Source organism: Brachypodium distachyon, chromosome 1, assembly GCF_000005505.3.
Source record: "Brachypodium distachyon strain Bd21 chromosome 1, Brachypodium_distachyon_v3.0, whole genome shotgun sequence".
NCBI classification, from domain to species: Eukaryota; Viridiplantae; Streptophyta; class Magnoliopsida; order Poales; family Poaceae; genus Brachypodium; species Brachypodium distachyon.
The window spans coordinates 38,162,504-38,234,392 of NC_016131.3; the positions used below are offsets into that span (position 1 = coordinate 38,162,504).

Sequence of the window (71,889 nt, forward strand, 5' to 3'; positions counted from 1 at the left end):
AAACCAGAATACGCATCTACAAAAGACAACAATTCACACCCGGCAGTGGAGTCGATGGCTTGATAGATCCGAGGTAGTGGAAAAGGATCCTTAGGACATGCCTTGTTCAGGCTGGTGTAATCAATACACATGCGCCAAACTTTGGTCGTGGTGGTGTCATCTTTCTTCTTCTCGACCATGACCGGGTTGGCCAACCAGTCAGGATGTAAGACTTCCATGATAAAGCCGGCAGCTAAAAGCCGAGATATCTCTTCCAATATGATCTTCTTTCTGTCATCGGCGAAGCGTCGAAGGGGTTGCTTCACCGGTCTTGCGTCTGGCCTGACATGTAGTGAGTGGTCAGCCAACTCCCACCAGGTAGGTCCTGGTTTGACCATGCAAAGATGTCCCGGTTCTCACGAAGGAAGTCGGTGAGCTCGCCTTCCTATTTCTTGGTCAGGCCGGCACCAATGATGACGGTGCCGTCCAGGAACTCGCTGTTAACCGGTATCTTCTTCGTCTCCTTTGCCGCCTGGAAAGCCACACTGCCATGAGGGTTGGTCATAGCCAGCAGAGTAGTTTGTGCTGACTGAGCCAGTGCCATGACTTCCTGCAGCTTCTTCTTCTCTTCGGCAATGACCAATGACTCGGCCAAATCAGAACCCGTAGCTGCACACTCCATTGATTGATTGTAGTTGCTGGATATGGTTATGGTACCATTTGGTCCTGGCATCTTCATCTTTTGGTAGACAATGTGAGTTCTCGCCATAAACTTGGCCAATGCCGGCCTGCCCAGCAACGCGTGATATGGGCTGTTGAGATCAACCACTTCAAACACCAAATTCTCTGTCTGACAATTTTCCCTTGTGCCGATTAAGACATCTACCCGGACTTTGCTCACTGGCGCACACGACACCCCCGACACGATACCATGGAAGGTAGTCCAGCTGGGCTCAAGCATGTTATCGGTAATGCCCAGTTTGAGCATTGTGTCACGGTAAATGATGTTAATGCATCTCCCATTATCGATGAGGAGTCAGGTAAACTTGACGTTGATGTCGGGCCCGATGAGTGTTGGGTCAACCACTAGAGCGTATCCGCCGGGATTCGGCATGACCCTAGGATGGTCAGACCGGTTCCAACAGAGCTCCTGCTCCAACCAGTACATAAACTTCGGCACTGCCGGCATAACTGCATTGACTTCCATCTCATGCCGACGCTGGCTTTGCTTGTCAGTCTGCTCCGTGACGAAAATCATGTAGCTCTGGTGATGTTCTTTGTACTCATTTCTTCCTCCATACTCCGGGATGCCTTGATCTTCCACCTGATTGACAGCGTTGTTCACCGGAAGGGGGCCTTGAATCTGTGCATTGGCGCCTATGAGTGGCGTCGGGGGAGGTAGCCGACTTGCTCGGATTCTCGGCCCGTTGCATCCAACTACATTGCCGGGTTGTATGATTCGTCGGCTTGCTCGGATTGGTCATGTGGAAACGACAAGGCTGATCAAGCATCATCTCAAACGTGCACTTCTGCTTATCTTGCCACGGCTTCTTCTGTTCTCCTTTCTTGGCCCACTGCTGATTCCCAGTCTTCTGTCGCTGGCTATGACCGTCATCAGGTTGATCTTGGATCGCAACCACATGAGCTGGCCCATACCGGTAATCCGTCCTGTCATCTCTTCTCTTGTTTGTATGATCTTGATGATCATTTCTCTGGAATGCCCCGGCAGGGTTGTATGTCTGTTGCTCTCTGTGCGGCTCTGCCGGCATCAGTGACGGCTGGGTTGGGTCTCCCTATGCATACATATCTGCAACCTTGATCATCTCGGCCAATGTAGCCGGCATTTCTCTTTGCAGCTTTTGCCATAACATGCTGCCATGTCGGCATCCTTGGGCAAACCATGCTATAGCCTGTGATTCCACAATCCCCTCACAGGAATTGCAGAGATTGTTCCATCTCGTCAGGTACTCCCGGTTGGTCTCATTGTCTCTCTGCTTGCACATGGACAATTGCTGAGGTCGATTAGGTCTCTTGTATGTGCTGGTGAAGTTGATAACAAAAGCTTCTTCGAAATCTATCCAACAGTTGATGCTGCCCTCGGGCAGATTGTTCAGCCAAATCCTGGCTAGTCCTTCTAGCATTTGGGGTACGTAACGTACTGCTAGTCTGCGATTGCCTCCTGCAACATGCACAGCAGTGACATAATCTTCCAGCCAGTCTTCCGGCTTGGTGCTGCCGTCATATGTTCTCGTGCCCTTGGGTAGCTGGAAACCCGGGGCAGGCATCTCTCTCATGATCCGGTAAGCAAAGCAACGTGGTCCCGGAGGACCCTGCGGTTCCAGAAGTTCCGACTGGTAGATTCTGTCGAGCCGGTGGCGAGCATCAAGCGGCGACACTTGCCGGTTTCCCACTCGAGCTCCGAGTGGACCGACGTTGTCACGCTCTCGCCTAAGATAACCATCATCTCCCATGGCCGAGTATCTGTCATTGTAACAGTCTTGCTTTGATCCTCACCTCGATACAGGGGTTGTGCCCGGCACTCTGCTGACCCGCAGCAGTATTGGGCGCCGGACCGCGAGGTTGGTGTCCATGTCCCGCCGAATGACGTTCTTGCGGGTCTCGGCGATTCTTGCTGAGATGTAGGCCACTTTGACCATCATCAACTCGCCTGGCAACTTGCTTCCCAGCGAATGCCGGATCATAGTGATCCAGCCGTTTGTCTCGGTCGGAATTAACACTCTTATCCCGTCTCCCACCGACATTGGGGGAAGACGCTTGATTGCCGGCTCGGCCACTCGCGCCTGCGGCCGAGTGAATGATCTGGGATGCCTCCGGCTTGGCATGCAACTTCATCTATGCCTCATTTTGCTCGTTAGCAATGTGAAGCAGCTCCTTCACCCGCTGCTGCTGCACTCGGAGCGCTTCTCCTGTTAGGTTAGGTAGCTCTTCTGCTGCAACCTCAGCAGCCCTGAGGTTTTTAACAAGAGTGCTATATTTCGGCTTCAGTGCCGACGCATAGCTTCCCGACATAGCAGGGGCAACTCTACCATCCCTAGCTATCTCGGCATTCAAGTTCTTGCCCCGGTAACGCACCTCTCCTACTCAGCTAGGGTTGTGCATGGCAGTAGAGTTAAGACCATGAGCTTTGTTATACTCACGGAGGGAAATCTCGAGCTCTTGTCGAGCGCGAGACACGTCGACAGCTTCCTGCAGCAAGTTCTGGCGCTGCACTTCCAGCTCAGCTTGGAGCTATGCTGAGTTGGCGTTTGGAGCTACAGGCGCAGCCAGCCTTTTGATGGAGGCCTGAAGCGGAGTCGGCTTTGCAGCGGGGGGCGAGCTGTTCTGCCGGACTTGCTCGGGACACCGGTGTTTTCAGCTGCGCCTTTGCCGGCATCGCCACCCTGAGCTGTCATCATGACCTCCACGCAGCTAACGGGGCAGTCGCTATGCCGGCCGCGAGCCGCGCAGACGGTAGGGGGATCCTCAGCTACCACCACATGCTCGGGATACCTGCAAGCAAAGTCAGTGGCGACGTAGACCTCGTGTGTGCCAAAGTTGATGAACCGGCCGGCATAGGGCAATGGTGCGATGTTAAAGCAACCTGTGTTGTTGTCGATGAAGCCCAGAGAGCCGAATCTTTGGACCAAACCGGAGACCACGCGCTCTCCGGTGACGACGATGCTTCCCGTCCGGATGAAAACTCCAGCCAGCGCCGCTGCTGGCCCCACGGTGGGCGCCAACTGTCATGGTGGTGTCACGTCAGATGCCATAGGATGGCTTAAGTTGGGACCGATGGAGGATCCGGAGGAGGGATGGCGTAGTGAAACTACACACAATGTAAAGAAGACACGGTGTTTACCCAGGTTCGGAGCCCTCTTGTAGAGGTAAAGCTCCTACTCCTGCTTAGCTTGTATTACCCGAGATACACGAGAGCTACAATGGTGCTTCTTGAGCTGTATTGAGAGGAACCCCCCTCACAGGAGGGGTGAAGCCTCTATTTATAGGCTAAGGATGTTACCCTGACAGGTGGGGCAAGGGGAAACCCTAACAACTCCTGGGCCTGCGGGGCCTGCCCGTGGTCTCCTCCGGATTGTCCGGGAGGGGACAATGCAGTTTTGTGCTTTTCATACTATGAGACGGCGCGCACTGTAGCCATGCCCCGGCTATGGCTACCGTCACTGTCCTTCTACGGCGCGTCACTGTGCAGTCGTCCGACACGGCAATGTGAGCAATGACTGCTTTCCCGTCATCAAAGGAGCGTAGCTTTACTTTAGACCGTAAGATCAAGATAAGACCGTTGGCATATCCCGGCTCTAGCCGAGATAAGATAGCTTTTGCTTGTCCTGCAATTACATGAGACAAGATGATGATGCCGGCATACTTTTGGTATGTCGTCCTGTTAGAAAGTCGGCTTATGAGTGCTGGTCTATTCATTTATGCCGGTCCTGCTTTCGGTTAGCCGGTCATTATGTGTCGTCATGATCCTACCCGGGGTCATTCCCCCGACAACAGGCGTACCGAGAAGCAAGTGGGAGCAGGCAGCGTGCGGGAGCGGACGGGCAGCGGGAATCTATGAGCGGAGGCAGTGCGCACAAACGGGCGGCCGCGCAATGTTCGGTGTCGGGATGAATCGGGACGGGAAGAGGAGGAGTTTGCACTCAGAGTGGATGGAGAGGATAGTCAGAGGGAGAGCGAGAGAAATTGGGAGAAGTGATTTGAGAAATAAAGTAGAAAGTAGGAGTAATAGGAGAGCATGAAGGCAAAAAAGTTATCATTGCTACATGGTCTTAATTATTCATAATTATATTGAGAATCACTTCATGAATTCATCAAAAACATTGAAAAACACTCACACATGACTTTTCAAGTGTGATGTATGTGAGAACGGTGACACCCTGGAGGTAGAGAGCAAAAGAGTTGATCATGTGTCACTTTTTCTTTACACGAGATATAGAAATAAGACATGTGTAAAAGAGAAAGAGATCAGAGTATAACCTAAAAAATAAACATAGAGAAAATTACGCAAAACCACCACATTTGTGACACTCGATGATTTGACAGCTAAGTGCATTGTGATGCAAAACCAGACAGGGGGCCACCTGTTCGTGCCAGCTTGGCGCCACGCTCGACATGGCCTGCACGACTAGGACGGCGTTCGGGTACGTCTCAGGCCACCGCTCGAAGTTCTGCCTCGCCCCTCCATCTTCGATCTGCCCCGCTGCACCGTGACCCATGAGGTCGTCGCTCGCCTCGCCTCGCCGCGCGAGGTCACCGTCCTCGTCGCCCGCGCATCGGCGGCGACTTGACGCATCGCCAGTGCCGGGGAAGATGACGGGCGCGACAGCACGAGGAGGCCCTCGGTAGCGAGGTAGGGGCGGCCGAGGTCGGGCTCAGACGCGGGGCGATTGGGGCTCGCGGGATCGAATCCGTAGGCGGAGGGCGGCAGAGGATCCAGAGATGGGGGAGACGGTGGCGACGGCGGCGGGATCTCGAGGAGGCTGGGCCGCGGCGGCGGGATCTCGATGTGGCTGGGGAGGAGGCGGCGCCCGGGTTGGGTTGGGCTTCTGCGCGAAACGCCCGTGTTGCGGCTGCGGATGCCCGTGTTGCAGGAGCGTGGCGGGCGCGCGGGTTGACCGGCGGTAAGCCGGCAGCGTCTGTCTCACAGGGACGGCGGCGCTGCGCTTATGACGAGTCCTCCGCGGCCCCGCGCCTACGACGTGGTCGCGCTCCGCTTCCGCGGCCGCGACGCCGTCACCAATTACCACAAAAGCTCGAGCTCCCTTCTTCTTCTTCGTGTCCGGCCACGACTAGCGAGCTCGCGTTCCTGGACGAGCTGCGGCAGGGCCTGCTCCGCGGCCATGGCGCCGGTGCACGCGTGCGCACCCCCAGCGACTTCGGCAAGCTCAACCGGCTCGTGGTGCCCAAGCAGCACGCCGAGAGGCATTTCCCGGAGCCGGAGAAGACGACCGGCAGTAGCGGCAATATGGGCGTGCTGCTCAACTTCGAGGACGGGGAAGGAAAGATGTGTCGTTCAGGCACTCCCATGACGTCATGGACCTGCTCGCGCGCGTGGTGTTCGCTCAATAAGCTGCGTCGCGAGCAGATAAGAGGCTGGTCGTTCTCGCTGCGGATGAAGACAGCGGCCTCAAGGCGGAGGCTCAGCTGCATGTCCCGGAAGTACTGATCCCTGGTGAGGCGATCGTCGCCGCTGTGGCCGAACTGCAACTCCTTCCGCTGCACATCACGCAAGTGCAGAGCCTGCTTCTCAATTACTACCTCCGTTCCATGATTCTTGTCGAAATATTACATGTATCTAGACGTTTTTTAGAATAGATACATTCATTTTTTGGCAAATTTGAGACAAAAATTATGAAACGGAGGGAGTACGTGCTCACCAAATTCTGGGGATCGGTCGGGCGTCGGCCAAAGTGCCGAGGAGGTCCTCCGCGACGTCGCCTTTGACTCTCCACGTCATCAAGCAGTTCGGCCACGACTTGTCCAGCGTGGCGCCAAGCTGGCACCGACAGGTGGGCCTCTTTGTCAGGTTTTGTATCAAAACGCACTTAACTGCTGAATCAGTGCGCAAGAGTACCTCCGGCTTCAAAAGCGGTGGTAATTTGAAAAAAATTAAAAAAAAATGTGGTTTTTCTGGAAGTGTCCAAAATGCGGTGGTTTTGCGTAATTTTTTCAAGAACATATCATAATCGTTATATACATATGCCCATGAAACACATCAACATTTGATTTGACGTTTTGATACAATTTTTCGTTGTTCCGTATTCACGGGCCTTTTGCTAGTTAACTTATTAAGAGACTTCAAACGGGAAAACAAATCTGACATCCAGTTGCAGCACATTAACCTCGTATATACCATAGTTTTACAGTGCTGATTTCATATCCTACTAACCTTTGGATTGCTCCATTTCAGTCTGTTCCAAACTTCTAATATCACAGCTACAGCCTTACAAGTATAGCTTCCATAACAGTCGATAAATTGCTCTTTATGCCTAGCTGTAAGATCAAGAAACAACTACTAACAAATTAACACCACCAGAATGACGAATTTGTGACCTAAAAAACCTATCTGATTAACTCTCCCCTTCCGGGAAAAAAATATAATAAACCTTCCAGGCATATCATAACTTTGCTGTCGTTCACTATATGCAGTCCCTTCTATGCCTCTGTTTTCGAGTAATAGATCGACCCAAGCGAACCCGTCGCACTGTGAGAGCATCTAGCAAGACATCCAACGAGCACTCCACTGCCTCAGCTTGCTCTTCCAGCTTGAACGCACTGAGGTCAGGCCGCATGTGCAGCTCCGAGAGGAGACCAGCTGCGGCTGCCGCAGTGCAGGTACGATCCCATGCTGGCTGAGGTCTGTTTTCCGAAAACAGATCAGCAAAAGTAAGAATTAAAGACCTGGAATATTCAAAAGAAAACAACAAATATAAAAAATAAATACAGACTTAGTTTTTAGCTCACCGCAGTTTATGCATCACTGAAGCGCTCAACATAGACAGTGAGATACACGGTATGTCTTCCTCCCCCCATATTGCAGCCCATCTCTCCTATAAAACCTTAGATATTAGGATTCACTTAGCTAATTGCTAAATGACATGCTTTATCACACACTCGTGCTTAAAAATGACTTCAACCAAGCAGATGCCATTCACGTGGTGTGTCCTATGTTTGGTTGTGGCCTGGACATGCTTTATTGAAAGCACAGTTGCCCTGTGAGGGCAAACATATTAGCAAGCACCATACAGTAGCAGGCGGTTGGGCCAGTGCTTCCACAGGAGCATGTGGTTGTAGTTAGTTGAGTTGGCAAGTATTCTTGAGTCTATTCTACGTAGTATGAGTTAAATCCGCATTTCCGATTTAGCTTGGCATCTAAAGTAGTTTAGGCCAAACTAGTTTTGTAACCTAATCAAATTTAGGTGGCGGCTTTTCCAGAAAGCTAGGGGAGGGCAGCTTCTCGGAGAAGCTGGTCTAGGAAGCCGAAAAAACTGGCCCTAAATATCTGCTGGACCAACACCTCAATGGCGGGAAAGTAGATAAATTTGCCTCACATGGCAAAGCATTACCATGATGGCAGTGCCAAAATTTTCACTTATAAAACACAAAACAGTACCATAATTGCTTCCATAATAGTTCCACAAACAAGAAGACACGTATCAGCTTATAAATTACGATAAAAAATCGCATTAAAGGGTAAAGTGTGTACCTCAACTTCATATGCTTTATGAGTTGCTACGTCCGCAAATAATATTAGATAACCTTGTGACCTTTACATGTAATGAACGCTTAGGAGTTGGAGCATAAAGAGTACTACTCCACCATCAAAGCCATCATCAGCTCAATCGCATAGTCAGTACACCTCCAACCATCGCTGGCTGTGAAATCTTATTTAGGTATGCTCCAACACCTAGTCCTAATGTTGAATGGCCACAAAGTCAAATCCAACAATATCCATGGATGTGGTTATAACTCCAAAACCGATCAAAACATACAATCCTACCACTTGATATACCCCCGTACTGCCAACCATAATCTGCAAGATGATATTGTGCTCCGGATGGTGATGGTGCCAAATGTGCATTTTTTTTATGAGCATCCTATATGGTAAAAATGGTATTTTGAAATTTTATTGAAGATCATCTCCTTTTGACAATAAACACATGCTGCTTGCACACAAATAACTTGGGGCCAGCAGCGTGATAATTCATATTACATTTTGAATTTTTACTAATAAGAATTAACTTCTTCCGTATATTAAATGTACTATCGACACCTCTTGTCACTGCCACCAAGAGGACAATACTGCATAAGGGGAGGGTATACCTAGGAGGTAAAACCGTCGATGATATCCTTTGATTAGCTTTGGAGTTGATATGTTCACAAATGAAATATTACTTTCTGACGTTGTGGTCTTTGCATGGAACAAACGCTTAGGAGTTGGGAGTTAAATTTGGCAGTATCAAACTGATCACATGCTTAGTAACCCCTCAAACATCTCAGCATGGCTTATGTGTATATCATGGTGATGTTCGGTATGCTCCAACAACTAAACATGGTGTTGCGTGGTCACAAAGTCAAATTCAATGAAATGAATGAACATGGTTACAACTCCAAAATTAAATAAAACATACAACCTTACCATTTCATATCCCCCTAACATAATGTCAACCATAATGAGCAAGATGATTCAGTGCTCCTGCTCATGGCGGCGATAGTGCCAAAGGTACAAAGAATGACATTTTGGAATGTTATATGGAGCCTCTGTTGAAATTTAATTGCACATATCACTTCGGCATTCGTTGGCATATGATTGGATATGGCAAACACAAAGTCACGAGGGTAAGACCAACCAATGGGCCCTAGCATGGTGCAGCAGAAGCAAACCATAATGGGCCAATGGCCCTTAACTTGACTGCGATGATTTCCTCTCTGCTTCCTGTCCTTCCTCCCAGAGCCGAATCTGCTGTGCTCAGATGCAAGCTCATAGGATTTGGCAGACCACTATGGAGGCCATATGGTTCCCTCTTGTCCAAAAGGATTAGACTAACACAGGCACAGGAAAAAATGAAGCTTACCTGGACTACATTTGTTGTATGTATTACGTAAACAATGGTTGCATCAATATAGCTTAAAACCTTGAGCAATGATTTTTCATGTGGAAGCAGACACAAACAAGTAAAAGGAGTGCAGCATGTTGAATGAGGAATGCACTGAATCGTACCTTCAGCCTTCTGTATAATGCGGCAGAGTTACTCCAGGTACCATCAAGCAAGACCAAGTTAAGAGGTTCACCTTGTGCTTCCTACATTCCAAAAGTTAACCTGTTACCATGTACCGATAGTGATATCTTGCTGCATCATGTTATTTTACCATGATACTTGATATCTCTTCTCTTACACATCACCATCATAAACACATAAAACCAGTACAGCACGAACACATAAAACATGTACACATAAAACCAGCAAACATTCAAAGGAGTAACTATTGATATTCAATACTTTGCATCTTAAGGTGCTAATAAATAAAATTCCCAATGTCGAACATAACTAAGAAGACTGCACTGCTTATAAGCACTTCGATTTGAAAGTTGGTTTTGCAACATTTCAAGTCATAGATACAAGCTTAAATAAAAAAATACATACCATCTCCTGACATTCAGCATTCAAGGTCAAATCATCAAATTTAAGATCCTGGACAGATTTGGGGGTTGTACTCTTATTTGGGTACAGAAATGAGACCTTCCCCTTTCCTGGAGGACAAAATCAGGATGGAAATATACAGTAATTAGTTGTAGTGACATACATAATCAGAAACACCCTAACTAACAATATTTGCTATCGATTAAGCAAAGAACAAACAAAGTTTTCTAGTCTCTCCCTCTCATCTTGAATAATAAGCAGTTAAAAAGCTCTCAATGGCAACGAAGAGCCCTGCTGACAGGTAGAGGAAGGCAAGCACCCTACCATAAATCCACGGACCCATGCCCGACCGTGCATATAAAAATGAAGCTAATTGAAACAAACATAACAAGTGAACCGAATCTAAAACGACAAAGAAAATGAGTAAGTTAAACCCTAGCAAGCTTTCATGCCATCAAAGGTGTTTTTGAGATTACCTGACCGCTGGAATGCATCCCACATTATATCTTCCTGTTCTTGGATGCCGAAGAGACACAAGGGCGCAGCTTGGATGCCAAATACTTGCCAGAGTAACTTTCCAGTGTTGTTTTGCCGCAAGAAGTCCTGAAAGAACAGAAATGCTCACACAACCCAAAAGGAAAGGATACAGCAGCAAGTACAGCACAACAGACCTTTGGATGCATGTATAGCCAGAATTTTATTCCCCTCCACAAATTGCAAGGGGCAAGTTTTGAGCACATACAATCTTCCATTGGTAGCCAGCACTGCAATTTAGAGATATCAAGAAAAACTTTAAAACTCTTGGCATGAACATGAGTGAAAAATGACTACAGCAATGTATGCAAAAATAAGCTTCTGTTGAGTAGATCATTAAAGCCAAATTGATGCATATGTATAGCACTGAATTCCTTTTCAGACTGATTAACTGGTACGCTACCTTCTGGCACAGATACCCCCTGCTCCCGAGCAGACGGCAACCAATCTGCCGTGCAGAGTAGTACTGCAGCTTCTGATCGGAGTCGGGGAGCGTCTCGTACACAGCCCTGTGCTTCTTATCCTCCACGTCCTTGAAATCGCCCTACGACGAGTTGAGAGAAAATCAAACCAATAAATTCAATAGCATTCCCGTCGATTTAATTCTTGATGCGTTCTGTAACTTTTAGAAGCACATACACAGCAACAACATCTAGGTCCAATAAGGGATTGAAGCAAAAACCGTTACCTTCAGCTTGGAGCCAACGCCACCGAACCGCATCTTCTCGCCGGCCAAGGATTCCATCCGGAGCAGCTCGCGGACGACGGCGGACACCACATTTGGGAGAGGAGAGGAGGTTCCCCATCGCTGCCACTCCTCCGTGCTCACCTCACCGCCGTCTCCAGCGCCGGTGGAGAGGGCTTCCTCCTCCGCCTCTTCGACCGCTATCTCCGCGGAGAAGACCATGAGAGACCGCGTTGGGGTGGGGCAGGGAGGCGGACCCTGAGGCCGGCGGAGGAGGGCGGGAGGGTGGGGAAGCGGGAGGCGGCGGTGGAAGGCGAGGGAGCGGATGGAGGTTGGACGAGCCAGCATTGCCGCTGCTGTTTTTTTATTATTGCCCGTCAATACCACAGGAACAACAATCCGAAGTTCGGAAATCCGAACATGGTGGACTTTTAGATTTTTCTTTTCTTTTCTAATTACTAGTACAATGCTCGCACGGCCTACGCAAAAAAGTTCAGGTTATAGAAAAGACAAAAATTGACATTTGAAATGTGTTGAACAATAAGTATTAATCAAAGTGTCATTTACTTCAGCATAAACTATTTTGTGAGGAATTCTTTGTACACAGTATTCTTTGTGTATGTCTCGCTTGTACTCATTTCCACATTTTTGTTCTTCGTATTGTTCTTCTTTTTATTCTCCTTATTCTCTTGACGTGTACCTGTTAGTACCTTTATGTTCTTTGTCGCTGTTGCCTTAGAGAGTGCTACATATAGTTGGCCATGTGAGAAAACTGGTTCTGGCAGGTAGATGCCTACATTTGGTATTGTCTGACCTTGTGATTTGTTTACTGTCATTGCGAAGCTGAGCCTGATAGGAAACTGTTTCCTCTTTGAAACGGAATGGGAACATCTCGTCGTCAGAGGGGCATAATGGTATTCGAGGCAAGAAAACTCGTGTTCCAGAATGTTGTCCTAGCACAATCTCTGCATCAATAGCATTTTTTTGAAATCCCCGTACGACCAACCTTGTGCCGTTGCATAGGCCATTTGCGGGGTCGATATTCCTGAGTAGTATGATTGGACAATTAATCTTGAGTTTCAGCATATGTGGAGGCAGTCCGTTTGGTGTAAGGGTGTTTAGGAATTCTGGTGGATAGTAGTTATGCGGGTCTTCTTCTACACAATCGAAGCTGTGGTACACCATCTCCTCCCCTTGGAAGCAATCAATCATTTTTAGGTTGATTCTGTCTACGCACTCGTTCTTTGTGGATAAAATTGCTCTTGACGTGATGTATTTTGGATCTTCTATGGAGGCATCGTTTTCTTTGTAGATATAGTTGATGAGACTATCCAGGCCATTATCATCCGTCTTATTTGGCACACATATACTTGTAGGCAGAAGTATTTCTCCGTTTTCGTTTGTCATCTCGGTTCCGTTTCCAATGCGCAGTAGGTATTCTGCAAACCCTGGGTCGTTTTGAGCCCTCATGTTTTGCACAAGCTTAATTTTTGTCATGCAGTTCCAGAGCTCTGACCTGCTTAGTGACGCATCTACTATTTGGGCTCTTATACCCTTTCGTACAACGGGAAGTACTTGTCTAAAATCTCCTCCAAATACAATTGTTTTTCCACTGAATGGAAGATCCGGTCTATCCATTATGTCTTGCATGCTTCTGTCGAGCGCCTCAACTGCCTACCTCTTTGTCATCAGTGCTTCATCCCAGATTATTAGAGATGCAGTTTTTAGTAGCTTGGTTGTACCGCTTTGTTTTGTGAATCCACAAATTGCCCCATCATCTATTCTTAGTGGAATCTTGAACCTTGAGTGTGCAGTCCTCCCTCCAGGCATTATGGAAGCAGCAACACCGGAAGTGGCCGTCGCAAGAGCAATCTTGCCTTGTCTGCGTACCGTGTCCAATAGGGCTCTGTAAAGAAATGTTTTTCCTGTGCCTCCTGGTCCATCGACGAAGAATACTCCTCCTCTTTGGCTGTCGATCGTGGCTAGGATTTTGTCGTAGGCCGCCTTCTGCTCTTTGTTTAGTTTGTTATGTAACGTTTCGTCCTCAGGGTGTGTCTCGATTGAGTACTCCTCGGTCATCTCTCTAGGCATGTCGTTGTTTGTCATGTCATGTTGTTCGTCTATCTCTGGCAGAGGAAATGACTGGATGTCTTTTCCCATAGATTGCAACATGCCCCTGATATCTTTGAGTACCATCTGTTCGATAGTGTGCTTGCATTTGTAGTTTCTACTATAGTCCTCAGACATTCCCTCTAGGTGATTGTTCCAGAGGCCACGGATGTCGCTAGGCTCACAAAACACCAGGATTGTTGCGAATAGCCTGTGGAGCGATGAAGGCTTCCGGAACAACTCCGCTTCTGTCATGCAATCATCTAGTGTGTTGTCTGCCTTAATGAGCCCCCTTTTTTCTGCAGCTTCACGGAAGTTTGGCATTACTTGGCCATCAACTGTTCTCAGGTCTTCGTAGCTTGTGGCCCCTGGCACGTGGTTTAGGAGAACTCGGAGATAGTATCGTTCTCCTTCAGCCGGATGTGCTGAGATGATCCTGCCAACCTAGGCCGTACCTTTTCATTTCCTTTCTTGCCACAATTTATCTCCTCTTTGCCAAGTATAATGTTCGGGGAAGTCCCTGTATGGTATGTCTCGTGCTTTCTCATTTAATCTGTTTGCGTCGAAGTATGCTGTCAACATTGACCTATCTGCTCCACCACGGCTGATAACGTTCTTGATATTTTGTTCGGCATTATATGAAACCATGTGCATATTTGGGAGATGTAGCTGTAGTTGCAGGACGGATGGATGTATTTTGCTTAATTCGAACCCATATATTCTCCATAGTGCTTCCGGAGGTGTCACCCACCGTGCATCTCTGTACTGCCTTATCTCGTCGATTTTAGCTTCATTTACTTTTTCAGTGACGGATACAGATGCTCGGTCATGTCCCTTGTAGATGTACTTAAACAGGTACTTAACGGCTTTAATGCTTGAGCATATCTCGACATTTATGTGGCAGTTGAACATCCTCAACAGATAGGGGTTGTAAGGAACGACCCACCTGTTATCTAGCGTGCATTTTCGGATTGTTTCGGTCCGACCATCATTGCGTCTCCTATATAGTGGGTATGAGTCCTTGCCTTGAATTGTATTTTCGTTAAATGTGGATAATTGTTCTTGCACGACGTGCGATTCTTTGTGCACGGACAATTTCTATTCAGTGCACCGCAAGGACCATGCATCATATGTTTGATTACCATTTTGTATAGCTCTGGATACTTGTTCTTGTTAGGGAGTTCAGCCGAGATTATCTTGTCATATTGTTCTGGACATGTGTACTTGTATTTTCCAGTCATGATAAGAAGGAAGTGAGCATGTGGTAGTCCCCTCTTCCGGAACTCTACAACATAGGTATATGCCTTAACCTTTCCAAGAATGCTCTTCTCAAATAGTTGCTTCTTCATTTCTTCTAGCTTCGCCCTAAATACACGGACAACGATATTTGGGCGATCTTGTGGTGTCTATCCACACTCTAGCTCACATTTGATCTCTTCCCAGTTTGGGTTGCAGGTCATTGTGAGGAATATATCTGGCTTTCCATATTTTCTAACTAAAGCCATTGCATCTAGATATCGACGAAGTTTATCTCGTGGCCCTCCAATAAATGATGAGGCTAAAACTGTTCTTTTTCCGATTGCATTTCCGTCTTGTTCTCTGGCTTTAATGCTATCGAGAAGGCCTTGGTATAGATCCGCCCTTATTTCTTTCTGATGATGAAACATGTAGTCCAGTCTAGAGTTCTCAATCTTGATATATGTATCTACAACAAACTGTTGTAGTAGTCGTCCGCCGTACAATATTGGGTTGAAGATGTTTGGTCGCATATGTAATTTATAGCAATAGTATTCTTTCATGGTTACCCACAGCCTACTGGTTGCATCTGTTCCAAGCATTGTGACATAAAAAAGTTAGCTGCATGTGTAGGAGTGTACCATATATCTCTACCTAATAATAAAATCAGGGATGAATATTGAATGAATATTGAAGACAGTACTGACCTGGGTCATCATCATCATCGTTTTCTTCTGCACCAGCCTTTTTCATATCTTCCTCTTCTGCATTTGCCTTTGGTATCTTTGAATGCAAACCTAGTTCACCTCTTGGAAAGAACAGAGGATACGACAACGGATCATAGCATCCATAATATGATTTAATGATCTGTATTTCGTTGTTGTTTCCATGTATTATTACGTTCTTGTCAAAAGTATTTCTTCTTTGATTTCCTTTGATCCACACTGCAGCTACCTCTGAAGTGATCGGTGCGTTGTATGTTCTCTGGTCCAATCTTTGGTCAAGGTTCAAGATGAGCCTGTAGTCGTCAAGGTCTTCGGCTTGTCCCAAACTTCTAAATTGTTTAGAATATGGATTCTCACGTAGAATCTCAGTTATTATGCCAACTACGTGTTTGTCTTGCTCGTAAGTTTCCTTGCGGCAACGGCGGTACCGATGTTCTAAGCTTGGATCATCATCATAGAAGTATAGTTCCAGATGCTTTGGATCTGAGCGACTATTAGCAAATGAGTGTATAGGTCTTTGTTGGTTGGACTTACTGAAGAGGGTATGTCTGTCCATGAAAGATGGTAAGTTGTCCATAATTTATATTTTTTTTGAAATGCATGAGTATATATTCTATAAAATTTAGAGTATTACCTTTAATCCTGATTTCTGGCTTCTTTAGAGGTTCTGTGTCACCAATGTCTTTTTCATCACGGATATTATGGAATCGATGGCCTCACGGCGTTCATTCTCATTGAAAAATGGTTGCGGTTGTTCATCCACGTTTTTGTTGGTTGCTTCTATCTCATCGTTGTGAGTTTTCATCTTGGATGTGTCCTCTTGTACCGATACCTGAACAGTTTTCCTCTGTCTTGTCGAGAATTCTTTGTTACGACGGTGTACCAATGTTTGTCTTTCTCCCGGTGTCACAGTTTTTCTGCGTCTTACTTTTAAGGGAGATATATTAACTTCCTGTTCTGCCGTGATATATGCAGGGTTCTCCATCGCAATTGAATCTCTGCTTGGTGTGCTGCGCTTCAGTTCACGGTTAGCTCCAATTTGATTTATTCTAGCTTTCTTTTGTTCTGGCTGCATATTTGCATATCTCCGCCTATGTTGTGCCTGTTGTTTTGTCTTTTGTTCCGTCACCTTTTCTTTTTTTTGCTCATAGGCTTCACGCCGTTTTTCCAGTTGTTCTTGCTTTTCTTCATCGGTCTTTTGCTTATAGGATTCACGCCGTTTTTTCAGTTTTTCTTGCTTTTCTTCATCTGTTCTTTTTGCATCCCGCTCTCTCTCTCTCTTTTCCTTTTTTGTTCCTTGACATCCATAACTTCAGAGTTCGACTCAAATTGCTTGGCTGCATGATAATTTTTATATGTTGTAAGTATGAAATCTGGATAATATGAATAGATCAGGGGTTTTTTCCTATTTCAAGCCGGCTGGCCAACAGCATATTTGAGAGCTACATACCCGTAAGGAAGTTGAAGGGATGTCATGTGTAAGGAGATGAATAATATACCTAATGACTTGTTGTATTTTCTTATCAGGGTTGGCCAGGCGACACGATGGTTGTGGCTTGGAGTTCAAAGTGTTGGACTACAGCGTATCTCTAGCTACCACGCCTGTATATAAAGGCTAGGTCGCCGGAGGGATTGTCAAAGTATATTAGGATTCAAACTGATCCTTGCCTGAGTAGGATTAGGAGTCACGTAGGATTTGGACTGATCCTTATCTGAGTAGGATTAGGACTCAAGTAGGATTCGGTCTCCTATTTTGTATTTGTGAATCTAGATATGTTTGGCTGCATGCTATTTTCAGTTGATAATAAGGCCCTGTCAATCGTTGTGCTACCATGTTCAGCAGCTCAGCAATGCAGTTGACGGGAAGCAGGAGTATGAGAAGCTACCATGATCTGTGCCGATGAGACTTCATACCGTACCAGACAGAAACACTTTCAGAAGGGAGCAGAAGTAATAAAAATTGTCACGACTTGCATTGCTCTAATGTATCGGTCAGCCTCAAATCTCTACTTTCTGATGCTCGTCATATCTCTGAAACCTGTCATGGTGGATTTCAGGTACCCTTTTATCGATGCCAACATGAAGGAACTTTTAGCTACTGGTTTCATGTCGAACCGTGGCCGTCAGGTATCCTTTGGCACACTATCAGTCAGCAGCATGACTGCATAAGGATTTAACACTGCAGGCTTTCCAACCTCCCAATCATTCATCTTATATGCAGATTGTCTGCTCATTTTTGGTCTGAGACATGGCTATCGATTGAAGAATGGGCCGGACCAAGTTCAGGATGGGTCAGGCTACTCCAGAAGGAAAATAAACCACAGCAAGTAGCACTTGGCATGATTTTATTTCTGATGCATTGACAGATGAAGCATATGCTTGTAGAAATTGGACTGGGATTGATAAAAAACTGGAGGATGTCTCAAGCTGTTATAGAAATAGATACTATGGAGTTCATGTCCCCGTGGAAATCCAAACACCATGATCTGTCTCCCAGATAATAAACATCCTCATGAACCCAGTGTCTGAACTTTAGATCAAGTTGTTGTTATTAAAGATAATAACTACGAAATGATAAAACAGGCACTTCAATGATTAGGCTACATCCCCGCCATAACAGAGAACAGAGTAATAAGTACAAAAAGGCAGATGCAGTTTAAGAAAAAGTGTCTTGATCATGAAACCAACAGGCATGTCAAATTGGAAATACATTCTTACTGGTAACTAATAAAGAACCGGCAATCAGTCACTCCAAGTCAAGTACCAGGTTTTGGACAAAAACCAAAACAATATAATTAGTTGAGCACATTAGTTCCTGAAAAGCAATACAAACTCCGCATTTGAGTATGTGACATCCTCAACCCACAATAACTGAAAACAACACAAACTAAAAATTTGAGTCTGTGACATCCTTAAAAGTGTGGAGGCAGTTGGTGATGCAGCTTCTTTATTGGTCTTCGTTGCGTTTTCATCCTCAGATCTTCACATTCATATTGGTTTGGATATTCCCGATACAGTTGATGATATCCAGTACACCGGCGCGCATGTTGACTTCACATTCATTTTTCTTGAATGTCAGTAGCTTTCCCAAAATTTGTTTCCTTAGCTCGTATCCATCCTATACATTGTATATGAATAAGATCAGCATGTCATGTGTAAAAAGGATAACGATTTAATGCTTATGATATTGACCTTTAAAAATGGCAGATTCAATTTTTCGTCATCCCATGTAGACATGAAGAGTGTAATAAGATAACCAGACAATTCCCTATGTAACATAAGATAAAAATTAGTCACAAATGGCAAAATATATATATGTATCGTACATATTGAGTAAACATGTTACCTGTTGTGAATTGGAATATTACTTATGATCTGTTGATGCCATAGGAAAATATTTTCATTCCATGTAGACCCAGGGCATGCCTTTGACATGGCTTTCGGTAAGTGTTCAGAAATCCACAAAAGTTTGGGCACATATTTTGCGTATCGGTTGCGTTGATAGATGGGGTCAGTAGGAGTAGGATCCAAAATGTAGACAGTTCTCGTATCTTTGGCTAGTACGAATAGAATAAATCCATTGTTGGCTTGTATTGGAATATGAATCTGAATTAAGCTTGAATTAGGTGTAGATTAAAAAAATTGTGTTGACATGTATATGCAAGTGGCCTTACCGTTTTGCAGGATGAAACGTTATATTTGATACCAGGCCAGCTACGAACGGAATATGCTAGTTGTTCCACATCTAACTTTTTCCGGTAGGTTGGATGTCGTCCAAAATCAGTAATCATCTAGGATATTATAACATACATGAGTGTTTAGAAAGGTATCAGAAAAATATTTAGTATGTAGATATAGACACAAAAAATACAGTTAATATAAGAAATTACCCAAAATCGCATGTCAAGATAATGTTTCGATATCAATCCTTTTCTTTTTTTCACTGTTTGGATATCGTCAAACATGATCTTCCGTATAACCAAATTGAAGCAGTCACACTCCATGGGCAACTCTTCATTTAGCATTCCTTGCAGCCTTTTGAGAGTTAAGCTAATTGGATATGGGTCAGAGCTTTGTACCCAAACTTTCCTGCAAATCATTATCATCACAAAGAAAATAAGATAACGTATTTATCAATTATATTCAATTAGTAAAATAAAATTACATGCAATAAATGGCTTACTCTAAAATTTCAGCAGGACCGATTGATTTGATGTAGTTACAAAGTCCACCTTCTAACTCATCTACACTCATGTAAGAAACAACAGATATCAGTGATTGGTATCTTTTTTCAATAGATAATGAGTTTATTGGCTTTGGCCGATTTTCGTCATCTAGGCTTTCCAACAGCATAACATCATTTGGATCTCCCTCACTATAATCACTTTCTTCAATCATTGTACTCGCTTGCGCCGTGTTTGTTTTCCAACATAATAGTATGGCAGCTAACTTATATCTAAAATCAATAATATTTTCCTGCAAAGTATACACAAATATTAGCATTTTACTCATATAACAATTAAAATGGCACCCACATATACATGTTTATCAAACAGAAGATTTATTTCTTTACCTGTGTAATGGAATGTGTTAGTGTATGTCCGGTCCAATATTCCATGAATTTAAGCATAAACAGACCACAAGATGAACTGCATGTTTCGAACAAAATTGAGTACTCCACATAAATTACAACATTTCTTATATATGGTTATCTGTAAACAAAATTGTGTTATATATACCTGTCTTTCTGAATTGGATTATGTAGTTGTTCTGTAATCGTCCATTTAGTAACATCGAGGTCTTTCCAATTATGATTATTCATGTTTTCTTGAGTTTTAAGAATGTCCAAATGATATTGTAGTCCTTGCAGCTGAAAAATTATTAGGGGTAGATAACACACGTAAGCGGAAGATCAATTGACAACATTTTTTTACAGAAAAGAGTTATAAGCAACTAACCGTATTAGTGAGATCAACTCGGTTGTGCTCCCAACATAATGAGTCGAGTACTTGTATCTCAGACTTTTCAACGTTGACACAAGCTAAATACCAATGCGAGTGCTCGATGTTTATTGGAAGATGAATCTGCAATCAATATAATGAGTTAATCTTATCTTAGAGATGTAATAATAATAAGTAAATAATAGAACTTATAATTATGGGTATGGTTGTTACCATGTCATGCTTGAGATAGTTTCCGACAATCTTTGTCATAAAGGTTGCTTCATGTATTCCAATCTTACCATCCCGTTTTAACAGCCCGGCTAAAAAGGTATTCTCAAAATATACTTTATGATCGTTCTTATTTTGCTCATGTACTTCTTGTATACAATATATATACGAGTTGATTACCTAAAAAGATTTGAAAAATATTAATTGTTAATGAATATTAAAATAGTCATAAACTTTTTTCTTGTTAGTTAATAAAGGTACTTACATCATCCTTTAGCCATTTGGCACCATCTAGCAGGCATCTCAAATCACACTGTTTTACACATACTTGATCTATCTTCACCAATATTTCTTTTTCAGAAGAGTCTTCGATTACTATATGAGCACACAGATCCAGTTCGGTCAATGCGTAATCTACAAAAAGATCGAAGCAACAGATTTGCGTTATATCCTGATTTAGATATAATGAAAGGCATAAGTACAGAAGATGAGTGAAAATTTTACCTTGTGGAAGATAGTCATATGTCTCATTTGTATGTTGAGGTACGTCTGGTTGCTTACCATCGTATGCTGAAATGGTTTGCTTGTCATCATCTTCTGAAAGTTTTTCTTCATTTACTAAATCAGAAACCGGCGATAACGTCGACTTGGTTTCAGAACATTCAGAAACCATCGACTTGGTTTCGGAACATTCAGAAAGCAGAGATGATGCTGAGATGGAAGGTGATGACAGTAAATCATCCAAAACACTTGTTTCACAACATTTTGCTTTTTTCAAAGGCCGGTTATCAAAATCCTGAAAGGTGGTTGTTTCAATGTTGTGGTCCATGTTCTGTAAACACAAGCACAAAAATCAAAGTTTAAGATCCCAACAGAGATAGAGCCAAACATTCAGAAAACAATTAGCATGCTCTGACTACACAAAACAATCAAACAAAATAATCAGAAAGATGCTAACATAAATTTTCAAGTTTAGGGATTGAACTAAACATACACTCGTGCACCATAATCATCCTTTTGAACATAACTTTCACAAAATCAAAGAGAACCTTGGAGGAGGAGGGGGCATTGTGGCTTGGTTGTGATGCCCATTGCTCAGGCAACAGTATATGGTATGGGAAATTGGGAATGAAAGATGCATTTGTGAGTGGAATGTCTGAATCAAATTCTGAAAGCAACTCAACGGTATTTCTGAATGTGTTAAGCTGAATCATTAGCCATTTTAATCAATCAAAGTACATGTTCAGCTTTCTGAATTCTGAAATTCTGCATGGTGGGTTCCAAGGTGTCCACTACAATATACTTTCTGCTATATTCTTCTGGAGGACATAATGCATAACAGCTATTTTCTTCTATATCAACATAATATAATGCATAGCTGTAAAAAAACATATGCGGTGATATAATGCATAAGCAACACTACATGTGCAAGACCACGAATTTCAGAGGTTTAAAAAAATTAGGATCACGTTGGATTTCAGAGGTTAAAAATTAGGATGGCAGAGCAACACTTCGACTAAATTAACTTTTCTTGATTTGATCGCCGCAACTCTCTATTCTGAACTCCAATTAACCTACAGGAGAGAAAGGATTAGATTGGATCGAGATTGGATACCCTGCTGCTGTCCTAGGGTTCAAGAGGAGGGAGAGGAAACGCATCAGAGAGAGTGGGTGCCATGGGCCATGGGAAGGGGAGACGGAGGGGCCGCCATGCGAGGGGAAGTCACACAATCTCATCTCAACAGATTCAATCAATAAAGAGCAAAATTATAAGAATCCCTAGGGAGGGGAAGCCAGGAAGGAGAAAGCTGAGACCTTGTTGTCCTCCTATGCTGGAGTGCTCGGTGGTGACGGAGTTGACCGTAGAGGCGGTACCTTGGGCGAGAAAACGTCTCGAGCGGATCTGGCGAGGCGTGCTGTCGAAGTTCTGGCAAGTCAGCAAGCGAGACGGCACCTCGGGCGGAGCTTTGTAGAACGGGGCAAAGGAGTACATGTCGGAACCCCATTGCTCGAGCAGGATTTTGCCTCGGAGAAGAATTTGTCTCGGATTTAGGTTCGGAGGAGAGCAACCCAGTCGAGGAGTAGATGGCGAGCGCGCAGGAGACAACGACGGCGGGCCCGGCAGCAGCCGGGTTAATCTGCCGCTGGCTGCTGCTGCTGCTGCTGCGGCGAGGGCACGTCGGCATAGCGGGCGAGATGCGGGTCGGCCGGGGATGAGTCGGGAGAGATACGGGAGACGCAAAATTGCAGTTTAGCCCATACCTTGCAAAACAAACCCAGTTCCGTCCTTAATATGGACCGGGGTTAAATTAACAAAAATGTGAAGGGGCAAATCGCAAAACTTGCGGGCGGACAACGACGAAGGAAGCATTCCTCCTTTTATTATTTGGGTAGAAATGTTACTCCGTAGCTTTCATGCTTCAAATTCGACCTAAATTTAACTTCCATATTTCAAAATTCAACCTTGTATAATTTTGTCACTATCAAAACTCCAACTCCATGGGTCTATCAAAAAGTTTAGTATGGACACGAGCTTAACAATTGCCCGTACCACACGTCAAGATGGTACGTGATTTGTCACATTAATAGTTTAGTGATAAGGGATGGCCCGATCTTCTCAGAGAGCAATGAGGGTAACTTGTATGATTTTACAAATCTCGCGATTGTTCACCCGTCGCCGCACGACGAACTTGCAACCCAATGAAAATTCGCAACACAACACACTTGCGCAGTAGTCCGCCGACCACAAGCGGTTTCGCAATCTTCCAATTCACAACGGAACGACAGATTAAGTTCGAACTTTTAGTAGATAAAACACCCTATCGAAACGAATATGGTGTAGGTAAAATTTTTGATCGAAACAAAGAGAAATCATATACTTTCAGATGAATGCTTGGAGCAATTCAACAAAAGGTTCTGAATAAGCTAAAACGTGGTCTTCCCTAAACCTAGTCGTACCCCTTGTTTATATAGATGAGGAGTAGCCCAAACTCAATACAGACTCCGACTCAAACTCAAACTAGAATTCGACTCAGACTCAAAATAGAACTAGAATTCGACTCAGACTCAAACATGGACTCGCAGATCCGGTCGCTCCTTAGACGTATCGGACTCGTCGTAGGCTCTCCTAGTGCGCCTCATATTCGTACATGACTTGTGGTGCATCCTGAGCATATCATCCTTGTCGTTGGTTGCCCCTTGCACACAAGACATTCTTCTAAGTTGTATCATTCATCTTCACTTTTGGTGTGGCTACCTCCCTCTCCTCCCTCGCGCATATCTTGATGTTGGATATCAACACTTGAGGATCTGTACCCTCATCATCCTCCCCTTCTTCAAAAAGCGTTGTCCTCAACGCTGAAAGGTCTTTTCCAGCGGGTGGAGTCAGATCAGCAACATTGCCACACTCCATCTTCAAGCCTCGCCAGCCTGCCACACCACGTCCTCCCTCTCGGCTAGCTTGACCTGCCCTCGGCGCCACTTCGGTTGTCGGCGCCACCAACCTGATTGAGACATAAAGCATCCTCCGAATGTAACGAAGCACACCTCGCATATCACCCCGAACAAACAGGACAAATTCTTGTACGCTAAGAGTCCAAATAAGCTGAGTACACCCGTATGTGCAATTTGTTGGAAACCAATATCTCCTTTTCCTTTTAATCCTTTCCTTGCTGTCCTCGTGAAGCCACAAACTTCTCGGAACTCGGAACTTGCTGGAACTTGCCGGGACTTGCCGAAACTTGTCAGGACGTGCCGTGAAGTCGGATATGAATTTCTTGGCTACACGTGCACACATAAATCTCCTCTTGCCTTTTTTTTTCTTTTTTTTCGTAGCAATCTATACCAAGATGATAAGGGATGGCCCGATCTTCTCAGAGAGCAACGAGAATAACTTGTATGATTCTACAAATCTTCCGGCTGTTCACTCGTCCCCACACGACGAACTTGCAACCCAATGGAAATTCGCAACACCACACATTTGCGCAGTAGTCCGCCGACCATAAGCCATTTCGCAATCTTCAAATTCCCAGCGGAACGATAGATTATGCTCGAACTTTCAGTAGATAAAACACTCTATCGAAACGAATATGGTGTAGGTAAAATTGCTGATCGAAAGAAAGAGGAATTATATACTTTCAGATGAATGCTTGGAGCAATTCAACAAAAAGTTCTGAATCAGCTAAACCGCGGTCTTCCCTAAACCTAGGCGTACCCCTTGTTTATATAGACGAGGAGTAGCCCAAACTCAATACAGACTCAGACTCAAATTCAAACTAGAATTCGACTCAGACTAGAATTCGAATCAGACTCAAACTAGAACTAGAATTCGACTCAGACTCAAACATGGACTCGCAGATCCGAGCACTCCTTAGACGTGCCGGACTCGTCGTACGCTGTCCTAGTGCGCCTCATATTTGTACACGACTTGTGGTGCATCCTGGGCATATCATCCTTGTCGTTGGCTGCCCCTTGCACACAAGACATTCTTCTAAGTTGTATCATTCATCTTTATTTTTGGTGCGCGTGCCTCTCTTTCCTCCCTCGCGCATATCTTGATGTTGGATATCAACACTTGAGGATCGTACCCTCATCATTTAGCATGTCATTACAATCAGATACTCACTCCGTCCCATATTAAGTGTCTCAAATTTTTCCAAATATGGATGTATCTATGCCTAAAAAGCGTTTAGATACATGTAATATTTCGACACTTAATATGGGACGGAGGGAGTAGGATAGAAAGATAGTCAGTCGAGAAAGCAGACATATATCAAAGATAAAAAGAATTAAAACATGATGTCTTAGGATAGAGAATGTAACAAGAGAGCAGCTATATGATTATATATGCTTGTTTACCATATATCTTAGTTGGATAGGACAAAAATCAAAGAAAATCTTTGAATGAATTCTCCAGATTGGACATGCTAATTATGTTCTGCTTTGTGCCCAAACAGAATGTCTTAGGGTAGTAACGATCAATTTTGGCACCAAATAATATACATGATGGCATTGCCAATTCTAAGTATACCATTTTCTAAATTATTTTAACAGTCGTCCAAACATGTTTGCTAGGAGTACCATTTTAGAGCACCATAGAATGGTCTGGATGGTTAAAGCGTGTACTTGTAGAAGTACACTGCTTTCCGTTATTCTCAAATATATTTTTCTAATATGGTCCAATAGTTCATCCAATAAAATATACTTACTCGGTCCCATATTAAATGATTCAAATTTGCCCAAATATGGACGTATCTATGCCTAAAAAGTGTCTAGATACATGTAATAAAAGTCACTTAATATGGTACGGAGGGTGTAGTAATTTAGTAAAATCGAAGGTGAGACTTAACACAAAGAATAGTCAATAAGCTATTTTGAGATAAGACAGGATGAGAAGACAAATCTCATACAATGCAAAACATGAATAAACAAGTGTAGCAAAGAAAAAATAGTGAAAAAAACCAAGATACAAAATTAGCTGTCAATAAACTTGCCCCATCACTTATTTGTGGTGGTGCCAGGAAAAATGTAGAAACCTGACGAGTTATTCAGTCAATATGATCAGAAACTTGGAGTTGATCTTGGAGACGCATGACTTGTAAACTGGGAACTCGATCCACTTTATATATGGTACGTCTACGTTGCCAGCTAGGGCTACACAACCACTACGTCAGTTTCTATATATAAGAGGTTCTCACTTTGTCCTAACATCTAGAATATCAAATAAATATACTACGAAAATATATATCATGATGGTTTTGATAAAACTAATTTATAGTCGTAAATGTTGATACATTTTTTTTTATAAATTTGGTCAAATTTAAAAAGTTCGACTTGGAACAAAGATATAACTTTACATTTAGGAACGAATGGGGTATTCATCTAGATATGGAATAAGAATGACACATCGCAAGAGCCAGAGCTCATACATGCTTATCGATGTAAGTATATTGCCGCTACTATTCGGTGTGATCAATCACAATCTAGCCACGCTAAAAGCAAATAAGTTTAAACATGCATTTTATAGTGATCTAATTAATAAAATCAACCAGAGGAAACTCACTGGTGACTTAACAGTGGCAAAAAGAAGCCCCAAGAAACGCCAAACACTTCCATAACAGGGTACAAAACTACAAATAATTGACAATGCGGCTGCGTGGTCACTCAAGAAAGTCCCAAGAAGCATAAAAAATTCCCATAAGAGGGCATGCAATTTTCTTTTGTATATCTTGTTGTATCATTAATCTTTCCTATAAAAGAGATCAGCAATTTATTGTCATTACTATTTCAAGAATATTGGACTACGTAAATCCTAGACAAAATCCGATCCACTCGTACTAAAGAATCGGAACATTTCAACTGAAATTCATCTTATTTATTACTCATGAAAAGATAGAGAATGAGAGTGCAACTCGAATCATCTCAAAAACCAATCGAATATTTCGTATGAGTAATTAGGGGTACATCCGTTTTAATATGTCCCGTGTCATGCAAGCTCAGGTAGGCTAGCAGCCTAACACCTAGTTTGTCTCAACATCGGAGCAAAGCAACACTGCCCATCTGATTAGCTAGCTCGTTAAGCGGTTAAAGCTCAGTTCCGTATCGGTTTGAGAGATGAACATGGTCTTGTCCGTGCGGGAGAGCTGTTTCTCTCCTGTGATATGCGTTTTGCTACAGTTACCGCATTGTTTAACAAAACCAAAGGTTAGGTGCTACCGAGTGATCTGCCAAATAAGGATGCAGATGTAAGAAGGTGAGGACCACGCATTGCTTCACGGGTTAACGAAAATATTTGCAACTCAGTGTTCAACGTCAGTTTAAAAAAAAAATGTTCAACGTCACAGACGTCGTTTGGACTTTCTTTCTCCGTGACATATGCGCGTGCGTGCAGAGAGAGTTGTTCGCAGGCCCAGGCAGCAGCGAGGTGAGGTCGACTGGATCCCGGCCGCATAACGCTCACTCTCTCCTTCCCCTCCCATGGCGCCTTCCCTTCCCATCCCCACCCCACCCCTCAAACCCTAACTCCAAGCCGCATCAAATCGAACGGAACTTAAATCAAATCGACGAGAAAAAACGAACGAAAACCAATGGATCGCTCCCGCTCGAAGCGCGGGTATCACTACGACGAGGACTCGCCTCCGCCTCGCTCCAAGCCCCGTTTCGACCGCCGTGGCGGTGGAGGAGGCCCGAACCCTAATTCCAACTACCACCGCCGTGGACCCACTGGAGGCGGCGGCGGTTCTGACCGCCGTGGTGGCTTTATTCCGTCAGACGGCGCGCCGCCCCCGCTCCCGCCCCCAGCACTTCCCCCTTCTTCCTCTGCGACGATTGGGGGCGGTGGCCCTGGCGGCCCCGGCCAGGCCACATCCTTCCGCATCCTGTGCCCGGAATCCAAGACCTACGGGTTCCCCGCCAGCTTCATCATCAAGGCGCAGGATGACAGTGGCGCGATCATCACTATACACGCGCCCTTCGCGGGGGACCCGGTCCGCGTCATCGAGATGGCTGACGGCGTGCCGCGCGACGTGGATGGCCGCCCGCCCATGTTCTCGCCGGCACAAGAGGCGCTCATCATGGTGCACCGGAGGATCCTGGAAACGGAGCCTGACGACGGGGATGAGGACGGCGAGTATGGGCCCAGGGGCAAGGACGCCCGTGACCGTGGAAAGGTGACCACACGGCTTGTCGTCCCACGGCTGCATGTAGGATGCCTGCTTGGCAAGGGTGGCAAGATCATCGAGCAGATGAGGTCCGAGACCAAGACGCACATCAGGATCCTGCCACGCGATCAGAACACTCCGCGCTGTGTATCATTGTCGGAGGAGGTTGTACAGGTATGTATGGTGTCTGCTACAATGTTGTAAATATATGCTACAATGTTGTAAATATATCTATTCTCGTTTTGGTAAGAGAGCATTAACATCGGTATTTTGAGTGGAATATAAGATATGGCTCCACACCATTCTAAACTGTTAGGGGGGCTTACATAAGGAAAAATATTTGTGTTAATGACATACTCCGTATTATGCTATGCGTTGGAGAAGACTTAGGCCTGTTCTGGTGATCTTTTTACTCTAGGAAATTAGAAATCATCATTCCGTGGATAAAGTATTTGTGGTAAACAGAGTTTTGGCTAATACAATAATTGCTTCATATGATATCAAACTGTAGTGGTGATTAGGTAGCTTGGCTAAGTTCATTAATTATTAGTCATTTTGTTAGGAGAACAATAAGCTGGACCCTACTGGTAGGTTTATTGGACCGATTTGCTGCTCTTTGAGATTCTATTGCTGTAGAGAAATTGGACTGCTTTGGTAACCCAGTATATATTCAGGTTTGAATAAGCCGAAGGTGCCTAATGGACTGTGTAGACTGACATGTGCTGTAGTAGGAGGATAATCATTGACATAGCACATGGAAAAGCAAATTTGTTTCCTGATCAAACTGAATATTCCCAGATTCAAACAATACTAGTAAAAACTAAGAAGCATAGAGCTAAATACAAGTCAACAGACAAATGTTCAAACTACTATTTTAAGTTAGTGAGGCAATGCCTCATCTTCTACATACCTCGAGATTGGGTTTTGATGATGGACCGCTAACCTTTTCCTCCTAGCTCTCATAATTCTGTTTAGTGATCACCCTGATTCCCAAGATGTGTCCTGCTCAAGAATTGTACTAGGCTGGTAGCTATGCATTTGTTCTGGATCCTTTTCTGGTAATGTTAAACTTATTAATACTGGCTTAAACACGATACTCACTGTCTTCTAGGCAGTCACTCACTGATGGTTCCAGACTCATCTTTTCACACGTCAATTTAAATATGAAAGTTTTGAAAGTTATTTTAATCTGCCAGGTACTTGCTGAAGAACTATTCCGACATCATATATTCCTATCATCATATAATTATGATTATGATTGTGGATGCTTGACAGGGCATATTACCTTTTTGTTCCCTGACTTCGCTTTCACTGTAACTTGTGTACTATTCCCATGATATGTTGTTGCAGATTGTTGGAGAAGGGAATTGTGTTAAAAAGGCTGTAGCAATCATCTCTGACCGTCTAAAGGAAAGCTTACACCGTGATCGTGGTCCCTTCCGTGGTCGCAATTCACCGGAGCATCGGATTTCCCAGGCTGACGAATATCAGCAGATGCCTGCATATGAAGAACCTTTTGCCCGATTTGATCAAATTAGAAATAACGGTAGTATGGAGCCACCAGGATACGAGTTTGATTCAAATGGTAGCAAGTTCAATGAACATCCAGAGTTTCCATATGATGAAATCATATTTCGAATTCTTTGCCCAAATGACAAGGCTAACAATTTAGTTGGATCACGTGATGGAATACTAGAGATGTTACAGGTTGAAGTTGGTGTTGATGTTAGGCTTACTGATCTTGTTGTTGGATCTGATGAAAGGACCGTAATCATCACGTCGAGAGAGGTAAATGACATTACTCATCACTCTACATACTGTTCTGTAATTCGAGTACTTAATGAAGATCTGTATACACACCAACACACTGACCCGTGTCAGCCTGAGGGCTTAGACTACTCATAGTGGGGGTAACTTAGGTAGTAACATGAGATGCCAACTATGCATTTTGGTGACATGGCATGGTATTAAATGAAGAAAGAGAGGGAGGTGGTAACTAGATATGTTACCATAACATCACACAAAACAAGGCAAGATGAGTCTACAACCTAATAAATGACACAATGCATGACACCACATATATGTTACTACCCACTATGGAGGTAGTAACTTAGACTAGTACTCCCTCCGTTCCTCAAAGATTGGCATATTAGCTTTCATTAAGACAAGGCTTTGACCACAAATTACTATGTTAAATTGTGGTTTATATGACATGAAATCACAAGTATCATGAAGTACTTTTGATAACGAATCTAGCGATACTAATTTTACGTCATATAAAATACATCTTGATATAGTAATTTGTGGTCAAAGGCTTGTCTTAATGAAAGCTAATATGCCAATCTTTAAGGAACGGAGGGAGTAACATATACATGTTACTACTCTAAGTTACTCCCCACTATGACCAGCCTTACTGCTTGCCTGCCTTGCCCACTGAAATAGGTAGGCATTGCGGAAAGTTAGGAGTTAAGAGTGGTTACCTTAAATAGTGAGTTTGGATTCTGTATCTACTTCAGTCTGTTAGGTAATCCCTCTCTATATATATCGATAAACAGCCAGACAGAAGCTATCTCTTGCGTTAAAAAAACCCCGAAAAGACAGAAGCTATCTCTAATCTTCCTCCTCTCTTGGTCAAACTCTCCTGTTGGCACACTGCCCTTGGCTGAAGTGACACCACCCCGCTGCCGAATCCCATGGTACAGGACCTTGGTACAGGACCTTGGTACAGGACATTGGATATGAGTTATCTATTCAAGGCAGTGAAGTTACAATTTTTCTAAATGCTGGAATGGAAGGCATGATTATGAACTTGAAATTTCACATCATTTTGGACTTTTTCAAAAACATTAGTTTTTCCTGTTATATATTGGTAAAATTATAAGATTACAAGCTTCTAGGAATTATTACTTAAAAAATGATCATTTTTTCAGATGGCCAGTCATAACTCATAAGTTAACAATGGTCAATACTGAATTGTCAAAGAATTTTGGTCTAGCATACATTCAAAAGTAGCATTGGCGTATTGCTCTTGGGATGGTGGAAGTAAATTGTTTCATTGTTCACTATAAGGCTGTAATATGTTTTTTTAACTGAACAGTAAATGAGGCCCCAAAATTATATTATTAAAAAAATGAAAATATTTACAACAAAGGATTGGAAATGTGCACAAAACAAGTCTGTTCACTATATTATGGTATCACGACATGTTGAAGTCTACATATTTACGTATGAAGTTAAATTGCCTTATACTTGCTTGTGCTTCGTTTTGAAGCATGTGAATAAATAAACCGTAAGTCAGTTGGAAGTCTGTTGGTCTATTACTTTGGATCTCAGTTGGACTCATCAGGTTCTGTGATCAAAACATGCCTGCCCAACATAACACTTCCAAATTTGAAGGACTCTGCATGGCTTGTGTGCTTTTAGGAAGCTTGGTAAGCATCTGTTATACTGATTCATGAACAGAGTTGTGGGTGAGTTTATTTACAGACTTGGAAGCTGGAACAAGAGTTGGGTTGCAGTTCTGTCGATTTCTCAAATTTTACATTTTTAGCTTTGACAAACTACATAATCAGTATCAACGGTCAACACATATAAAGGTTGCTTCTTCAGATGGATAGTCCATTTTCTCCCGAATATGTTACTGATTGTGCCACTAGTTTAAAGTTGTATACTCGGTATACTTACTAAGTTGCTAACTGGCAATTACCTTGTTTGAGTGATCTTGACTTGTTGCCTCATGAGAATCAACTAAATTAGTTAGTTTTCCTTTTAAACCTGTTAAGGAAGTTTAGAAGTTGTCTAAATTAAATCAAACTATGATATCTGAAATATCGAGCAAGGTTTCCCTTTCAATATCCCCACAAGAAATAATATCTAACTGTTATATGTTAGCTAATTACGCTGTTCAGTTTTATCTGTATAGTAGCCAATCTTCAGATCTGTGGAGCAACTCTATTCGAGAAAAGGCTCCTCATATTATTGGTTAATTCACAGCAGTATCTGCTTGCATGTAACCTCACTTTGACCTTTTGTTGTGAGTTGTGACGCATGTATACTATGATCTCTGTTTATTTTAATTACTAATTTTTGGTGTTGTTTGATGTCTTATGCACTTATGAAATGTATATACTTGTGAACGACTGCCAGTTTGGAATTTTGCATCAGCTATCATTTTTAACTGTAATTTAGGATCACTTTAACCCCTCACGTATTTCATTTTTATATTCCTAACATATCGTTGATTATGATATAGGGCCCAGACCATGAGCTTTTCCCAGCTCAGGAAGCATTGCTGCACATCCAAACCCATATAGTAGATCTGGGCCCTGACAATGATAACATTATCACAACAAGGTTACTTGTCCCTTCAAGTGAAGTTGCTTGCTTTGAGGGAAGGGATGGATCATTATCTGATATACAGAGACAAACTAGTGCGAATGTACAGATATTACCAAGGGAGGAACTTCCATCTTGCGCTCTTGAATCTGATGAACTCATACAGGTTGGTCTTCAATTGCAGTACACCTTCACTTCTGCTATACAAGAATTTAAACAGGTAGCGGAGATCCATCTGCAAACACCTACATGGCTGCATTATAGATTTTTCTCGAAATTTTTGTCAATTGTTTGAGAGGAATGCAGATTGGGATTTCTTGGCCATAACCTAGAATGACCTTTGCCCAAATACAGTGGAGTCTTGTTTCGTTCTTTGCTTTTTTAGCCGAGCTGGAGTTGACCTATTTTTCTAGTTGTTTTTTGCTCATCAGGGGGATCTTTAGGTTGCACATTTTATCATAAAGTTCTATGCTAGTAGTCATTGTTGCCGACACGAATCCAACTTTTTTCTATTGTTTAAGTTTGAAGTTCATTGGCCTACAACATTATGTTTTTATAGATTGTTGGAGGGATTAGAGCTGCTCGAAGTGCTCTCATGCAAGTCACTACGAAAATACGGAGTTACATATACCGTGAGATGTCTGTTCCTAACCAAATTGCCAGCATTAATGTACATGGATCCATTCCTCCAGCAAATGGCTCACCTCGAGGAATATACCCTGGAAATGACCTTCCAATGGCTATCTACCAGCAATCACAACAAATGACAACTTCATGGCACTCAAAGGTATTGGTGAACCTCACTGCCTGCCTTCATCCTTATGTACAGACGTTTATATGCCTCTGAAGTATTCTTACCACTGATTTCTCTTCTTGTCACATGTTCCACATAGACCTGCTGTCTTACAATCATGGCCATCTTCTATCTGTTTCTTTCGAAATGTGGTTGGTTGTGCCACATACATAAATTGACTGTTAAATATCACAATCAGTGGGTTATAAACTTAACAAAACAGTTACCTAAATGGTTAATAATCATGGGAAATATGATCTGAATATTTGTACTGTATGCAAATAGAGTTATAGTGCATGTAACTGCTCTTGTAGTTTTATTTCTGGAGTCTGATGATTATGTTTGGACCGTACATTTGGTATGTTCAGGATAGTGGAGGTAGTGCAAGTGGATCATTTGAGCAAGGGAGCAACATTAATGATGATATAAGGAGTACTATAAAACGGTAAATTTGGGTCTTCAGCGCTAATTCTTCTATCTTGTTGATCCATGACGACCTTACTCTTTTTCCATCAGATTTGCTGTTCCCTTAGTGACTAGAAGCACATTAGAAGTTGTCATACCAAAGAGTGCTGTTGCAAGTCTCAGTATGAGGGCTGGAAGCAAGCTTGCCCAAATAAGTGAGGTGCTATATATCCTGAACTTTTTAGTGAAATGAAGGCAGACAGTTCCAAACCATTCTAACTTTCTAACCTCTGTTGGTAACAGATGTCTGGTGCCTCTGTCACACTTGGTGAAGACAGACCTGGAGTCATGGAAAAAGTTGTTCGAATATCTGGTACCCCTGAGCAAGCCGACAAAGCTCAGAGCCTGCTTCAGGGGTTTATACTTAGCAGTGAGTATTTCTCTTCCTGTCCCTCTATCTGTATTATTCCTTTATCCTCTGCACTTTGAAAAATATGTAACTCTTATCTCCTTTCCACTGCCCAGTCCAAGATGATATTCCTTCAGGGTAACGGAGTTATTGCTGCGGCTTACACACCACCTGTTCAGTAGGTGTCATTTGTTCAATTTAACCTTGTTTTATGAATTTCCTGCGTATTCAGGTGTAGTACATGAGTTCTTATGAGGTATTTATTTTTTAGTTTGTATGAATTTTCCCTGATTAGATCTTGTATCTTTATGTGCAAAGTGTTCCTGTACGATGTTCTCTGAACTTTATCTATTTAAGCTGTTGCGTTATATTAAGTAGCGAAAATGATCGGGATGGACTATTGAAAATGATTACCTAAAGCACACTATGTACTATTGAAGATTATTTCTACCAATATCCCTTTCGATTTGTAGGAAAATTACATGATACCTTCCAATATAACCCAAGATGGCACCTGATCTCATTCCGACTTTTCCTTTTGAAGGGAGAACCCTCTAGGTGCACATCCGTACCTGCTTGTGTGCTTTTATCTCGTGCTGATGATATGCTAAATACATTTGGAATTTATCCAAATATATTATTTGGAACTGCTGGTTGTTTAAAGGCATGCTATTTGCTAGTGAAACAAATCATGTTAAAGCCTGAAGAAACTAGGCAGGCTCTCAGATCTTGATTATATGTATATATGAATTAGTCATATGTCCAGTTTACCTGCTAAGAACTGGTTCGGTTTTCCCCCCTAATCTAGTAGAAATGTCGTCAAACATAATGTATGGATTTATGCATGGAGTTGCAATGATGTACTAGCCTATCCCAACTTGCTTGGGACAAAAGGTTTTGTTGTTGTTGTTGTTGTTGTTGTTGTTGTTTTACAGAAGACCGTATCATCTAGCAACATAGTACAGGATAAACCTAAAAGAGCTTAGGCTTTGTCTATTACAAGGAGAGGCATCTTCTAATGAGAAGAATCGGTACAAGTTAGAGAAGGAACGTTTGCAGCATTCTTTTTGCCCTGTGTGCTGGATGGTGAGCAACAGTGTTCTTGTCCCTAGAAACATGACGAAATGAAGCCTCCTTGGGAGTTGTAAGGGCAATGATGTAGTAAGGGTGGAGTTGTAAGTGCAATGATGTAGTAAGGGCATCTCCAATGGTTGGTACGAAGCAGGTACTTCTCATATGTGGAGAGAAAGAAAAAGATAGTACCAGTTACTTGTAGAAGCAACAGATTTCTACGCAGGTACGAAGAACAAAAAGAGAATGACATGCGGACCCATTAGAAAAAAGAAGTGAATAGAAAAGTGAAAGAGGAGAGAAAAACCATGGAATAAAAATTAGTAACAGCTTGTTGAAAATGCCCTATTTGCTCCGCTGATGTTCCGGTGTCCTGGAGACTGCAAACGTCACCTGCCTTGCAATCCCTCCATGCGCAGCTTCAACCCTGGAAGATTCAATGCTTCCAGAAGGCTTGCTGCAAGACACAGGCCAGAAGCAACCCTGAAGAGGTGAGGACCCTGGGGGTGGAGATGGCTTGAATTTGTGCATCCACCTATGACCACTGAAAATGCCAATGTTGGCTGGAACGTGTAAAGCATGAAGAGTAGAGAGTTTCCAAGCTGCGTCTGAGAAGATTAGAAGGCTATCAGTGAAGGAGACCTGTTCATAATAATTCTAAATGTTAGGCGCTAAATTATGAGGACGGGGCAGGTTACAGCTAGCAAGGCCTTGAGCATTATGGTGAACTTGCAAAGGAAAGCTAAGACTTCTATTGAATAAACAATTATTTCTAGATTTCCAAAGACACCAAAGAAAAGTGGAAACATTTTGAATAGAAGCATGAGCGTGGCCAGAAGGAGGTTATGGTAGGAGAAATTTAATTGTTTTGCTCGACAGAAACCTCCTTATGTACCAGGCTAGGCTTCCTCTGAAATGGGGCATAGGAGGAGGTGAACGTCATCTTCAATCAAGCATCATCTGGAGCAAGATTTGTTATCATGTTTGATGATCGTACATTCTATTTTACCTGTTGGAAGGGCTCTCCTGATGAGGACCCATGCAAATGTTCGAATACTGGACATCAGGGTTTTTATTCAAGATCGTCGACTTTAGCAGGGTAGCTGTAAGGAGGATTCCGAAAGATATGAGATGCCCTTTGGGTGTCTTTTATTAAAAAGAAGGATCACTCCAAACATCCAAGGGAAGGATCACTCCAAATGGAGTTGTTCCCATCCGCAAGTTAGTGGTAGAGCTGCAAAATTGTGACCCCCGGGGTACCCTTTGATCCTACTTAGTTCAACCAAATGAACTAAAATTTTAGAACGACATAACTTTTTGGAAAACTAGTTCATTGGTTTGAACTAAGGAGGGTCAAAGGGTACCCTAAGAGTCACCATGTTTCACCTCTAGTTAGTGTGGATGCCCAAAAGGCTTTTTGGGAAAATAGAATCTTGAAAATATTTTGACCTGTGGATAAGAGCATATTGAGTGTTGGGCTTGTTTGCAAGGCTCCAAGCTGCCACAACCAAAAGGTTCTCTTGTTCATGCCATGCATGTCACGAACTCCGAGTTCACCATGTTTCTTAGGGTAACTCCAGCGGGGAGACCCATTTGTGTTCGTTTGGGCCAAACGGATTCTCCCATCCACTTTTGGGTCTGCCACTGCCTCAGCGAGGACACCCACTTGGTTCGTTTTATTACTCATGGACATGCGCAATGCAAAAACGACGTGCGCCACGACCAAACCCAGAGCAAATTTGTGTCGGAAATGGGTCGTGTCCGGACCAAAAAGCGGATTTGGATGTCCATTTTGCCCAAACGGACAAAATGGATGGCCCCACTGGGATGGCTTGCAAATGCCAATCCAAGCCCAGAGACACATGCGCTCTCCTCCTTACCTAACACCCCGTCTGTCAAAAAATTCTAATAATAGCTATAAGTTTTTGGAAAAAGAATATAGGGATGGAAGAAAAATTTGTGAGAAGTTCCCTGGCATTGAACCCATTAAGTTTGTTTTTGAACTTGTCAATGATGAAATCATAGGCCGAGGACCTGTCTGTCCAGAAGAATGAGATGCTCCAAATGAAAACAGTGACATTATCCAAATCTTGCACGGGCAAAATGTTGTTGATCGGGGCAATATTATATGAGTATCAACTTTCTTGCTACAGAGGATCGCAGCTCCGGTTTGGAGTTAACCGGAGTTATGACAAAAATCAGCAAGAATATCATTAATAGTAGTTGCCTCAACAGTGTTAGTACGACTGCAGATACGTGATAGCCTCGAGGGTGTCCCGATCTTTCGATGAGATACCTAATTATCGATTTGGTAAGAGGTGACGTTGACGATCCGACTACAACCTTGGAGGCAGCGCTTTAGCGATCGATACACCAACTCCAGAAGATTATTGATCCCGCGGGGGCACGATCAACCTGACCACGAAGGTCTTTGTTCCTGCAAGCAATCGAAGAACAAGCAAGAACAAGATGAAAAGTAATCTGAAATTGCGAATAGGAGATATGAAGGTTCACGAATCTGAATACTCAATATAGTTGGAGTCTTGATGACGGTAAAACAGGTGGTCTAACCGACACACGCGATTACATGAAAGTAGCAAAGGCTAAAACTTTATCTAATCAAAACCCAATGCTTCATGGGGGGGGCTCATGGGGTTTAAATAGTGATGTGGGTCGAGGTGGCCCAATCTTTCGATGAGATTGATAACTCTCGATTTGGGTAGGAGGTGACGTTGACGATCCGACTACGGCCTAGGAGGCAGCGCCTTAGCAATCGATACACCAACTCCAGAGGGTTATTGATCACGCGGGGGCACGATCAACCTGACCACGAAGGTCTTTGTTCCTGCAAGCAATCGAAGAACAAGCAAGAACAAGATAAATAGCAGATGCAATCTAAAATTGCAAATATATTATATCAAACCAATGTCTCAACGAGACGATAAGTTGGAGTCTTGACGACGGTAAAACAGGTGGTCTAACCGACACACGCGATTACACGAAAGTAGCAAAGATGGCTAAACTTTATCTAATCAAAACCCAAGGCTCCTTAGGGGGGCTCATGGGGTATATAAAGGAGGAGGGAGAGATATTTTCGTCCACCTTGAGTAAGGAGGCCGAAATCCAACTCTATCTCTAAGTTTCCTAACAAACTACAACTCTTTAGGAAACAGAAAAACAGATCCGTCAGCTTGTTTTGTCCGTCACGGTCAGCACGAGTCGAATCTCTTGATTGGGCCAGATCCCTTGGAAAGGTCTTGTAATTACCTTTCCAACAAGTACTTGTTTGCTTGATTTGGACTCCGGATGCGGCCTGGGTGATTAAAACAAATTCGGGTCTCCTGGCAGCTCGGACCCGGAGCGGATTCAACTTTAATTCGTGATATCTTTCTCTAGCAAGCTCCGAATCATGTGCCGTTTGATTTGTTGGAAAGTACACTTGAAATCCTTCCTGTCAGCTGTATGAATGCTTGATTCTTGTTGGCCCTCCCGTTCGCCTCCATCGTATCTCATCTTGACATTGGACATGAAAAGCTCGACAAGATGCCTACGTAATAAAACGAGACAAGATAGTAGTAGCTCCGCCTCTTCATAAATATGACAATGAAAAAAATTACTACCTGAATTCACCTGATTATAAATCTTGTCAAATATTATAAAATTGAGGGTACCAAAGGTCGTATCCATGGTTAGCATGTCCATATCATCCTCCCTTTCTTGAAAGGAAAACCGTCCTCGGCGTCGTTTGTGCTGTAAAGAGACTGACAAAATAGACAAAGTGTGTGCATGGTATATGTATATGTCATCCATCTTTATACATCTTCTTTCTTGCACAACTAATCTTTTATAACAAAGTTTCATGAGATAATTGTAAAACAATCATGATGAATAACATTCCAGCAAGAAGATTGACAATATTGTTTGCATTTATAAGCGAAACGATTTCTTGTATTTGGTTTGCACCACCATTGCACCATCCCAACATTGGAGAATAATAATGAATAGTATCCAAATTAGTTACTACAATATGCTGAAATTTAGAGCAAGTCAAAGCACTAATATTCAAACAAGCATGTAAATAACTATTTGGCAAATAATCAACACATATATTGGAGGTCCTATCAAAATGATTAAGCATGGTAATGCAAATCTCATGCACCAAAATGTTATTGTTCACATCATGTTGTCCAATTAAATGAATTGTGTATCCATGAACAGCAAAAGATTTCGAAATTGTTAACTCACACAGTTTATCCATTGCATGCGACAAATACATGGGACTATCAAGTGCAATATAACACAAAGAATTAATAGGTGGATCGTTCTCAATCACTCCATGTGTAATTAACTCGACACAACCTAAACCAAATTTATCTACATCACATGTTTCTCCGAAAACATTAGTTATTTCCTCACATGATTCATTCTCATCAATATCAAAATTAATATGTGCACTCAAATCATTAGAAGAATTAATTTCAGCAGTATGTGCACTCAAATCAGCATGTAAATCAACAATTTCACATGGTGCAGAAAATTCAACGGGTATCTCATTTATTTCATCACATGTCATATTTTGTTCAGTAACACAATCATCTTTATCATTACCTTGTAGGCTCAACACGTTTCTTGTACACCTTCTCTCCAATTTCCTCTCCGCTTCACGAGCAAGATTAAGCAAACACAATAGAGAGTCGTATTTTCCGTATTCAATTATGTAAGAAATATCAAAGTTAAGCCCACAATAAAATCTATCCATTTTTCTTTGTTCGGTTTCATCTAAACCAAACCGCAATCTTATAACTTGGAACTCATGGTAGTAAACATCAACAGATTTATCATCTTGTGTCAAACGTCGTAGCTGTGAGTGCAAGTTATTAGCATAATTAAAAGGAACATATTTTTCTCTCATGATTTTCTTCATACCAACCCAAGTGTGGGGAATTTTCTTTTCTCTAACTATCTCAGTCCACCATGATAATGCATCAAAACGAATTCTACTACTAGCAATTTGGACCTTACGACTATCTAGTACATGGAAGCATGTGAATTGCTCAATTAGAGCTATTTCCCAATCAATATAAGCTTCAGCATCATTATTTCCATCAAAGAAAGGTCCAAAACAATTATTGACATTACAAGGATTGCGATATACCTTTTCCTTGCCAATGTCAACAAGAGACGAGGAGGATGGATGTGGTGAAAAACGCTCATGTCGGTCACTTGATAGCATAGGCCTATTTTCCATCCTTCGTGTAAGTCCTGTCATGGTTAGTATAAGACAAGAAACAAAACACAGGAATATGTTCCTATCAACTAATAGGATGTGGCTACAAGTCGCTCAACTCTCAAGCTAAAAATCAAGTTCTTACAAGTTCTTACCATGCAAAACAGGAAGGTGATGGCCAGCGGCGTAACCAACACCTCCGGAGATTAAATGTATCGATGCCTCGGTAACAAACCAACCTAGGTGTAGAATCTGTGGAGCTTGGAGACTTTTGTGAGTAGCAAGGAATAGCAAATAATCAAATCAGCAATGCAAAGTTGAAAATATGCTCAATAATGCTAGTCCTAGCTGCTGGAGTCGATAAGAACGAATTACAGAAATAATCTAACCCTAGATACTGAAGAAGGTACGATAGAAAGATGGCACAACAAGTAAATCCCTGGGATTTTTTTTTCTTTTTTTTTCTTTTTGTGGCCTTCTGTTTGGCTTCTTATTCTTTTCTTCTTCTTTTTTTTTTCTTTTTTAACCCCAGAAACTCACGCAAAAGAAGGATCGGAAAACTGTACGTCGGTCTGTCGAAGAACAGCAAAGGCTGCAGTAAGAAAAATTCAGAAAAATATGGAAAAATATGGGTTTGGAAGGGTATCGACACAAGCTTTTCAGCAAGGCAAGATCACTCAAAACGGATGTCGGACGGTAGAGAAAACTGAGAAACACCGGGCTGCAGCGACACCGGAAAATGGATGCAGAAACTTGGAAGCTCCGAAAGTCCACCTTCCAAACCGAATTTAAGGGTCAAAGTGCAGGGCAAAGCCCTGGATATTTCCTGATGCGCCTCGTCGTGAGCTTTCCAAAAAGTCCAAGAACGTCCAAATCCGAGTTGGTACGCAAAAGATACGCCCGTTTTACTGAAGACGGGTCAAACCAACCCGAAACTAAAATTCTACTCGGACTCGGGTCCGAAACTGACTCGAACTCTTTCTCTTTTTTTTTCGTTTTTTTTATTTCTTTCTTTCCTTTTTTTTTTCTTTCCTTTCTTTTTTTTTCAACTTTCCAAACAACTTGATCTCTAAACAAAATTCGATCTATGATGAAACACTTTCCAAAAGCACTCCTTATAGGACTCGGACTCGAACTCGCGGCTGAAAACTATTACTTGCCGACTCGATGTAGAACTCAAAGAGGGACACGGTGTAGGACTCGAAGAGGGACACGGTGGAAGATATGGTGGCGGCGGGAGATTATGGCGGTGGTGTGGCAGGAAGTTTGGTGGCGGAAGATTGATGAAGGAAACCTGCGTCACACGAAGAACAAGAAAACCAAAAGCAAGTTCGATCTAGTAGAAAAAATCTGAAAAACGATCCAATCTAATCCAGCAACTCGACACGATTAATGCAGCAAAGATTCAACAATGCAAATACTAAAGTGAAAATTGCAAGGCTCGGATTGGTTCTAGGACAAGGTAACTAATTCTAATTTTTGTTTGGCTTTTACTGGACGATACGTAAAAACAGATCTAAACTACGGATAAACTGGAAAAATCTCACTGAGCAACCTTAAGCTCTGATACCACGTGATGTGGGTGAAGGTGGCCCGATCTTTCGATGAGATTGATAACTCTCGATTTGGGTAGCAGGTGACGTTGACGATCCGACTACGGCCTAGGAGGCAGCGCCTTAGCAATCGATACACCAACTCCAGAGGGTTATTGATCACGCGGGGGCACGATCAACCTGACCACGAAGGTCTTTGTTCCTGCAAGCAATCGAAGAACAAGTAAGAACAAGATAAATAGCAGATGCAATCTAAAATTGCAAATATATTATATCAAACCAATGTCTCAACGAGACGATAAGTTGGAATCTTGACGACGGTAAAACAGGTGTCTAACCGACACACGCGATTACACGAAAGTAGCAAAGATGGCTAAACTTTATCTAATCAAAACCCAAGGCTCCTTAGGGGCGCTCATGGGGTATATAAAGGAGGAGGGAGAGATATTTTCGTCCACCTTGAGTAAGGAGGCCGAAATCCAACTCTATCTCTAAGTTTCCTAACAAACTACAACTCTTTAGGAAACAGAAAAACAGATCCGTCAGCTTGTTTTGTCCGTCACGGTCAGCACGAGTCGAATCTCTTGATTGGGCCAGATCCGTTGGAAAGGTCTTGTAATTACCTTTCCAACAAGTACTTGTTTGCTTATTTTGGACTCCGGATGCGGCCTGGGTGATTAAAACAAATTCGGGTCTCCTGGCAGCTCGGACCCGAATCGGATTCAACTTTAATTCGTGATATCTTTCTCTAGCAAGCTCCAAATCATGTGCCGTTTGATTTGTTGGAAAGTACACTTGAAATCCTTCCTGTCAGCTGTATGAATGCTTGATTCTTGTTGGCCCTCCCGTTCGCCTCCATCGTATCTCATCTTGACATTGGACATGAAAAGCTCGACAAGATGCCTACGTAATAAAACGAGACAAGATAGTAGTAGCTCCGCCTCTTCATAAATATGACAATGAAAACAATTACTACCTGAATTCACCTGATTATAAATCTTGTCAAATATTATAAAATTGAGGGTACCAAAAGTCGTATCCATGGTTAGCATGTCCATATCAAATAGGAGGGGAACTAGGCGGTTTTCGGCCAGACCCTTGAGGGACTCTGAAACGGCCTAGGAATCCTCCTAAAACACAACGAAAACATCTAAAAATTGGCTGGACCCTATTACATGGCCTTAGGCCCAATAAAGTAAGGTTATAACCCTCATCTTTGGCCCATAGATACCCATTGGAGGGGGAATCCTCCACTTGGCCGAAATCCCATTGATGAAGAGGATGCGGCCTTCTTCTCATCTCTCGTTATGGCGATTTCAATGTTCTGAAATCATCACTTGAGCTAGCTCCCGCCACCTTGCTGCCACCTCCATGGTTTGCTGTCCAACCCTGATCCTTGAGGTGCAAGCTAGGTCCTTCATTTCTAAAACACATAAAAGAACCCATCTTAGGCAGCAGCATATTCTCATGAATATTAAATGAAGTACTGAGGAACGAAAGTACCTGATAATTTAGTTGTCGTGCACGAGCTCTAATAATTGGTCCATGTATCTCCGGTACTTGAGGTGTAGGTGCTGTAGGGGCTGTGGTTGTATCATTAGTTGGGATGTCCTCATCAATACGCAAGTCATCCGCGAACATTAGAATGGATGGGGGCTAAGCAGGGCCCAAGAATAACATATGGAGTACTTTAACCACAAAATCTTGTTGATTCCAAGCAAATAACAAATGTACTCCCTCCGTCCAACAAAAGATGTCTCAAATTTGTTAAAATTTGGATGTATCTAGACATGACTTGGTGTATAGATGGATTTAAATTTAGTCAAAGTTTAGACATCCTTTGTTGGACGGAAGAATAATAATTTCAAGTGTAAAAAAATCACATTATTCATTCCTTTAATGTGCTTGTAAATTTTCACCGAAAATAAAGTAATTTGATGCCGAACGGAAAATTCACATAGAGAAACAAACAACAGCTTAACGAGCCACGGGGCTGAGTAGCACGCTTGAGGGACAAAGGCAAAGCAAATGGTGCAAACATGAGGCGGACCGGAGAAGAGCAACATAGGATCGTGCATGAGCGGGGCTGGCCACCAGCATGGCTACCGGCAAGAGTATCTCCAGCCGCGTCCCCTAAAGGCCCCCTAAACTAGTTACGGGGGCACCGGCGTAAAAAACCTGACCCAGTCCGCTCTCCCAAAATAAAAAAGTAGCCGGCCTGATGCATCAATTTAGCCGGCGCCCTCAATCCACTCCCTTCTCACAGGGGGCTAGCGGGGGCGCCGGCTGAAGCTGACAAGTAGGGCATGCCACCACTATCAGTGAGACAAACTAAATTTGGGGGAGCGATGTTTGAGGGTGTGGCTGGGTGCCGGTTCCACCCCAAACAAATTGTTGCGCTGGCGCCTTCCCATATGACCATGCGCCAGATGAAATATAGGGGGCCGGATGAAATATTCTCTGAGAGGCTGAAGGTGAGATTTAATTTGGTTTATTCTTTATTGTTTACCTGGTGTGTGGACCTGTGGTGTGAGTTGGATCTTCATGTGCACAGACGTATACCACCGTGGCAAATGAAGCATCACCATCACAAGTGAGGAAGCCGAAGCGCATCAATTTCGAAAAAGAAGAGCGCCCTCAAACTCTCCAAACACCCGTCTTCCTCAACCTATAACTGTCAGTCGGCTAGAAAATCCTACAATCATATCCATGCCTGTTCCTTGTGCATACGACAACGACAACAAGGAGAAGGAGAATATGGATGATGGTTGACCTAAGATTGTTGGGTTGCTGACAGCAAGGTTTCATCTCTGTCTTTTCACCACCTCCCGAGCCACTGATGCATTCACAAGACCGAGGAAAAGAGGTGGAGGGTGAAACATCTCCGGCGGTGGCCTATTAAGATTGCAAAAATGTTAAGGTCCTGAAGTCCAATTTGACTTCCTCACATGCTCTGTGTAGGCTCCATTTGCAAGCATAGCATAGGACACCACGGTGGCTAAAATCGTTCGGTGTGAACCAAGAAGCCAATTAGGTGCATTTTCTTTCTAATTTTGAGAGTGAATTCCAGTTTTTACCTCCCATTTTTACTTTTTGTGTCAGAAGTGTGCTTAAATGAAGTAAGTTTGTAATCCGTCCGTCCCATATTAATGTCTCAACATTGTCTAGACATGCATGTGATATGGACATGACTACCTTGGGTACGACCGAATTTACTGCACGCAGATATATTTCTTAGGTGGTTTTTATTAATAATTATATAATATGTTATTATTGTATCAGGAACAAAAATACGACACCTCCGGTTTTCATATGCAGGATCACCGAAGACCTATACAAGCCGCCTGTTAAAATAGGAAGAACAGTCTACCATACATGTGAACTTGTATGCGTACACATATGCTGAAGTGGTTCAAATCAAAAGGAAGTCATGGGCACGTCCAAGATCAATTAGTGGGCCACAGGCCCATGAGTGTTGCAGGCCACACACAATGCATGTAGGGATGCAAACGGGATCCCGCGAAAGTCCCTCTTCTAGTTCATTTTTCAAATCTTCTATTCAAAGTTTTGCTCAAAATTTGAATAGGCGATTTGAGAATTGCACTAGAAGTGAGCCTTTCGCGGGATCCCGTTTGCATCCCTATGCATATGTATAAATTTTTAGTCCATCACGTCGTCACGAGGAAAGGCCCAGCTCCATCTTCAAACAGCCAAGACTTCCAACGGCGTTCGTCTCTGTGGTTGTCTAATAAATTGAGGTTGCGCGCTTAGGGTTTGACTGGGTTTTGTTGAATTGTTTAGCTTTGCTACAATATACAGCTGCGAGATGTGTAGGTTTAGTCCATCACGTCGTCACGAGGAAAGGCCCAACTCCATCTTCAAACAGCTAAGACTTCCAACGGCGTTCGTCTCTGTGGTTGCCTAATAAATTGAGGTTGCGCGTTTAGGGTTTGACTGGGTTTTGTTGAATTGTTTAGCTTTGCTACAATATACAGCTGCGAGATGTGTAGATTTACCGTCTTGTTCAGATCATCAGTGGAACCCCCACTTATCGTGCCTATATTATCATCTGCAATTTCAGATTGCAATTTATCATAGTTGCTGGTTCTTCGATTGTCTGCAGGAACTCGAACCTGGTTGTTCAGGTTGATCGTGCCTACGGCAAGCTCCATAACCATCATGCATTTTTACGGTACCCAGTACTCCTTATTGAGAGGAAGGAGTACCATTCATCTGACCATCCATGTAAAAGGGTAGTTCAGTCTTTTCATTTTACTCTTGAGGTTATCCATCTAATTTCCAATCAATTGTTAATTGAAAAACTCTTTGTCTCGATCAAACGCATGTCGCCGCCGCCGGCGCACTTGCCCTGGTCGTCTCCATCAAGGGCGTGTTGCGCGCGTCTGCATCCTCCTCCTCGTCCCCTGTGCCGCCGCTGTCTTCCAAATCACGAGCGACTGCGTCATCCTCTCCATAAATCTTTCTGTACACGCCGCATCCCCCTTGTATCCCATACTGCAGCCGCTGCTGCATCCCCATTATTTCCATTGTTTGATTGAATTACTACTAGTCGGTGGACCTCCAGCAAGGAATTTGAGATGTAAATTAAAAGTTCTTCCATGCATTTAAATTTGCGATTTAATTCTTCTGAACCAGTTCTTGTAATCATGTATCACCGAGTTGTTCCTAATTCTCAGCCATCTATGCTGACACGAGCTCTCCTGGCCTCCGCGCCGGTGGCCGCAAGGGCCTGGGGCCAGGCCACCAAACTTAGATGTTTACTCCTTCCGGGCGATCCGGCAAGGAGACGCCATGCCTGCAAAGTAAACATAGGGTTTCAGACAATTTGAGATGGAACTATATGTTCCTCTCAGATCATCGGACTTATATGTGAACAAAACAAAATTGCCATAGTGTCTCCATATATTGTTATTTAGATGACTTCTTTTTAAGATATTCGGATTACCATTTTACCCCTATACTCATGCTACTCCTCAGTTTTTTTAGGTACTCCCTATACTTTCATTGGAGTACCGTTCAATAGCATCAGTCGGATCGAGGCAGATGAATGGCTCCTATTTATTTCGGGGCACCGTAAAAGAGCTTTAACCATCGGAGATTGGTTTAGCGATTGCTTGAGTGTATCGTCGAGTACGGTATAGTCGGATCATCAAGGTCAAAATCCACCAAATCAATATTTATCCCCACTCTCATTGAAAGATCGGGCCACCGGCACATCAAGTATCAAAGCTAAAATTGATTGGTGAGAGATTTACAGTTTTGATATATCAGATTTTTTTTATTACCTATAGTCCAACAAAAAGCCTACAAAAAAAATAGTAGATTGGTTCATCCGTTTCACCTACCTTTCTTTAGCCGTAGCAATCTTTTGCATCTAGTCTTTGGTTGGTTGAATTTTTGTTGCATTCATCCTAGAATGGTGCTGGTTTAGATTGGTATGAGAGAATAACCGTCTACTAGATCACTTTTTTTTTATTTCCTATAATCTCGACCACCTCACGCCATGATATTGTCGCACCAGTGGCCCACGAGGTCCCACTGATGCCGGACGCATGGGTCGCAGCCGCAGAATCCCCACAAGGATGGCTCCCCGTGAAAGGCAAACCCGGGAAGCCTCTCATCCCCGAGACGACAGTCAAGGGGGTTACCGAAAGACGCTCACTGGCAAGACCATTGGATTAGAGATCGAAATCTCTGACACCATTGACGACGTCAAGGCCAAGATCAGGATAAGCAGAACATCCACCCCAACGGCTACCCGGGAGGCGTTATTCCGGCAAGCTGGCAGCACGATGCCCCCACAGCTGGCCAGGCAACGATACTGGGGTGCTTCCGGACTACTAGAGCTTGGGCCCGCAGGTGGGGCCAACGGAACAGTGAAGACAGCAACGACAGTGCATTTAATGCACCGACAGGAGTCACATCGGCAAGGCTAGTCTTGCTCAGCAAGTCTAGAGCGGCTACCGTAAGGCTCATTTTATTTACCACGTACAGTGGCCTGGGCGCTGCATGAAGCCCAGCGAGGATCAACAGTAGGGTAATTCTTGTGGCGATGACACGCGTGTAGTTAACGTGCATGTCACGTTGCATGCATCGGCACCTGTGGTATCCCCTTGGCTATAAAAGGAGAACCAATGCCACCGGTTGAAGGGTTCAAGTTCTAATTGGAGCATAAGGTAGTTCAGCATCCGTCCAAGTAGCAAAATCCCTTAGGGGGACAAGTAGCAAAGCCCGGGAACCCTCTCGGGAACCTGTACACGCTCAAACTTGTGAATACAACCAAAAGCAGAACCTAGGGTGTTACACCTCCGGGTGGCCCGAACCTGGGTAAACTCACGTGCCGCCACTTCATGTCTTTCGTCACGCGGACGATCGCCGGAGCGATCCCCTCGACCTCCACTGAACCAAAAAGGGGGTGTCCAACATCCCCAGTGCCGGAGTTTCGTGCTCCGACATCTGGCGCGCCAGGTAGGGGGGGCGTGCAGAGAACTCCGCGTGACCGCCGGCATCATCATCTTCGTCATCGTCTTCATCAGCTCACCATGCCGCCCAAGAAGGCAGACAAGCCTAGGTCGACTTGCGTGATACACTCGCTATGCGCACTCGGTCCCACGACGCCGCCAGGGCGTCTCGAGATCACCGGGACTAAGGGTCTCCCCAGCAGCAGCCGCTGCTGCCCCCGCGAGGCCCTCGTGCGTAGACAAACAACCGCCTGAGGGGGCCTGCGGCGCCTAGCGACGGAGATAGCCGCCCAGGCGACGCGCACGTGCCAGCCAGCGAGGTCGCTCGCAGGCTGAAGATGAGCGACAACAGTCGCGTCACGAACAAAGCGTGTCTACCTCAAATGGACACGTTCCGGATCAGAGTTTAGCACCGACTCTAGATTTCCCAAATTGTTCGTCCTAGTGAGGGACCATGCCTAGCGAGTCCGTATAAGTGGTCTAGACTTGTTTCGCTTCTATGAGTAGCTTTCTTTGGCCTGCTCATCTTATAACGCCAAACAGACCGATTTGGCCGAATTGTCCGTCCTAGTGAGGGACCATGCCTAGCGAGTCTGTAACAGTGGTCTAGTCTTGTTTCGCTTCGATGAGTAGCTTCGTTTGGTGTGCTCATCCTAGTACCTGAAATGGCACGTTCCGGATCAAAGTTTAGCACCGACTCCGATTTGGCCAGATTGTCCGTCCTTGTGAGGGACCATGCCTAGCGAGTCCCTACAAGTGCTCTAGTCTTGTTTTGATTCGATGAGTAGCTTTCTTTGGTGTGCTCATCTTATAACACCAAACGGACCCGTTCCGGATCAAAGTTTAGCACCGACTACGATTTGGCCGAATTGTCCGTCCTAGTGAGGGACCATGCCTAGCGAGGCCGTGAAGTGGTCTAGTCTTGTTTCGCTTCGATGAATAGCTTTGTTTGGTGTGCTCATCCTTGTACCTCAAATGGACACGTTCCGGATCACAGATTAGCACCGACTCTAATTTGCCCGAATTGTCCGTACTAGTGAGGGACCTTGCCTAGCGAGTCCGTATAAGTGGTCTAGTCTTGTTTCGGTTCTATGAGTAGCGTTTTTTGGTGTGCTCATCCTAGTACCTCAAATGGACACATTGCGGACCAAAGTGTTTGCACTGACTCTAATTTGGCCGAATTGTCCGTCTTAGTGAGGGACCATGCCTAGCGAGGCCGTGAAGTGGTCTAGTCTTGTTTCGCTTCGATGAGTAGCTTTGTTTGGTGTGCTCATCCTTGTACCGCAAATGGACACGTTCCGGATCACAGTTTAGCACCGACTCTAATTTGCCTGAATTGTCCGTACTAGTGAGGGACCTTGCCTAGCGAGTCCGTATAAGTGGTCTAGTCTTGTTTCGGTTCTATGAGTAGCGTTTTTTGGTGTGCTCATCCTAATACCTCAAATGGACACATTGCGGACCAAAGTGTTTGCACCGACTCTAATTTGGCCGAATTGTCCGTCCTAGTGAGGGACCATGCCTAGCGAGGCCGTACAAGTGGTCTAGTCTTGTTTCAGTTCGATGAGTAGCTTTGTTTGGTATGCTCATCCTAGTACCTCAAATGGACACGTTCTTGATCAGAGTTTAGCACCGACTCTGATTTGCCCGAATTGTCCGTACTAGTGAGGGCCTTGCCTAGCGAGTCCGTATAAGTGGTTGATAGCCTCGAGGGTGTCCCGATCTTTCGATGAGATACCTAATTAACGGTTTGGTAGGAGGTGACGTTGACGATCCGACTACAACTTAGGAGGCAGTGCCTTAGCGATCGATAGACCAACTCCAGAAGGTTATTGATCCCGCGGGGGCACGATCAACCTGACCATGAAGGTCTTTGTTCCTGCAAGCAATCGAAGAACAAGCAAGAACAAGATGAAAAGCAATCTGAAATTGCGAATACGAGATATGAAGGTTCACGAATCTGAATATTCAATATAGTTGGAGTCTTGATGACGGTAAAACAGGTGGTCTAACCGACACACGCGATTACACGAAAGTAGCAAAGGCTAAACTTTATCTAATCAAAACCCAAGGCTCCATAGGAGGGCTCATGGGGTATAAACAGGAGGGGAACTAGGTGGTTTTCAGACAGGCCCTTGAGGGACTTCGAAACGGCCTAGGAATCCTCGTAAAACACAACGAAAACATCTAAAAATTGGCTGGACCCTATTACATGGCCTTAGGCCCAATAAAGCAAGGTTATAACCCTCATCTTTGGCCCATAGATACCCATTGGAGGGGGAATCCTCTACTTGGCCGAAATCCCATTGATAAAGAGGATGCGGCCTTCTTCTCATATCTCGTTATGGCGGTTTCAATGTTCTGAAATCATCACTTGAGCTAGCTCCCGCCACCTTGCTACCACCTCCGTGGTTTGCTGTCCAACGCTGATCCTTGAGGTGCAAGCTAGGTCCTTCATTCCTAAAACACATAAAAGAACCCATCTTAGGCAGTAGCATATTCTCATTAATATTAAATGAAGTACCGAGGAACGAAAGTACCTGATAATTTAGTTGTCGTGCACGAGCTCTAGTAATTGGTCCATGTATCTCTGGTACTTGAGGTGTAGGTGCTGTAGGGGCTGTGGTTGTATCATTAGTTGGGATGTCCTCATCATCCTCCCCTTCTTGAATCGAAGTCGTCCTCGACGGTAGTTCATCTTCTTCTCCCAAATAAGGCTTCAAATCTGCAATATTAAACGTGGGACTAACCCCAAAATCTGCAGGTAGCTCAAGTTTATATGCATCATCATTAATTTTTGCTAACACCTTAAAGGGACCACCAGCTCGTGGCATTAACTTAGACTTGCGCAAATCAGGGAAGCGATCTTTGCGCAAATGCAACCAAACAAGATCTCCAGGTTCAAACAGAATTTGTTTTCTGCCCCTATCTCCCGCAAGTTTATACTTAGAATTCATGCACTCAATGTTCTCTTTAGTCATCTCATGCATTTTTATTATAAGTTCAGCACGTTCCTTAGCATCAAAGTTAACTTTTTCAGAAGTTGGCAAAGGTAACAAATCAATTGGTGCACGAGGTATAAAACCATAAACAATTTCAAAAGGGCACAATTTTGTGGTTGAATGCAGTGAACGATTATAAGCAAATTCAATATGAGGTAAACATTTTTCCCACATTTTCAAGTTCTTCTTTAAAACAGCCCTAAGCATAGTAGATAATGTTCTATTAACAACTTCAGTTTGTCCATCTGTTTGGGGATGACATGTAGTACTAAAAAGCAATTTAGTCCCCAACTTAGCCCATAAACATCTCCAAAAGTGGCTAAGAAATTTTGTGTCACGGTCTGAAACTATAGTATTGGGCACACCATGCAAGCGAACAATTTCACGAAAGAATAAATCAGCAACATTTGTAGCATCATCGCTCTTATGACAAGGTATAAAATGTGCCATCTTAGAAAATCTATCAACAACAACAAATATGCTATCCCTCCCCTTCTTAGTTCGAGGCAATCCCAAAACAAAATCCATTGATATATCTTCCCAAGGAACATTAGGAACAGGGAGAGGCATATATAAACCATGAGTATTGAGTCGTGACTTAACTTTTTGACATGTAGTGCAGCGAGCGATAAATCTCTCAACATCCCGTCTCATCCGAGGCCAAAAGAAATGATCAGCGAGCACATCTTCGGTCTTCTTCACGCCAAAGTGACCCATCAACCCTCCTCCATGTGCCTCCTGTAACAACAAAAGACGAACGAAGCTATCTGGGATGCATAGCTTGTTAGCACGGAACACAAATCCATCATTAATGACGAACTTGTTCCATGTTCTGCCCTCTTTACAATGCTGCAAAACATCCTTAAAATCTGCATCATGCTCATATTGTTCTTTTATAGTCTCCAATCCAAATATCCAAAAATCAAGCTGAGATAACAAGGTATAACGACGTGATAACGCATCAGCAATAACATTATCTTTACCCTTCTTATGTTTAATAACATACGGAAAAGACTCAATAAATTCAACCCATTTAGCATGACGACGGTTCAGCTTTGCTTGACTACGAATATGCTTCAAAGATTCATGATCAGAATGTATAACAAATTCTTTGGGCCATAAATAATGTTGCCATGTTTCTAAAGTCCGAACGAGAGCATATAATTCCTTATCATAAGTAGAATAATTCAGACTAGGCCCACTCAATTTTTCACTAAAGTATGCAACAGGTTTTCCGTCTTGTAACAACACACCTCCTAAACCGATTCCACTAGCATCACACTCCAACTCAAAAGTCTTATTAAAATCAGGAAGTTGGAGTAAAGGAGCATGTGTCAACTTATCTTTCAATATGAGAAAAGCTTCTTCTTGTGCAACGCCCCATACATATGGAACGTCCTTCTTTGTGAGCTCATTAAGCGGTGCAGCAAGGGTGCTGAAATCCTTTACAGAGCGGCGATAAAACCCAGCGAGTCCAAGAAAGCTCCTCACTTGGGTGACCATTGTTGGAGTTGGCCAGCTTTGAATAGCGTCGATCTTGGCCTTATCAACTTCTATGCCCTGTGGAGTGACAACATAGCCAAGAAACGAAACTCGATCGGTGCAAAAGGTGCACTTCTCAAGGTTACCAAACAAACGTGCATCTCTCAAAGCATCAAAAACAGCACGTAAATGATTCAAGTGGTCTTCTAAAGAGCTGCTGTAAATCAATATATCATCAAAATAAACCACCACAAGTCATCCTATGAAAGCACGTAAAACTTTGTTCATTAACCGCATGAAAGTGCTAGGTGCGTTAGTAAGACCGAAAGGCATGACTAACCACTCATATAGTCCAAACTTAGTTTTAAATGCTGTTTTCCATTCATCGCCTAATTTCATTCGAATTTGGTGGTAACCACTACGTAAATCAACTTTAGAGAACACGGTAGAGCCACTTAATTCATCTAACATATCATCAAGTCTAGGAATTGGGTGACGATAGTGAATAGTAATGTTATTAATAGCTCTACAATCTACACACATACGCCAAGAACCATCTTTCTTTGGTACCGATCTTTCGATGAGATACCTAATTATCGATTTGGTAGGAGGTGACGTTGACGATCCGACTACAACCTAGGAGGCAGCGCCTTAGCGATCGATACACCAACTCCAGAAGGTTATTGATCCCGCGGGGGCACGATCAACCTAACCACGAAGGTCTTTATTCCTGCAAGCAATCGAAGAACAAGATGAAAAGCAATCTGAAATTGCGAATAGGAGATATGAAGGTTCACGAATCTGAATACTCAATATAGTTGGAGTCTTGATGACGGTAAAACAGGTGGTGTAACCGACACACGCGATTACACGAAAGTAGCAAAGGCTAAACTTCATCTAATCAAAACCCAAGGCTCCATGGGGGGGCTCATGGGGTATAAATAGGAGGGGAACTTGGTGGTTTTCGGATAGGCCCTTGAGGGACTCCGAATCGGCCTAGGAATCCTCCTAAAACACAACGAAAACATCTAAAAATTGGCTGGACCCTATTACATGGCCTTAGGCCCAATAAAGCAAGGTTATAACCCTCATCTTTGGCCCATAGATACCCATTGGAGGGGAATCCTCCACTTGGCCGAAATCTCATTGATGAAGAGGATGCGGCCTTCTTCTCATCTCTCGTTATGGCGGTTTCAATGTTCTGAAATCATCACTTGAGCTAGCTCCCGCCACCTTGCTGCCACCTCCATGGTTTGCTGTCCAACGCTGATCCTTGAGGTGCAAGCTAGGTCCTTCATTCCTAAAACACATAAAAGAACCCATCTTAGGCAGCAGCATATTCTCATTAATATTAAATGAAGAACCGAGGAACGAAAGTACCTGATAATTTAGTTGTCGTGCACGAGCTCTAGTAATTGGTCCATGTTTCTCCGGTACTTGAGGTTTAGGTGCTGTAGGGGCTGTGGTTGTATCATTAGTTGGGATGTCCTCATCAGTGGTCTAGTCTTGTTTCGCTTCTATGAGTAGTTTTTTTTGGTGTGCTCATCCTAGTACCTCAAATGAACACATTCCGGACCAAAGTGTTTGCACCGACTCTAATTTGGCCGAATTGTCCGTCCTAGTGAGGGAGCATGCCTAGCGAGTCCGTACAAGTTGTCTAGTCTTGTTTCGGTTCGATGAGTAGCTTTGTTTGGAGTGCTCATCCTAGTACCTCAAATGGACACGTTCCGGATCAAAGGTTAGCACCGACTCCGATTTGGCCGAATTGTCCGTCCTAGTGAGGAACCATGCCTAGCGCGTCCGTACAAGTGGTCTACTCTTGTTTCGCTTCGATTGGTAGCTTTCTTTGGTGTCGTCATCCTACTACCTCAAATGGACACGTTCCGGATCAAAGTTTAGCACCGGCTCTGATTTGGGCGAATTGTCCGTCCTACTGAGGGACCATACCTAGCGAGTCCATACAAGTGGTTTAGTCTTGTTTAACTTCGATGAGTAGCTTTGTTTGGTGTGCTCATCCTAGTACCACAAATGGACACGTTCGAATGAGAGTTTAGCACCGACTCTCATTTGCCCGAATTATATGTCCTAGTGAGGGACCATGCCTAGCTAGTCCGTATAAGTGGTCTAGTCTTGTTTCGCTTCGATGAGTAGCTTTGTTTGGTGTGCTCATCCTATTACCTCAAATGGACACGTTCCGATCAAAGTTTAGCACCGACTCCAATTTGCCTGAATTGTCCGTACTAGTGAGGGACCTTGCCTATCTAGTCCGTATAAGTGCTCAAGTCCTGTTTCGCTTCTATGAGTAGCTTTGTTTGGTGTGCTCATCCTAGTACCTCAAATGGACACATTCCGGATCAAAGTGTTTGCACCGACTCTAATTTGGCCAAATTGTCCGTCCTAGTGAGGGACCATGCCTAGCGAGGCCGTACAAGTGGTCTAGTCTTGTTTCGCTTCGATTAGTACCTAAGTTTGTTGTGCTCATCCTAGTACCTCAAATGGACACGTTCGGGATAAACGTTTAGCACCGACGCTAATTTGCGCGGATTGTCCGTCCTATCGAGTGACCATGCCAAGCGAGGCCGTAAAAGTCGTCTAGTCTTGTTTCGCTTCGACGAGTAGCTTCGTTTGGTGTGCTCATCTTATAACGCCAAACAGACCCGTTCCGGATAGATGTTTAGCACCGACTTCGATTTGGCCGAAATGTCCGTCCTAGTGAGGGACCATGCCTAGCGAGTCCGGACAAATGGTCTAGTCTTGTTTCGGTTCGGTAAGTAGCTTTGTTTGGTGTGCTCATCCTAGTACCTCAAATGAAAACGTTCCAGATCAAAGGTTAGCACCGACTCCGATTTGGCCAAATTGTCCGTCCTAGTGAGGGACCATGCCTAGCGCATCCGTACAAGTGGTCTAATCTTGTTTCGCTTCGATTAGTAGCTTTCTTTGGTGTTGTCATCCTACTACCTCAAATGGACACGTTCCGGATCAATTTTTAGCACCAGCTCCGATTTGGCCGAATTGTCCGTCCTACTGAGGGACCATGCCTAGCGAGTCCATACAAGTGGTTTAGTCTTGTTTAACTTCGATGAGTAGCTTTGTTTGGTGTGCTGATCCTAGTACCACAAATGGACACGTTCGAATCAGAGTTTAGCACCGACTCTGATATGGACATGCTAACCATGGATACGACCTTTGGTACCCTCAATTTTATAATATTTGACAAGATTTATAATCAGGTGAATTCAAGTAGTAATTGTTTTCATTGTCATATTTATGAAGAGGCGGAGCTACTACTATCTTGTCTCGTTTTATTACGTAGGCATCTTGTCGAGCTTTTCAAGTCCAAGGTCAAGATGAGATACGATGGAGGCGAACGGGAGGGCCAACAAGAATCAAGCATTCATACAGCTGAGAGGAAAGGATTTCAAGTGTACTTTCCAACAAATCAAACGGCACATGATTCGGAGCTTGCTAGAGAAAGATATCACGAATTAAAGTTGAATCCGATTCGGGTCCGAGCTGCCAGGAGACCCGAATTTGTTTTAATCACCCAAGCCGCATCCGGACTCCAAATCAAGCAAACAAGTACTTGTTGGAAAGTTAATTACAAGACCTTTCCAACGGATCTGGCCCATCAAGAGATTCGACTCGTGCTGACCGTGGCGGACAAAACAAGTTGACGGATCTGTTTTTCTGTTTCCAAGTTGTAGTTAGGAAAGTTAGAGATAGAGTTGGATTTCGGCCTCCTTGCTCAAGGTGGACGAAAATATCTCTCCCTCCTCCTTTATATACCCCATGAGCCCCCTAAGGAGCCTTGGGTTTTGATTAGATAAAGTTTAGCCATCTTTGCTACTTTCGGGTAATTGCGCGTGTCGGTTAGATCACCTGTTTTACCGTCGTCAAGACTGCAACTTATCGTCTCGTTGAGACATTGGTTTGATATAGTATACTCGCAATTTAATATTGCATCCGCTATTTATCTTTTCTTGCTTGTTCTTCGATTGCTTGCAGAAACAAAGACCTTCGTGGTCAGGTTGATCGTGCCCCCGCGTGATCAATAACCCTCTGGAGTTGGTGTATCGATTGCTAAGGCGCTGCCTCCTAGGCCGTAGTCGAATCGTCAACGTCACCTCCTACCCAAATCGAGAGTTATCAATCTCATTGAAAGATCGGGCCACCCCCACCCACATCAGACTCTAATTTGCCAGAATTATATGTCCTAGTGAGGGACCATGCCTAGCGAGTCCGTCGAAGTGGTCTAGTCTTGTTTCGCTTCAATGAGTAGCTTTGTTTGGTGTGCTCATCCTATTACCTCAAATGGACACGTTCCGGATCAAAGTTTAGCACCGACAACAATTTGCCTGAATTGTCCGTACTAGGGAGGGACCTTGCCTAGCTAGTCCGTATAAGTGCTCAAGTCCTGTTTCGCTTCTATGAGTAGCTTTGTTTGGTGTGCTCATCCTAGTACCTCAAATGGTCACATTCCGGCTCAAAGTGTTTGCACCGACTCTAATTTGGCCGAATTGTCCGTCCTAGTGAGGGACCATGCCTAGCGAGGCCGCACAAGTGGTCTAGTCTTGTTTCGCTTCGATGAGTACCTAAGTTTGTTGTGCTCATCCTAGTACCTCAAATGGACACGTTCGGGATAAAAGTTTAGCACCGACGCTAATTTGCGCGGATTGTCCGTCCTATCGAGTGACCATGCCAAGCGAGGCCGTACAAGTCGTCTAGTCTTGTTTCACTTGGATGAGTAGCTTCGTTTGGTGTGCTCATCCTAGTACCTCAAATGGCACGTTCCGGATCAAAGTTTAGCACCGACTCCGATTTGGCCGGATTGTCCGTCCTAGTGAGGGACCATGCCTAGCGAGTCCTTACAAGTGGTCTAGTCTTGTTTCGCTTCGATGAGTAGCTTTCTTTGGTGTGCTCATCTTATAACGCCAAACGGACCCGTTCCGGATCAAAGTCTAGCACCGACTCCGATTTCGCCGGATTGTCCGTCCTAGTGAGGGACCATGCCTAGCGAGTCCGTACAAGTGGTCTAGTCTTCTTTCGCTTCGATGAGTAGCTTTGTTCAGTGTCCTCATCTTATAACGCCAAACGGACCCGTTCCGGATAAAAGTTTAGCACCGACTCCGATTTGGCCGGATTGTCCATCCTAGTGAGGGACCATGCATAGCGAGTCCCTACATGTGGTCTAGTCTTGTTTCGCTTCGATGAGTAGCTTTCTTTGGTGTGCTTATCTTATAACGCCAGTCGGACCCGTTCCGGATCAAAATTTAGCACCGACTCAGATTTGGCCGGATTATCTGTCCTAGTGAGGGACCATGCCTGGCATGTCCGTACAAGTGGTCTAGTCTTGTTTCGCTTCTATGAGTAGCTTGGTTTGGTGTGCTCATCCTAGTACCTCAAATGGCCACCTTCCGGATCAAGGTGTTTGCATCGACTCTAAATTGGCCGAATTGTCCGTCCTAGTGAGGGACCATGCCAAGCGAGGCCGTACCAGTGGTCAAGTCTTGTTTCGTTTCGATGAGTAGCTTCGTTTGGTGTGCTCATCCTAGTACCTCAAATGGCACGTTCCGGATCAAACTTTAGGACCGACTCCGATTTGGCCGGATTGTCCGTCCTAGTGAGGGACCATGCCTAGCGAGTCCGTACAAGTGGTCTAATCTTGTTTCGTTTCGATGAGTAGCTTTGTTTGGTGTGCTCATCCTACTACCTCAAATGGACACGTTCCGGATCAAAATTTAGGACTGACTCTAATTTGCTCGAATTGTACGTACTAGTGAGGGACCTTGCCTAGCGAGTCCGTATAAGTGGTCTAATCTTGTTTCACTTCTATGAGTAGCTTTGTTTGGTGTGCTGATCCTTGTTCCTCAAATGGACATATTCCGGATGAAAGTGTTTGCATCGACTCTAATTTTGCCAAATTGTCCGTCCTAGTGAGGGACCATGCCTAGCGAGGCCGTACAAGTGGTCTAGTCTTGTTTCGCTTCGATGAGTAGCTACGTTTTTTGTGCTCATCCTAGTACCTCAAATGGCACGTTCCGGATCAAAGTTTTGCACCGACTCCGATTTGACCGGATTGTCCGTCCTTGTGAGGGACCATGCCTAGCGAGTCCGTACAAGTGGTCTAGTCTTGTTTCGCTTCGATGAGTAGCTTTCTTTGGTGTGCTCATCTTATAACGCCAAACGGACCCGTTCCGGATCAAAGTTTAGCACCGACTCCGATTTGGCCGAATTGTCCGTCCTAGTGAGGCACCATGCCTAGCAAGTCCTTACAAGTGGTCTAGTCCTGTTTCGCATCGATGAGTAGCTTTGTTTGGTGTGCTCATCCTATAACGCCAAACGGATCCGTTCCAGATCAAAGTTTAGCACCGACTCCGATTTGGCTGGATTGTCCGTCCTAGTGAAGAAGGACCATGCTTAGCGAGTTCGTACAACTGGTCTAGTCTTGTTTCGCTTCTATGAGTAGCTTTGTTTGGTGTGCTCATCCTAGCACCTCAAATGGACACATTCCGGATCAAAGTGTTTGCATCGACTCTAAATCGGCCGAATTGTCCGTCCTAGTGAGTGATAGCCTCGAGGGTGTCCCGATCTTTTGATGAGATACCTAATTATCAATTTGGTAGGAGGTGACGTTGACGATCCGACTACAACCTAGGAGGCAGTGCCTTAGGGATCGATACACCAACTCCAGAAGGTTATTGATCCCGCGAGGGCACGATCAACCTGACCACGAAGGTCTTTGTTTCTGCAAGCAATCGAAGAACAAGCTAGAACAAGATGAAAAGCAATCTGAAATTGCGAATAGGAGATATGAAGGTTCACGAACCTGAATACTCAATATAGTTGGAGTCTTGATGACGGTAAAACAGGTGGTCTAACCGACACACGCGATTACACGAAAGTAGCAAAGGCTAAACTTTATCTAATCAAAATCCAAGGCTACTTAGGGGGGCTCATGGGGTATATAAAGGAGGAGGGAGATATATTTTCGTCCACCTTGAGTAAGGAGGCCGAAATCCAACTCTATCGCTAACTTTCCTAACAAAGTACAACTCTTTAGGAAACAGAAAAACAGATCCGTCAGCTTGTTTTGTCCGGCACGGTCAGCAGGAGTCGAATCTCTTGATGGAGCCAGATCCGTTGGAAAGTTCTTGTAATTACCTTTCCAACAAGTACTTGTTTTCTTCATTTGGACTCCGGATGCGGCCTGGGTGATTAAAACAAATTCGGGTCTGCTGACAGCTCGGACCCGAATCGGATTCAACTTTAATTCGTGACATCTTTCTCTAGCAAGCTCCGAATCATGTTACGTTTGATTTCTTGGAAAGTAGACTTGATAGGCTTCACTTTGAATCTCCCTTTGCAGGCTATAACACTTCATCTTCACTTTGGACTTGTAAAGTTCAATAAGATGCCTACCTAATAAGATTACACAAGATATTAGCTCCGCCTCTTTGCAAGTAACATATTGAAAACATTTTGTAATTGAATTCACCTGATTATAATTGTTATTAGATACACCAAAAATTAGGGTTCTAATGGTCATATCCATGGTTAGCATGTCCATATCATCCTCCCTTTCTTAAAAGGAAAGCCGTCCTCGGCGTCGTTTATGCTGAAAATATGCTAACAAAAGAGACAAGGTATGCGCATGGTATATATGTACATATCGTTATTTTTAACTCCACTCCCATGTTGCACAATTAATGTTTTATAACACAATCTCATGAGATAATTAGTCAAACAATCATCATGAATATCATTCCAGCAAGAAGATTGACAATGTGTTTTGCATATATAAGTGAAACAATATCTTGTATTTGGTTTGCACCGCTCACCATTATACCATCCCAGCACTGGAGAATAATAATTAATGTTACCCAAATTTATTTTCTCTCAAGAAAGGAAAATTATCACAAGTAATGCAAATTTCATCCAACAAAAAGTTATTGTTCACATCATGTTCTCCAATGAAATGAATAGCGTATCCATGAGCATTAGCAAAAGAATAGCCTATCCTAGTGAGGGACCATGCCTAGCAACTCCGTACTAGTGGTCTAGTCTTGTTTCGCTTCGATCAGTAGCTCTGTTTGGTGTGCTCATCCCAGTACCTCAAATGGACATGTTCCGGATCGAAGTTTAGCACCGACTCCGATTTGGCCGAATTGTCCGTCATAGTGAGGGACCATGCCAAGCGAGGCCGTACAAGTGGTCTGGTCTTGTTTCGCTTTGATGAGTAGCTTCGTTTCGTGTGCTCATCCTTGTACCTCAAATGGCATGTTCCGGATCAAAGTTTAGCACCGACTCCGATTTGGCCGGATTGTCCGTCCTAGTGAGGGACCATGCCTAGCGACTCCGTACAAGTGGTCTAGTCTTGTTTCGCTTCAATGAGTAGCTTTCTTTGGTGTGCTCATCTTATAACGCCAAACGGACCCGTTTCAGATCAAAGTTTAGCACCGACTCTGATTTGGCCGAATTGTCCGTCCTAGTGAGGGACCATGCCTAGCGAGTCCGTACAAGTGGTCTATTCTTGTTTCGCTCCGATGAGTAGCTTTCTTTGGTGTGCTCATCTTATAACGCCAAACGGACCCGTTCCGGATCAAAGTTTAGCACCGACTCCGATTTGGCCGAATTGTCCGTCCTAGTGAGGGACCATGCCTAGCGAGTCCGTATAAGTGGTCTAGTCTTGTTTCGCATCGATGAGTAGGTTTGTTTGGTGTGCTCATCCCAGTAGCTCAAATGGACACGTTCCGGATCAAAGTTTAGCACCGACTCTGATTTGGCCGCATTGTCTGTTCTAGTGAGGGACCATGCCTAGCGAGTCCGTACAAGTGGTCTAGTCTTGTTTCGCTTCGATGAGTAGCTTTGTTTGGTGTGCTTGTCCTAATACCTCAAATGGACACGTTCCGGATAAAAGTTTTGCACCAAATCTAATTTGCCCGGATTGTCCGTCCTATCGAGTGACCATACCTAGCGAGTCCGTACAAGTGCTCTAGTGTTGTTTCGCTTCGATGAGTACCTCAAATGGCACATTCCGGGTCAAAGTTTAGCACCGACTCAAATTTGGCCGGATTGTTCGTCGTAGGGAGGGACCATGCCTAACGAGTACGTACAACTGGTCTACTCTTGTTTCGCTTCGATGAGTAGGTTTGTTTGGTGTGCTCATCCTAGTACCTCAAATGGACACGTTCCGGATCAAAGTTTAGCACCGACTCTGATTTGGCCGGATTGTCCGTCCTAGCGAGGGACCATGCCTAGCGAGTCCGTACAACTGGTCTACTCTTGTTTCGCTTCGATAAGTAGGTTTGTTTGGTGTGCTCATCCTAGTAGCTCAAATGGACACGTTCCGGATCAATGTTTAGCACCGACTCTGATTTGGCCGGATTGTCCGTCCTAGCGAGTGACCATGCCTAGCGAGTCCGTACAAGTGGTCTAGTCTTGTTTCGCTTCGATGAGTAGGTTTGTTTGGTGTGCTCATCCTAGTTCCTCAAATGGACACGTTCTGGATCAAAGTTTAGAACAGATTCGGATTTGGCCGAATTGTCCGTCCTAGCGAGGGACCATGCCTAGCGATTCCGTACAAGTGTTCTACTCTTGTTTCAATTCGATGAGTAGCTTTGTTTGGTGTGCTCATCCTAGTATCTCAAATGGATACGTTCCGTATCGAAGTTTAGCACCGACTCCGATTTAGCCGGATTGTCCGTCCTAGTTTGATATGGACATGCTAACCATGGATACGACCTTTGGTACCCTCAATTTTATAATATTTGACAAGATTTATAATCAGGTGAATTCAGGTAGTAATTGTTTTCATTGTCATATTTATGAAGAGGCGGAGCTACTACTAGCTTGTTTCGTTTTTTTACGTAGGCATCTTATCGAGCTTTTCAAGTCCAAGGTCAAGATGAGATACGATGGAGGCGAACGGGAGGGCCAACAAGAATCAAGCATTCATACAGCTGAGAGGGAAGGATTTCAAGTGTACTTTCCAACAAATCAAACGGCACATGATTCGGAGCTTGCTAGAGAAAGATATCACGAATTAAAGTTGAATCCGATTCGGGTCCGAGCTGCCAGGAGACCCGAATTTGTTTTAATCACCCAGGCCGCATCCAGAGTCCAAATCAAGCAAACAAGTACTTGTTGGAAAGGTAATTACAAGAAATTTCCAACGGATCTAGCCCCATCAAGAGATTCGACTCGTGCTGACCGTGGCGGACAAAACAAGCTAAAGGATCTGTTTTTCTGTTTCCTAAAGAGTTGTAGTTTGTTAGGAAAGTTAGAGATAGAGTTGGATTTCGGACTCCTTATTCAAGGTGGACGAAAATATCTCTCCCTCCTCCTTTATATACCCCATGAGCCCCCCTAAGGAGCCTTGGGTTTTGTTTAGTTAAAAGTTAGCCATCGCTACTACTTCGTGTAATCGCGTGTGTCGGTTAGACCACCTGTTTTACCGCTTTCGGAACCCCAACTTATCGTCTCGTTGAGACATTGGTTTGATATAGTATATTCGCAATTTTAGATTGCATCCGCTATTTATCTTGTTCTTGCTTGTTCTTCGATTGCTTGCAGGAACAAAGACCTTCGTGGTCAGGTTGATCGTGCCCCCGCGTGATCAATAACCCTCCGGAGTTGGTGTATCGATTGCTAAGGCGCTGCCTCCTATGCCGTAGTCGGATCGTCAACGTCACCTCCTACCCAAATTGAGAGTTATCAATCTCATCGAAAGATCGGGCCACCCGCACCCGTATCATAGTTAGGGACCATGCCTAGCGAGTCCGTACAAGTGGTGTAGTCTTGTTTCGCTTTGATGAGTAGGTTTCTTTGGTGTGCTCATCCGAGTACCTCAAATGGACACGTTCCGGATCAAAGTTTAGCACCGACTCCGATTTACCCGGATTGTCCGTCCTAGTGAGGGACCATGCCTATCGAGTCCGTACAAGTGGTCTAGTCTTGTTTCGCTTCGATGAATAGGTTTGTTTGGTGTGCTCATCTGATATGGACATGCTAACCATGGATACGACCATTAGAACCCTAATTGTTGGTGTCTCTAATAATTATAATCAGGTGAATTCAATTACAAAATGTTTTCAATATGTTACTTGCAAAGAGGCGGAGCTACTATTTTGTGTAATCTTATTATGTAGGCATCTTATTGAACTTTACAATTCCAAAGTGAAGATGAAGTGTTATAGCCTGCAAACGGAGATTCAAAGTGAAGCCTATCAAGTGTACTTTCCAACAAATCAAACGGCACATGATTCGGAGCTTGCTAGAGAAAGATATCACGAATTAAAGTTGAATCCGATTCGGGTCCGAGCTTTCAGGAGACCCGAATTTGTTTTAATCACCCAGACCGCATCCGGAGTCCAAATCAAGCAAACAAGTACTTGTTAGAAAGGTAATTACAAGACCTTTCCAAGGATCTCGCCCCATCAAGAGATTCGACTCGTGCTGACCGTGCCGGACAAAACAAGCTGACGGATCTGTTTTTCTGTTTCCTAAAGAGTTGTAGTTTGTTAGGAAAGTTAGAGATAGAGTTGGATTTCGGACTCCTTATTCAAGGTGGACGAAAATATCTCTCCCTCCTCCTTTATATACCCCATGAGCCCCCCTAAGGAGCCTTGGGTTTTGATTAGATAAAGTTTAGCCATCTTTGCTACTTTCGTGTAATCGCGTGTGTCGGTTAGACCACCTGTTTTACCGTCGTCAAGACTCCAACTTATCGTCTCATTGAGACATTGGTTTGATATAGTATACTCGCAATTTTAGATTGCATCCGCTATTTATCTTGTTCTTGCTTGTTCTTCGATTGCTTGCAGGAACAAAGACCTTCGTGGTCAGGTTGATCGTGCCCCCGCGTGATCAATAACCCTCTGGAGTTGGTGTATCGATTGCTAAGGCGCTGCCTCCTAGGCCGTAGTCGGATCGTCAACGTCACCTCCTACCCAAATCGAGAGTTAGCAATCTCATCGAAAGATCGGGCCACCCGCACCCGTATCACGTGGTATCAGAGCTTAAGGTTGCTCGGTGAGATTTTTTCAGTTTATCCGTAGTTTAGATCTGTTTTTACCTATCGTCCAGAAAAAGCCAAACAAAAATTAGAATTAGTTACCTTGTCCTAGAACCAATTTGAGCCTTGCAATTTTCTCTTTAGTATTTGCATTGTTGAATCTTTGGTGCATTAATCGTGTCGAGTTGCTGGATTAGATTGGATCGTTTTTCAGATTTTTTCTACTAGATCGAACTTGCTTTTGGTTTTCTTGTTCTTCGTGTGACGCAGGTTTCCTTTATCAATCTTCCGCCGCCAAACTTCCTGCCACACCACCGCCATAATCTCCCGCCGCCACCATATCTTCCACCGAGTCTCTCTTCGAGTCCTACACCGAGTCCCTCTTTGAGTCCTACACCGAGTCCCTCATCGAGTCCTACACCGAGTCCCTCATCGAGTCCTACACCGAGTCCCTCTTCGAGTCCTACACCGAGTCCCTCGTCGAGTCCTACACCGTGTCCTACATCGAGTTCTACATTGAGTCGGCAAGTTATAGTTTTCAACCGCAAGTTCGAGTCCGAGTCCAATCAAGAGTGCTTTTGGAAAGTTTTCATAATAAATCGAATTTTATTTAGAGATCAAGTTGTTCGGAAAGTTGTCAAAAAAAATGAAAGGAAAGAAAAAAAAAAGGAAAGAAAGAAAAAAAAAACGAAAAAAAAAGAGAAAGAGTTCGAGTCAATTTCGGACCCGAGTCCGAGTAGAATTTTACTTTCGGGTGGGTTTGACCCGTGTTCAGTAAAACGGGCGTATCTTTTGTGTACCAACTCGGATTTGGACGTTCTTGGACACGTTTCGCTTCGATGAGTAGGTTTGTTTGGTGTGCTCCTAGTACCTCAAATGGACACGTTCCGGATCAAAGTTTAGCACCGACTCTGATTTGGCCGGCTTGTCCGTCCTAGCGAGGGACCATGCCTAGCGAGTCCGTACAACTGGTCTACTCTTGTTTCGCTTCGATGAGTAGGTTTGTTTGGTGAGCTCATCCTAGTACCTCAAATGGACATGTTCCGGATCAAATTTTAGCACCGACTCGGATTTGGCCGGATTGTCCGTCCTAGTGAGGGACCATGCCTAGCGAGTCCGTACAAGTGGTCTAGTCTTGTTTCGCTTCGATGAGTAGGTTTCTTTGGTGTGCTCATCCTAGTACCTCAAATGGACACGTTCCGGATCAAATTTTAGCACCGACTCGGATTTGGCCGGATTGTCCGTCCTAGTGAGGGACCATGCCTAGCGAGTCCGTACAAGTGGTCTAGTCTTGTTTCGCTTCGATGAGTAGGTTTGTTTGGTGTGCTCATCCTAGTACCTCAAATGGACACATTCCGGAACAAAGTTTAGCACCGACTCCGATTTTGCCGGATTGTCCGTCATAGGGAGGGACCATGCCTAGCGAGTCCGTACAAGTGGTCTAGTCTTGTTTCGCTTCGATAAGTAGGTTTGTATGGTGTGCTCATCCTAGTACCTCAAATGGACACGTTCCGGATAAAAGTTTAGCACCGACTCCGATTCACCCGGATTGTCCGTCCTAGTGAGGGACCATGCCTAGCGAGTCCGTACAAGTGGTCTAGTCTTGTTTCGCTTCGATCAATTGGTTTGTTAGGTGTGCTCATCATAGTACCTCAAATAGACACGTTCCGGAACAAAGTTTAGCACCGACTCCGATTTTGCCGGATTGTCCGTCCTAGTGAGGGACCATGCCTAGCGAGTCCGTACAAGTGGTCTAGTCTTGTTCCGCTTCAATAAGTAGGTTTGTTTGGTGTGCTCATCCTAATACCTCAAATGGACACGTTCAGGATCAAAGTTTAGCACCGACTCCGATTTGGCCGGATTGTCCGTCGTTGTGAGGGACCATGCCTAGCGGGTCCGTATAAGTGGTCTAGTCTTGTTTCGCTTCAATAAGTAGGTTTGTTTGGTGTGCTCATCCTAGTAGCTCAAATGGACACGTTCCGGATCAATGTTTAGCACCGACTCTGATTTGGCCGGATTGTCCGTCCTAGCGAGGGACCATGCCTAGCGAGTCCGTACAAGTGGTCTAGTCTGTTTCGCTTCGATGAGTAGGTTTGTTTGGTGTGCTCATCCTAGTGCCTCAAATGGACACGTTCTGGATCAAAGTTTAGAACAGATTCGGATTTGGCCGAATTGTCCGTCCTAGCAAGGGGCCATGCCTAGCGATTCCGTACAAGTGTTCTACTCTTGTTTCAATTCGATGAGTAGCTTTGTTTGGTGTGCTCATCCTAGTATCTCAAATGCACACGTTCCATATCGAAGTTTAGCACCGACTCCGATTTAACCGGATTGTCCGTCCTAGTCAGGGACCATGCCTAGCGAGTCCGTACAAGTGGTCTAGTCTTGTTTCGCTTTGATGAGTAGGTTTGTTTGGTGTGCTCAGCCGAGTACCTCAAATGGACACGTTCCGGATCAAAGTTTAGCACCGACTCTGATTTACCCGGATTGTCCGTCCTAGGGAGGGACCATGCCTATCGAGTCCGTACAAGTGGTCTAGTCTTGTTTCGCTTCGATGAATAGGTTTGTTTGGTGTGCTCATCCTAGTACCTCAAATGGACACGTTCCGGAACAAAGTTTAGCACCGAGTCCGATTGATAGCCTCAAGGGTGTCCCGATCTTTCGATGAGATACCTAATTATCGATTTGGTAGGAGGTGACGTTCACGATCCGACTACAACCTAGGAGGCAGCGCCTTAGCGATCGATACACCAACTCCAGAAGGTTATTGATCCCGCGGGGGCACGATCAACCTGACCACAAAGGTCTTTGTTCCTGCAAGCAATCGAAGAACAAGCAAGAACAAGATGAAAAGCAATCTGAAATTGCGAATAGGAGATATGAAGGTTCACGAATCTGAATACTCAATATAGTTGGAGTCTTGATGACGGTAAAACAGGTGGTCTAACCGACACACGCGATTACACGAAAGTAGGTGGAAGCAACGGACGCTGCTGAACTTTGTGCAGAGGCAGCGGGTGTATTTCTTGTTGCTGCTGGTCCAACCTTTGCGGATGTAGGTGTAGAGGTACTTTGCTTGTTGGTGGAAGTAGTCGGAACAGCCGGACGTGTAGGGGGTGCAGCTGGGCGTGTGGAAGGGGCAGCGGGGCTGCGTGCTGCCCATGAGGAAGTACGACCTGCAGAAAAGTTAGTCCGCGCGTTCGCGTGTCGTCCCTGCACTTCCCTTTCAGCTTTGCAAGCAATGTGAAATAATCGATTGATAGAATTATACTCCTTATAATCAACAATGTCAGCAATTTCACGATTTAAACCACCAAAGAATCTAGCCATAGCAGCTTCCTCATTCTCAACTAAACCACAACGTAACATCTTCTTTTGCATTTCTTGATAATAATCTTGGACAGAATTACTACCTTGCCTTAATTGTTGTAGTTTCTTTAACAAGTCACGCGAATAGTATGAAGGAACATATCTAGCACGCATAATTCTTTTCAAATCATCCCATGTTGGTGGTATAGCGTTAGGATGTGCAATACAATACTCATGCCACCAAACAGAAGCAAAATCAGTAAACTCACTAGTAGCAGCCCTAACCCTCTTATTAGCAGGAAAATCATGGCAAGTAAATTTTTGACTCAATTCTAATTCCCATGTAAGGTAAGCATCAGGGTCATATTTTCCATCAAAAGGAGGAACCTTAAATTTAATAGAATGCAGCAAGTCATGTTCCTCTCTGTGAGGTCGTGTCAGTCCCATACCTCGGCGGTTGAAACGAGTTCGGCGATGATCACGGTAGTTGTGATGGTTTACGGTCCCGTCGTGTTCCGTATCCGCGGAGTAGTCGTCGTCGTTCTCCTCAACCTCGCTTGCGAAGGTACCGTTATTAGCGGTCCGCTGGTTGTGAGTATTGTTTCCTCCCGATGTAGCGATGGTCGTTGCAGCAATTGCCGCCAGTTGCGTCGTGATTTCTGCCAGAGAAGTACTAATGGTAGCAACAGAATTCTGTAAAGATGTTAGCTTGGTATTTGTTTCAATGTGCGCGCTCTCCAAGGTTCCAAGTCTCTCATTCGCAACCCGAACGTCCTCATCCAGCTCCTCGTTACGGAGCCTAAGCTTGCGATCAAAATGTGAAATAATGCCCTTTGTGCGTGGAGAGTGGCCTTGTAAATCATCGTCAGAACCTACCATCGTTAGGAGAAAACAAGAAACAAATCACAAGAAAAAGTCCCTATGCACTACTAGGATGTGGGGTTCCAAAGATCACTCCACTCAACTTTTAATCAAGTTCTTACTCGTTCTTACCCAGCAAACAGGAAGGTGATGGCCAGCGGCGAGAACAAGCCCTCCGAAGATTAGTGTATTGATGCCTCGAGGCAAACCAACCTAGGTGTACAATCTGTGGAGCTTGGAGGCTTATGTGAGTAGCAAGGAAAAGCGAATAATCAAATCAGCAATGCAAAGTTGAAAATATGCTCAAAAATGCTAGTCCTAGTTGCTGGAGTCGACAAGAACGAATTACAGAAATTAACTAAGCCTAGATACTGAAAAAGGTAGAAAGGAAAGATCAAATGAAAGGTAAAACAAGTAAATCTCTGGGGAATATTTTTTTTCTCTTTTTTTTTTCTTTTTTTTGGCCTTCTGTTTGGCTTCTTATTCTTTTCTTTTTTTTTCTTTTTTTTTTATCCCCAGAAACTCACGCAAAAGAAGTTAAGACCGGAAAGCTGCACGTCGGTCTGTAGGAGAATAGCAAAGGCTGTAGTAAGGAAAACTCAGAAAAATATGAGAAAATATGGGTTAGAAGCGTATCAAAACAAGCTTTCCAACAAGTGCAATATCACTCGAAACGGAGGTCGGACGGTGGAGAAAACTGAGATATACTGCGCTGCCCCGGTGCCGTAAAACGGGTGCAGAAACTTTGGAACTCGAAAAGTCCACCTTAAAGGCCGAATTTTAGGGTCAAAGTGCAGGGCAACGCCCTGGATATTTCCTGATGCGCTTCGTCATGAGCTTTCCAAAAAGTCCAAGAACGTCCAAATCTGAGTTGGTAGGCAAAAGATATGTCCGTTTTACTGAACACGGCTCAAACCCACCCGAAACTAAAATTCTATTCGGACTCGGGTCCGAAACTGACTCGAACTCTTTCTCTTTTTTTTCGTTTTTTTTTCTTTCTTTCTTCCTTTTTTTTTTCTTTCCCTTCTTTTTTTTCACAACTTTCCGAACAACTTGATCTCTAAACAAAATTCGATCTATTATGAAACACTTTCCAAAAGCACTCTTGATTGGACTCGGACTCGAACTCGCGGCTGAAAACTATAACTTCCCGACTCGATGTAGGACTGGAAGAAGGACTCGCTGTAGGACTGGAAGAAGGACTCGGTGTAGGACTTGAAGAGGGACTCGGTGTAGGACTCGAAGAGGGACTCGGTGGAAGATATGGTGGCGGTGGAAGATTATGGCGGTGGTGTGGCAGGAAGTTTGGCGGCGGAATATTGATGAAGGAAACCTGCGTCACACGAAGAACAAGAAAACCAAAAGCAAGTTCGACCTAGTAGAAAAAAATCTGAAAAACGATCCAATCTAATCTAGCAACTCGACACGATTAATGCAGCAAAGATTCAACAATGCAAATACTAATGTGAAAATTGCAAGGCTCAGATTGGTTCTAGGACAAGGGAACTAATTCTAATTTTTGTTTGGCTTTTTCTGGACGATAGGTAAAAACAGATCTAAACTACGGATAAACTGGAAAAATCTCACCGAGCAACCTTAAGCTCTGATACCACGTGATAGCCTCAAGCGTGTCCCGATCTTTTGATGAGATACCTAATTAACGATTTGGTAGGAGGTGACGTTCACGATCCGACTACAACCTAGGAGGCAGCGCCTTAGCGATCGATACACCAACTCCAGAAGGTTATTGATCCCGCGGGGGCACGATCAACCTGACCACGAAGGTCTTTGTTCCTGCAAGCAATCGAAGAACAAGCAAGAACAAGATGAAAAGCAATATGAAATTGCGAATAGGAGATATGAAGGTTCACGAATCTGAATACTCAATATAGTTGGAGTCTTGATGACGGTAAAACAGGTGGTCTAACCGACACACGCGATTACACGAAAGTAGGAAAGGCTAAACTTTATCTAATCAAAACCCAAGGCTCCATGGGGGGGCTCATGGGGTATAAATAGGAGGGGAACTAGGTGGTTTTCGGACAGGCCCTTGAGGGACTCCGAAACGGCCTAGGAATCCTCTTAAAACACAACGAAAACATCTAAAAATTGGCTGGACCCTATTATATGGCCTTAGGCCCAATAAAGCAAGGTTATAACTCTCATCTTTGGCCCATAGATACCCATTGGAGGGAGAATCCTCCACTTGGCCGAAATCCCATTGATGAAGAGGATGCGGCCTTCTTCTCATCTCTCGTTATGGCGGTTTCAATGTTCTGAAATCATCACTTGAGCTAGCTCCCGCCACCTTGCTGCCACCTCCATGGTTTGCTGTCCAACGCTGATCCTTGAGGTGCAAGCTAGGTCCTTCATTCCTAAAACACATAAAAGAACCCATCTTAGGCAGCAGCATATTCTCATTAATATTAAATGAAGTACCGAGGAACGAAAGTACCTGATAATTTAGTTGTCGTGCACGAGCTCTAGTAATTGGTCCGTGTATCTCCGGTACTTGAGGTGTATGTGCTGTAGGGGCTGTGGTTGTATCATTAGTTGGGATGTCCTCATCACCGATTTACCCTGATTGTCCGTCCTAGCGAGGGACCATGCCTAGCGAGTCCGTACAACTGGTCTACTCTTGTTTCGCTTCGATGAGTAGGTTTGTTTGGTGTGCTCATCCTAGTACCTCAAATGGA

At 44.0% G+C, this 71,889-nt stretch overlaps 2 protein-coding genes and 1 long non-coding RNA gene across 8 annotated transcripts; 1 reads left to right on the plus strand and 2 right to left on the minus strand.

Moving 5' to 3' along the window:
* Window positions 1-6,801: 6,801 nt before the first annotated feature.
* On the minus strand, window positions 6,802-11,721 carry LOC100820985. Of its 2 annotated transcripts, none has more exons than XM_003563795.4 (8): window positions 11,362-11,721; window positions 11,077-11,217; window positions 10,811-10,903; window positions 10,616-10,742; window positions 10,143-10,249; window positions 9,719-9,799; window positions 7,462-7,547; window positions 6,802-7,356 (listed from the first exon to the last, which is right to left on the minus strand). In XM_003563795.4, the coding sequence occupies exons 1-8, from the start codon at window positions 11,704-11,706 to the stop codon at window positions 7,137-7,139; spliced, it is 1,200 nt and encodes a 399-aa protein (XP_003563843.1). In that variant the 5' UTR covers window positions 11,707-11,721; the 3' UTR covers window positions 6,802-7,136. The 2 variants fall into 2 exon arrangements, with proteins under 2 accessions (XP_003563843.1, XP_014753376.1); XM_014897890.2 differs by having other exon boundaries at window positions 7,221-7,356; window positions 7,446-7,547.
* On the minus strand, window positions 9,056-9,712 carry LOC112268715. The gene is made up of 2 exons (XR_002960059.1): window positions 9,348-9,712; window positions 9,056-9,258 (listed from the first exon to the last, which is right to left on the minus strand). It is a non-coding gene; the product is annotated as an uncharacterized LOC112268715 (long non-coding RNA).
* A 15,776-nt stretch (window positions 11,722-27,497) lies between the features above and the next one.
* LOC100821287 (RNA-binding KH domain-containing protein RCF3) lies at window positions 27,498-35,028 on the plus strand. Of its 5 annotated transcripts, none has more exons than XM_024454695.1 (9): window positions 27,500-28,431; window positions 29,608-30,045; window positions 32,510-32,812; window positions 33,152-33,379; window positions 33,754-33,830; window positions 33,902-34,010; window positions 34,094-34,220; window positions 34,316-34,377; window positions 34,673-35,028. In XM_024454695.1, the coding sequence occupies exons 1-8, from the start codon at window positions 27,685-27,687 to the stop codon at window positions 34,339-34,341; spliced, it is 2,055 nt and encodes a 684-aa protein (XP_024310463.1). In that variant the 5' UTR covers window positions 27,500-27,684; the 3' UTR covers window positions 34,342-34,377; window positions 34,673-35,028. The 5 variants fall into 5 exon arrangements, 4 of the variants coding, with proteins under 4 accessions (XP_024310463.1, XP_010227677.1, XP_010227676.1 ...); XM_010229375.3 differs by having other exon boundaries at window positions 34,744-35,028; XR_729568.3 differs by lacking the exon at window positions 34,673-35,028 and having other exon boundaries at window positions 27,498-28,431; window positions 33,902-34,005; window positions 34,316-34,576.
* Window positions 35,029-71,889: the final 36,861 nt, after the last annotated feature.

What these genes read in the sequence shown, in the direction of transcription:
- LOC100820985 (XM_003563795.4), bottom strand. Translation starts at nt 11,706, where the DNA reads ATGCTGGCTCGTCCAACCTCCATCCGCTCCCTCGCCTTCCACCGCCGC. An exon ending in GGATGCATTCCAGCGGTCAG is followed by an intron (nt 10,250 to 10,615) that starts GTAATCTCAAAA and finishes TTTGTCCTCCAG; the next exon opens with GAAAGGGGAAGGTCTCATTT. An exon ending in TCAGTGATGCATAAACTGCG is followed by an intron (nt 7,357 to 7,461) that starts GTGAGCTAAAAA and finishes TTCGGAAAACAG; the next exon opens with ACCTCAGCCAGCATGGGATC.
- LOC100821287 (XM_024454695.1), top strand. Translation starts at nt 27,685, where the DNA reads ATGGATCGCTCCCGCTCGAAGCGCGGGTATCACTACGACGAGGACTCG. An exon ending in CAACTTCATGGCACTCAAAG is followed by an intron (nt 33,380 to 33,753) that starts GTATTGGTGAAC and finishes TGGTATGTTCAG; the next exon opens with GATAGTGGAGGTAGTGCAAG. An exon ending in TCAGGGGTTTATACTTAGCA is followed by an intron (nt 34,221 to 34,315) that starts GTGAGTATTTCT and finishes TCCACTGCCCAG; the next exon opens with TCCAAGATGATATTCCTTCA.